Source organism: Pongo abelii, chromosome 19 (assembly GCF_028885655.2).
Source record: "Pongo abelii isolate AG06213 chromosome 19, NHGRI_mPonAbe1-v2.0_pri, whole genome shotgun sequence".
In the NCBI taxonomy this organism is placed as follows: Eukaryota; Metazoa; Chordata; class Mammalia; order Primates; family Hominidae; genus Pongo; species Pongo abelii.
Window position 1 is genome coordinate 76823695 of NC_072004.2, and position 58982 is coordinate 76882676.

At 51.4% G+C, this 58982-nt stretch overlaps 1 protein-coding gene across 1 annotated transcript; it reads left to right on the forward strand.

Moving 5' to 3' along the window:
* The first annotated feature begins 901 nt into the window (after positions 1-901).
* Positions 902-36388, forward strand: WNT9B (Wnt family member 9B). The gene is made up of 5 exons (XM_024235322.3): positions 902-1040; positions 22176-22432; positions 24729-24994; positions 25908-26211; positions 34658-36388. Exons 1-5 carry the CDS (start codon positions 958-960, stop codon positions 34741-34743), a joined length of 996 nt encoding a protein of 331 aa, XP_024091090.2. The 5' UTR covers positions 902-957; the 3' UTR covers positions 34744-36388.
* The last annotated feature ends 22594 nt before the right edge of the window (positions 36389-58982 follow it).

Here is a 58982-nt window from a genome sequence, read left to right on the forward strand (position 1 = left end):
TCTAGACAGGTACCACCCGCTGCTTTGATCTCTGCACCTTCGCAGCAGAAATTGGGGTTAAACTTTAAAAAATAATAAGCAAAACAGAACTTTGGGGCCCAACACTTGAAGTTCTCACCCTATCTACCAGAGATTCTGGCATCTACACACCTTGGAAAGTGGGTCCCTCCTCCCGCAGGGCTCTATCTGCCCCACTGTCCACTCTGGATTTCTGCGCTGGGGAACATCAGCAGCATTTTGTCAAAAGCCCACGGAGGCCCACGCTGCGCGCCTCGCCGGTGACAGTCACTCTCCCGTTTAAAAACAGGGCGCCCTTTCCTCTCTCCCATCTGACCAAGACTCTTTGCCTGGCAACAGGGTCCCCCGAGCCATTGGGCATGCATTTCCCCCGCTTCCAGAGAGCGGTTCTGCGCCAGGACCCGGCCCTGCCCTGAGTCTGGGGGCTGCGGCGAAGAGACCCGCACTTGCCGGGCAGGAGGGCGGACAATGACCCGGGTTTTCCACCGACTCCAGATGCGTCCCTTCTCCTACCCCTCCACCTTTTCTACCTCGGAGAAGCCATTGCGCTTGCCTCCGCCCCACCACGGAGAGGCAGAATCTCCTCCGTCCCCGCCTCGTACCCTCCTCCCCGCCTCTCAGGCCCGGGGGGCTTCATGTTCAGCCACCGCGACCTCGGGCGGGCGCGGCGCCAGGTGAGCGCTCACCTGGGGCCGGAGGGCGGGGCAATGGGGGCGGGCCCTGGGCGGCTGCCCCACCCGCGACGGGGCGGGGCGAGGGCGGCGGGGCCAATGGGGCGGGGGGCTCGCCGCCTGGGGCTGGGGAGCCTCCCAATCTCCTCCTTTCCCAGCGCTGCCTGCCCCGCCCCACCCGGGTTTAAAGTCCCGCGGGCGGGTGGTGGCGGAGCTGCGAGCTTGAGCGGCGCGAGGAGATGCTAGAGGGCGCCGCGCCGCCAGCACCATGCGCCCCCCGCCCGCGCTGGCCCTGGCCGGGCTCTGCCTGCTGGCGCTGCCCGCCGCCGCCGCCGCCGCCTCCTACTTCGGGTCAGTGCCCGCCGCGCCCCCCGCCCGCTCCCCGGCCTGCCTGCCTCTCCCTCCTCCGCTACAGCTGGGCCAATTTTTCCCTCCCGCTGTCCTTGGCCCCGCCGAGGTCTCGAACTCAGACCCTAGCCCGGCGCGACCCAGCCCACTTCGCAGTCGGAGTTCGCGCTCTGAGCTCGGTCTCCGGCTTCCCCGGCTCCGAATCCATCGCCCTGTTCTGTGTCCGAGTCTCTGGTCCCCTCCGCCGCCGCTCTCCTCATCCCGCCGGGTCTCGGACTCTGCGCACGCCTCGGACCCTGGCCCCGTCCGCCCTGGCCCCGCCCGTTCAGGTGTCAGTCCCGCTCTCTGATGCCCCTCTCGGGATCCTCACGCCGGTGCCCCGTCTGCCGCCATCCTGGCCTCCATCGACCCGTCCTTGCCTCGGACTCCTTACCCACCCTCCGCCTTCGCCCTGCGGAGCGGAGACCGAGAGGGCTGGGTGGATGGGTGGGACGGGCTGTTCCCGGTCTCAGGGCAGAGGATCGTGCGCGTCCAGGGAGAATGGGGGAAGCCTCGGACTGTGAGAGCACTAGCTGGAGACGCAGGAAGGAACCGCGCGCTGGGGAAATGCGACCACATCTCAGACCTGGCATGGGGTGATTTCTCAGGAGAACACTGGAAAGAGTGAGAGGGCTCAGTGTGTGTGTGTGTGTGTACATGGTTGGAAAAGGAGAATCACAGTGGGTGGTGACACCTGGGGGGCAGTGGGGTAGGTGACACTGGGGAGACAGCCGGACAGGAACTATGAGGGGAATGTTTGGAGCAAAAGTTATAGGGCAATTTTTTCCAAGTCACTTCTTCTCTGACCCTGAATTGCAGGGATTTGGTGAGGGATGGGGGCGGGTATCATGCGTAAGAAGGCACCTTCCCACCCTCCACCCAAAGCCAACTCCAATATGTACAGCCTGTTACTTTAAGCCTTGCCTCCTTTTAAAATCTTCACCCCAAATCAATAGGAGGCTTACAGTCTGAGTATATACAGCAAAGTCAAGAAAACACCAAGCAAGTGACCTGCTAGAGTCTGCTTTGAAGAAGTAGCCAGGGAGAGGTGTGTAAAGGTCTCAGAAGTTCTGCACAGGTTGGAGTAAGGGCTGTGGGCTAATTTCCAGGTCATGACCCCTGGTGAAAACATGTCTGGGCTGTGGAGGAGGGTATCATCCCAGACCCTAGCTCTGGGCTCAGCTTGCTAATGACATGGGAAGACCACTCAGTCTCTGGGCCTCACTTTCTCCTTTTGTACAAAGAAGGGGCTGAACTTGATATGACTGATCCTTTTGCGATCCACCCCAACAGCAGTGCACAACTTGTTTGTTTCCCGAAGATTTCAGGCTTGAAGGAATGGTTGTTCGCTCGGCAGGCAGGATGTCATCATCACTAGGGCACAGACTCTGGGGTCAGTCTTGCCACTTGCTAGGTGTGCTCTTGGCCAAGTCACTTAACCTCTCTGTCTCTCAGTCTCTCAATCTATAAAATGAAGATTATACTGCCTATTTTATAAGAGGATTGAGCTAGTACATGTAAAGCACTTAGGACAGTGTCTAGCATGCAGTAAGTGCTCAACTAATGCTAGTGACTTTTTTTTTTTTTTAAGACGGAGTCTCCCTCTGTCACTCAGGCTGGAGTGCAGTGATGTGATCTTGGGTCACTGCAACCTCCATCTCCTGGGTTCAAGCGATTCTCCTGCCTCAGCCTCCTGAGTAGCTGGGACTATAGGCGCGTGCCACCATGCCCAGCTAATTTTTGTATTTTTAGTAGAGACAGTGTTTCACCATGTTGGCCATGCTGGTCTCGAACTCCTGACCTCAATCTGCCCAACTCAGCCTCCCAAAGTGCCAGGATTACAGGCATGAGCCACCAGGCCTGGCTAGTTTGTTTTCATTAAGGAAACCAGGTATAGAATCTTGATGTCCTGGCCCTAACAGTTTTCTGAGCTGGAATGGAAAGAGGTGGGACAAATGGTACCTATATCCTCTTATACACTGGCTCATTTCCACAATTCATTTGTTTGCTTGGTTTTTATGGTTGGAGATGGGGCAAGAGTCAGGTGAGATGAGAGGAGAGGGGTTCCAGAAGGATCACCCTAGCTGCTGTATTGGAAGGGAAAGGTGTTCTCAGCAGTACACGGGGTTAGAATTTTGAGGGAACTGAGCATGGAGCAGCCTTGAAAATGACAGGTGAGATGGTCAAATAAGCCTGGGTTAGGGCTGAGAAGGATGAGTATCGGAGCCACCTCTTCCAGGTCAGGAGCCCAGCTGGAAAGAGCTGACAAAAGACAAAGCCACCACCACCCCAATCTGGGGAGCAGGACAGATGCTCAGAGAATCAGCTAAAACTGGGGCCTCGTGATGTTAAGTGTTTGGTCTCAGGGAACAGACAGGATTCAGCCTGAGCTCTCAGTTAAGAAACCCTCTGGTGACTCAGACCAGGTTTCCCAGCTTCCCATCTGCATTCGCTGTCTGGGAGGAATCTGGTATCAGTCATCTACACTGTAGTGGGAAAGTGAGGCAAAGTGCTTCTTCCTCCGCAGTCATTTGCGTTTGATTATAACACGAAGTGCTTTGGCATCCTGATAAGAGAATATGCAAACATCAGGAGGGCAGGTGAGGCCGATTTTCTTGGTCTCTTTGAAATCATAGAATCATAGACTTCAGAGTTGGAAGTGACCCCAGAAGGATCTCTGGTCCAAAACTTACTGCTTCAAGCAGCATGTATTATTATCCCAATTTTTCAGATGAGGTAACCCCCCAACCCCAAACCACATTGAGCCAGCTGTTGGTTCTGCTGCTTTTGAGTGAGTCTAGAGCCTAATTCTGTTAATGGTGATAAAAAAAATAACTAGTATTGCAGTTTACAAATCACTTTTTTTCTTTTTTTGAGATGGAGTCTTGCTGCACCCAGGCTGGGTGCAGTGTCATGATTTCGGCTCACTGCAACCGCCACCTCCTGGGCTCAAGCAATTCTCCTGCCTCAGCCTTCCGAGAGCTAGGATTACTGGTGCCCCCCCACCAAACCCTGCTAATTTTTGTATTTTTAATAGAGATGGGGTTTCACCATGTTGGGCAGGCTGGTCTCGAACTCCTGACCTCAGGTGATCCACTTGCCTGGGCCTCCCAAAGTGCTGGGATTACAGGCATGAGCTACCATGCCCGGCCCAAGTCACTTTCTCATACAGCCGCCTCTCTCATTTGATCCTCAGAGCCGTTCCTCCAGAGCAATGTAGGATGGGTGTAAATAGTTCCCACAAGGAATCTGAAGGTCAGAAATGTTCAGTCAGTCACCCAATGTCACACAGCGAATTGGTGGGGGAGGCTGAATAGAAACCATGTCCTGCTTCCAGTCTGGGCCCTTCAACCTACAGGAACAGCCTCCAGTGCTAAGACAGTATGATTCCCCCAGGGCAGCAGCAGCTGCAGAGAGGCCGCAGAGGGTGAGGGTGGAGGGAGCCTCCCTTCCCTGCTTAATTGACTCTTTTAGACCCTCTTGGCTGTAGTGAGATGGATAAGGCCACACATTCTTTTCTGTCCTCAGTAGTGACACGGGATGCACTGACCCCTGCTAGACTGTCAGTTTGGCTCACAGAACAGCATGATGGCAGTGGGACAGGAGGCGGACCAGAGGTGAGAGGCCAAGCTAGTCCTGGCTCTGGGACACTCTGTGTTGTCCCTGATCAAGTCACTCACTCCAAGGTCAGTAGCACCTGGAGGTGCTAAGGTTCCCTAATGCTAACAGGGCTGGTCCTGGCTCTGGAAGTCTAGGATTGCTGAAGAGTTTTTATTTTGGCTTTGAATGCCTAGGAATTCCACAAATGTTAACCCCTGTGATGTTGTATAAATGAAAATGCACTGCATTATGTGATGAGCTGGGCAGAAGACAGGCCCAGTTACCCAATCCAGTCTATTTATTTATTTATTTATTTAGAGACAGAGTCTCGCTCTGTCACCCAGGCTGGAGTGCAATGGTGCGATCTCGGCTCATTGCAACCTCCATCTCCCAAGTTTAAGAGATTCTATCGCCTCAGCTTCCCCAGTAGCTGAGATTACAGGCATGTGCCACCATGCCTGGCTAATTTTTGTATTTTTAGTAGAGACCACGTTGGTCAGGCTGGTCTGGACCTCCTGACCTCAAATGATCCACCCACCTCAGCCTCCCAAAGTGCTGGGCTTACAGGTGTGAGCCACCTTGCCCGGCCCCCAATCCAGTCTATAAATTATCCCAATGGCTTTGTAACTAGAAACAGTTTCTGTGGATGCAACTTTTTAAATCATAATTAACTTTGGTGGTGCTTCTTCAGTGTGCGACCTCTGCACGGGTTGAGTTTCTTTCCTCTCTAGGGACAGTACAGAGAAGTTTATGAAAGCTCAAGACAGTGAATCCCAGCTTTGCCTGTTGCTAACTGTGTGACTTTAGACAAATGTCTTAACCTTGCTGAGCTTTGGGTTATGAGAATACCCATCTGAGAGGTGAGGGTGAGGCTTAATTGAAACAATGAATGAAAGGGCTGGATAGGGTGTCTGGCACATACGTGCTAAGTGCTCAGTCCAGGCTCACTCTCAGTGGTTGGTGGGGCTCTAAACATCATCCCAGGTGGTGGAAGTGTCATTACTATAATTCCATTGGAGAAACAAAACATAATCTTTATTTTCCCCCCAAATTGTTGTTATATACAATGAAATGCATGCTTTTTCTTTTTCTTTTTCTTTTTTTTTTATTTGAGATGGAGTCTTATGTTGCCCAGGCTGGAATGCAGTGGTGCAATCTCGGCTCACTGCAGCCTCCGCCTCCCAGTTCAAGCGATTCTCCTGCCTCAGCCTCTCAAGTAGATGGGATGACAAGTGTGCGCCACCACGCCCAGCTAATTTTTGTATTTTTAGTGAAGACACAGTTTCACCATGTTGGCCAAGCAGGTCTCAAACTCCTGACCTCAGGTGATTCACCCGCCTCAGCCTCCCAAAGTGCTAGAATTATGGGCGTGCACCACCATGGCCGGCCAATGTATGCATTTTAAATTGCACAGTTTGGGTTTTAACAAATTATACACCTGTGTAACACATTTGTGGTGACTCCAATGACTACATGGAACATTTCCACCATCCTAAAGGATCCCTTGTTCCTCTTTGCAATCAACCCTCTCCCACCAGCCCACAGCTACTCCACTTCTCCGCTTTCAGTCACTATGTGTTAGTTTTGCCTGTTCTGGAAGTTTGTATCATGAAATCATGAGTATATAGCCTCTTATGCTTGGATTATTTTGCTCAGCATAAAGCTTTTGAGATTCATCCATGTCATTGAATATAGCAATAGCGAATTCCTTTTTATGGCTGAGTATTCCTTTGTATAGCTGTACCACAAATTAGTTATCCATTCCCCACTTGATAGATATTTGGGTTATTTTGGCCACACATGGTGGCTCACGCTTGTAATCCCAGCACTTTGGGAGGCCGAGGTGGGCAGATCACTTGAGGTCAGGAGTTCGAGACCAGCCTGGCCAACATGGTGAAAACCTGTCTCTACTAAAAATACAAGAATCAGCTGGGTGTGATGGTGGTGGTGCATGCCTCTAATTCCAGCTACTCAGGAGGCTGAGGCAGGAGCATCACTTGAACCACGAGGCAGAGGTTGCAGTGAGCCAAGATTGTGCCACTGCTCTCCAGCCTGGGCAACAGAGCAAGACTCTGTCTCAAAAAAAAAAAAAAAAAAAAAGATATTTGGGTTATTTGCAGTTTTGGACTATTCCAAATAAAGCTGGTATAAACATCCACATACATCTCTTTTTGTGGGTGCATGTTTTCATTTCTCTTGGATAACTGTCTAGGAGTGGATTGTTGGATCAGATGGTTGATATATGCATAACTTATAGAACTGACATTTTTCAGAGTGATTTTACCATTTTACACTGTAATGTATGAGAGTTCCAGTTGCTCCATATTCTATGGTCAGCTATCGTCAGTTTTAACTTGTGGCTATTTTCGTAAGTATGTAGTAGTATCTCATTGTGGTTTTAATTTGTATTTCCCCATTGATGAATAGTGTGTGGAACATTTTCCCATGTGTATATTGGTCATTTGAATATCATTTCATTGGATTATTTGTCTTCTTATTGAATTGTAAGAGTTCTTTATATATTTTGTTGCTGTTGTCGCTGTTGTTGCTGTCGTTGTTGTTGCTGTTGTTTGAGACGGAGTCTCACTCTGTATCCCAGGCTGGGGTGCAATGGCACGATCTTGGCTAACTGCAACCTCCACCTCCTGGGTTCAAGCAATTCTTGTGGCTCAGCCTCCCAAGTAGCTGGGACTACAGGCATGCGCCACCATGCTTGGCTAATTTTTGTATTTTTAGTAGAGATGAGGTTTCATCATGTTGGCCTGGCTGGTCTTGAACTCCTGACCTCAGGTGATCCACCCGCCTCAGCCTCCCAAAGTGCTGGGATTACAGGCATGAGCCACTTGGCCTAAGAGTTCTATACATATTTTGGATACAAGTCTTTGTCACAAGTACTGGTAATATTTTATTCCTGCCCGTGACTTGCCGTTTCATTTTCTTATTGGTGTCTTGTGAAGAGCAGATGTTTTTAATTTTGATGAAGTCCAGTGTATCAACCTTTTCTTGTATGGTTTGTGCTTTGTTGGTGTCCTACCCAAGAAATCTCTGCCTTCGTAAAAGTTGCAAAGATTTCTTCCTATGTTTTCTCCTTTTTTTTTTTTTTTGGAGAAATGATCTCTTTCGGTCCTCCAGGCTAGAGTTGCTTCTGCTGCTTTTGAGTGAGCCTGGAGCCTAATTCTGTTGATGGTGATAAAAACATAATAACTAGTATTGCAGTTTACAAATCACTTTCTCATACAGCCCCTTCTCTCACCTGATCCTCAGGGCCATTCCTCCAGAGCCATGTAGGATGGGTGTAAATAGTTCTCACAAGGAAACTAAATGTATTACACAATCACAGCTCACTACAGCCTCGACCTTCTGGACTCAAGTGATCCTCCTGCCTCAGCCTCCTAAGTAGCTGGGGCCACAAGTATGCGCCATCATGCCCAGCTAATTTTTTATTTTTTGTAGAGATGGGGTTTTGCTATATTACTCAGGCTGGTCTCAAACTCCTGGGCTCAAGCAATTCTCCTGCCTTGGCCTCTCAAACTGCTGGGATTATTGGCATGAGCCACAGCTAGAAGTTTATAATTTTAGCTTTTTTTTTTTTTTTTTTTTTTGGCAGAATTTCACTCTTGTTCCCCAGGCTGGAGTGCAGTGGCATGATCTCGGCTCACTGTAACCTCCACCTCCCGGGTTCAAGTGATTCTCCTGACTCGACCTCCCGAGTAGCTGGAAGTACAAACACCCGCCACTGTGCCTGGCTAATTTTTATTTTTAGTAGAGATGGGGTTTCACCATGTTGCCCAGGCTGGTCTTGAACTCCTGACCTCAGGTGATCCACCTGCCTTGGCCTCCCAAAGTGCTGGGAATACAGGCGTGAGCCACCGCACCCAGCCAATTTTAGCTTTTACCCTTTAGTCTATGGTTTATTTTGAGTTAACTAGTGTGTACAGCATGGAGTAAGGGGCAAGCTTATTATTTTGCATATGAATGTCCATGTGTTTCAGTGCCATTTGTTGAAATGATGATGTTTTCTCCACTGTCATCTTTGTTGCTCATCAATTGATTCAATATGTGTGGGCCTATTTCTGGACACTCTATTCTGTTTCATTTATCTATATGCCTATCCTTATGCCAATACTATACAGCCTTGATTACTGTAGCTTTAAAAAAATTTTTTCCCCAGTAAGCCTTTTATATTCCTAGATTACTATAGCTTTATGTAAGTCTTGAAACTAAATACTATAAGTTCTCTAACTGTGCACTATTTTTTCGAAATTGCATGGGCTATTCAGGGTCATTGTATTTCGGCATAGATTTTAGTAGTATCTCGTCAATATCCACATGAAAGCCTCCTGGGATTTTGACTGGGATTCCATTGAATCTATACATCAATTCATGGAAGATTGACGTTCCGACAATATTGAGTCTGCTGATTTGCACACAGGCCATATCTTTCTATTTAGAGCTTTTGTAATTTCTCTCAGCAGTGTTTTCTAGTTTTCAGTGTGCAGGCATTGAAAATTTTAAAAAAGAAATTCTTCCAATGTGCTCTGTGTATTTAGATAGCATTGTTTTTATTTTTAATAAAAATAAAAACACATTTTCAGAAATTGAATTGGGGCCTGAGAAAAACATAGTTGGAGGGAAGAAAAGGTAAAAGAAATTTTACTGCTTTGGGGGTGGTGGATTGAAAGCCAAACATCGCTGATAAGAATCATTGTGTTTTGGGAAGGAATTTAGGCCAGCTTGTCCCTGGCTGAGCTGTAACCCCTGAGGAGCTGGGCTCCAGAGTTGGGCTGAGAGTCATTCTAGCCTCTTCAGTGGATGATGGTGGACTTTCTGTGGCTGAGGACAGGAAGGAGGAGAGGAGGGAGGCGGGGCCGGCAGACTCCCGGGCTGGAATCTCCTAAGGAAGAGAGGTCCTGGTGCCTTTGGGATTATGTGCTCAGGTGGAAGTTGGGCTCAGGAGGAGGTGGGCCAGGTGCTGTGAGGGTGACTCCCATCCTGGCATCAGCATGAGCAGGATGGGACATGGCCCAAGGCCCTGTTGTAGTGTAAGGGGCACTGGGCTTGGGGTCACACAGATCAGAGTTCAAATCTCCATCTACCACGTACTGACTGACCCACGGCAAGTCAGATAACCATTCTGACCCCAGTTTTCTCATCTGTAAAATGGGCTAATCTTGATCTCTTAGGCTTGTTGTAACGGTTAAATGAATGTATATATAAGTATTAAAATGCTATCTCTATATAAGGATTCCAGGAAATCTAGTGATCTGCCCCACAGCATCCCAAGTTAAGAAGAGTCTTTGGTGGTGACATCTGTTCCTTCTTCTCTGTGCCTGTATCCCAGCCACTGTACAATTCAGAACAAACCCAGCCTTTTCTGTGCTCAGCACTTTATGTGCATTACTTCACCTCACACTGTGGGAACCCATGAGGTAGGTGCTGATATAATTCTCATTTATTTTAAAATTTCACTTATTTTTTTATTTTTAGAGAGATAGGTTCTTGCTCTGTCACCCAGACCGGAGTGCAATGGCTTGATCATAGCTCATTGCAGCCTTGAACTCCTGACCTCAAGCAGTCCTCCTGCCTCTGCCTTCTGAGTAGCTGGGATTATAGGCACAAGGCATCATACCTGGCCGGTTATCCTCATTTATAGGTGTGCGTGTTGGGGGGAAAGTGTCAGAATCCAAGCCAACCTCTTCATCTCTGCTGTATGCTGGCAGTGGAACCCCAACTGGAGGCCTGCCCCCCTAGGGCAGCTCTGAGCCCCAACCCTGTGGCCCAGGCCCTGCACTTGGCGCATGTCCTGGGTATCTCTTGCCCTGTGTGTCTCAAACTCTTGGCTCATTAGCTAATTTTTCAGGTGCTCAGGTCTTCAATTCACTTGTAGTTTCCTTCAGTAGAGACCTCGGGGCCCTGCTGTTGTCTGAGTCCCACAGTCCCTAGCGTTGCTCCCTGGGCTGCAGTGAATGTCTTGGTGGGCAGCGTCCTCTTCCTTTCACTGGCCCTTCCTTTCCCCTGGAATCTCCCTCTGCCCTGTCCCATTCACTTCTTCATCTTCTGCCTCCATGGGCTCTCTGGGGCACATACTACCTCACCTAGGCCTGGCCAACTGGGAGCCATGGCCTGGCTTCTGTCAGGATAGGAACTGGACACAAAGCAGAGAGCAGAGACTTATCCCCATCAGACTCCAGAAATCAGCCACACCCACCACCTCATGGCATGCTGGTAGCAGCAGACATGAGCTGGGGGGATAGGGTGGCCTCTTCCACACCCAAGCCCCTCATTGGAGAGATGAAGGCTGAAGAGGAGGGTGAAGAGTCTTAGAGCCAGAAAGACTTCAACTACCAAGCTCTGGTCAGTCCTGGAAACTTCCAAGAGGCTGGTTTTAGGGCAAGACCAAAGGGTTTATTTTTCCTGGTGTTACAATCCGTTTGAGGCCAGATGCTGTCAGAATTCAACATTTCTCTTTGAATTTTAGAAAAGTAGGCCGGGTGCGGTGGCTCATGCCTGTAATCCCAGCACTTTGGGAGGCTGAAGCAGGTGGATCACCTGAGGTCAGGAGTTTGAGACCAGCCTGGCCAACATGGTGAAACCCCATCTCTACTAAAAATACAAAAATAGCTGGGCGTGGTGGCAGCCGCTTGTAATCCCAGCTACTTGGGAGGCTGAGGCAAGAGAATCGCTTGAACCTAGGAGGCGGAGTTTGCAGTGAGCCGAGATCACGCCATTGCACCGAAGCCTGGGCAACAAGAGCGAAACTCCATCTAAAAAAAAAAAAGAAAAGAAAAGAAAAGAAAAGAAAAAGAAAAAGAAAAGAGAAAGAAAAGTAATATAGGAGGTAGGGGAGGCAGAAAAAAATAAAATTAAAAAATAAAAATTAAAAAATTAAAAGTATAGAAAGGTAATGTATTGTATATCCTGTGGCTAACAGCGCCTCTAGCAAGATCTAGGGCGCCTGTAATCAGACTCCATTGATTTTGCAGGAAGACATCTACAGTTGGGATAAACAAAGACCATAATATTCTCCCTGGTTCGGGTCAGGGCTTGCTACCATGTGAGTTCACCACAATTGTTAAAAAAAAAAACTTGTAGTTTTCTGAGTTTCCTGGAATTTGGAATTGCGGAGAAAGGTTTGTGAACCTGTGGCAAACTTTGAGCCGAAGTCACCACGAGAGGTTGTGCAAGCTGAGTTTTTTTTTGTTTGTTTTGTTTTGTTTTTTTGAGACGGAGTCTTGCTCTGTCGCCCAGGCTGGAGTGCAGTGGCAGGATCTTGGCTCACTACAACCTCTGCCTCCCAGGTTCAAGCGATTCTCCTGCCTCAGCCTCCTGAGTAGCTAGGACAACAGGTGTCTGCCACCACACCTGGCTACTTTTTTGTATTTTTAGTAGAGATGGGGTTTCACCATGTTGGCTAGGCTGGTCTCAAACTCCTGGTTTCACTATGTTGGCCAGGCTGGTCTCAAACTCCTGACCTCAAGTGATCCGCCTGCCTCCGCCTCCCAAAGTGATGGGATTACAAGCGTGAGCCACTGTGCACCCAGCCTAAGCTGAGTTTTAAACAAAGACTCAGGCCAGTTGCTTGGCTGGTCCTTGCTGGGTGTCACCAGGCTACCCAAGCACAGATCTTCCCCAGGAACTGAGGTTCAGAGGGAACGGGCCTGGCTCTCAGACCCCAAGGTACAGGGCCCCACAGGGGCTGAGGACCAGGGCTGGATGGCTCCGAAATCTGGCACTGGGGAGAGCATACGCCAGCAATCAGTCGCAGGCTAGGGAGGGCGTGGCCACAGGCAGCCTCCTCCAGAGCCACGCCCTCCCAAAGCCCGCCCAGCCCCAGCTTGGGAAGGTTTGGCGGTGGGGCATTAGGTGGTAGCCTCTGCAGCCAAAGAGCAAGACCACAGCGAGGCCAGCAGGGTGGGACTGCAGGGAGGCTGAGGGACAGCCCCGAGCTGCACTCCTTGCATGGGGTTAGACACCTAAGGGGCATAATATGCAGCCAGCAGGTGTCTGTAGAGCATCTGCTTAGGAGAAGCAGGCATCTGGACTGGGAAAGAATGGATCTCAGGGTATGAAAAACCATGGCCTCTGCCAAGGAGCTTACAGGATACAGCTTTGAAGAGGAAGAAAGAAGTGTCAGCCATGCAGAAATGATGGTACTATATACACAAAAGTGGGAGAAGACAAAGAAAGAGGATGGTTAGAGGGGAATGGGGCTGGCAAGTAAGGAGGGCTTCCTGGAGGAGGCAAACAAACATCACAGCATACAAGAGCTGTCTGGGACCTCAGGGTGATCAAGTGTTAAAAAAGGACGTGGCTATAAAAGGTTCCAGGGGATCCATGAGGGCTTTTGGACTGGGAGAAGGTATCCCAAGCAGAGGTTACAGCATGGAGGTCGGACCGAGTTAGACATGCAGAGGACATGGGAGAGACTAGCCTGGCTGAGGGGAGGGTCCCCTTGCTCCAGCCCTGGCTGGCTCTGGGTTTAGGACAGTCCTAGTGGTTCTATTCCCAAGGGAGCCACTCACAACTACATCCATCCCAGGTTCAGGGAAAGGCAAATCATGGCTGAAACCACACTCCTGGTGGCAAGTTCCTACCCAACCAGGGTACTGGGTGACTCTGGCTGGGTGACTCCAGCCAAGTTATTTAACCATGACGCGTTGACCAACTAACTAGCTTGACAGGTTCTTGAATGCACCCTGGGCTCTGATCACCCTCTTCCCATGCACAGGCAGGCTCAGGCTGGGCTTGGGCCCTGGAAGGGCCAGGCCTCTGGGGAATGCCTTGTGCGTGACACCCTCAATGATGAGGACAGTGCCATTGTTTGCACAGGCTCTAGGCAGAGATGTCCCATGCTGCAGATTCCACTTGTTCTCCTGCAGGCCCCACGGGTGTCCTGGACTACTCTGGGGGTGGATCCTTGATCAGGCAGGGAGGTTCCTGCTGTCCCTACAGCTGGGTGGAGGGTGTGGGCCATCCGTGGGGCCTGCAGGAGAACAAGTGGAATCTGCAGCATGGGACATCTCTGCCTAGAGCCTGTGCAAACAATGGCACTGTCCTCATCGAGGGTGTCACACACAAGGCATTCCCCAGAGGCCTGGCCCTTCCAGGGCCCAAGCCCAGCCTGAGCCTGCCTGTGCATGGGAAGAGGGTGATCAGAGCCCAGGGTGCATTCAAGAACCTGTCAAGCTAGTTAGTTGGTCAACGCGTCATGGTTAAATAACTTGGCTGGAGTCACCCAGCCAGAGTCACCCAGTACCCTGGTTGGGTAGGAACTTGCCACCAGGAGTGTGGTTTCAGCCATGATTTGCCTTTCCCTGAACCTCCCACTCACTGCCTCCACATCCCCACACCAAGCTCCCCCAGCTCCTTCTCTTCACATACCAGGCCCTCTCCTTTGATCTTCCCTGTAACTAGCCAAGTATGTTCTCAAGCACTGGTATTGTATCAGACTGTCACACTTTAGTATGAAGAGGTAGGCCATTTCTGTAAGCCCGATTCCTGACTTTTTGCTGAAGAAACTGAGTTTCAGACCAGGGAAAGTAGCCTTTAAACAGAGGGTCTTTCTCTCCCTTCCTGAGGGCCCACCCTTGGGCCACCCAGGGGGTCAGAGGAGTCCTGACCAGGCTTCCTTCCCTCAAAACCTAGCTGTCTTGCGTTTCCACCACCTTAGATGCTTGCTGTGGTGATGACTGATTTTGGCTTCCCTGACGTGCTGGGTCTGCAAGCAGAAACTTCCAGGCTTGGTGGAAGCAATCAAGAGACCTGGGCCACAGACCCAGCCCTGCTACCAAGCCAGTGGGTCGCCTTGGAGGACCAATCTTGCATGAACTTGTGGGCCACCGGAGACCTCCACACTTGGCACGCCCTTGCCCTCCTGCTTCCCCGCACAGCCCCCAGGACACCTTCCAGGAGCCAGCAGAGCAGAATTTCTGGGCTGGGTGACCTTAAAGGGTTTCTCCAGCTCTAACGTATAATGATTTGAATGGTGTACGTTTGGACTCAGCCTAGGAACTGGGGGAGATGTTTATAGTCACAGACTCGTAGAGGTGATGGATCCTTCTTTGCAGGAATGACTTTGGGGACCCTCCGCAGCCACTGTGACACTTGACGCATGCGTGTCAGGGACAAAGGCTTCCTCTCCTTGGCTTCAGCCTGAGCCTGAGTGGAGAGGGAGAGAGACGGGAGGAAGAAGAGAAAGCATTTCCTTCACAGATGTTGAACTAGCCACACTCTAAATGCCAGGGATTGTTGAGATGCAAAGCATGCTCGCCGTGCGAGCTGCTCACTACCCACTTAGCCCCTGAGCACATCTCCCTGATGCCATCCCCTGCAGGCAGCCAGGTCTGTGGCTGTGAGACAGGAAGTGGGGCTGTGCTTGGAGAGACAAAGCCTGCAGCTGGACCCGGCTCTTTCCTCTCTGAGTCAGGGACGGGTGGGGGACAAGGCTGTGGGGTGGGCTCCAGTGCGGAAGTGTGGACAGATTCAGTCCTCAGGGTGGGTTCGTGGGGATGGAGGGTGAGAGCTGGGGAGGGAAGGAAGGCTGGATCCAGGGGTGGGGGTCGGGGAGCCAGACAGGAGGAAAGAGTGGTTTCGAGGTCTGTGGGTAGACCGGGCACAAAGGTGATGCTTAGAAAAGTCCTTTTTGGTGTGTGTGACAGGGTCTCACTCTGTCACCCAGGCTGGAGTGCAGTGGTGTGATCATGGCCCACTGCAGCCTTGACCTCCTGCGCTCAAGCGATCCTCCTCGCCTGTAGCTGGAACCACAGGCACGTGCCACCATGCCCAGCTAATTTTTTAATTTTTTATTTTGTAGAGACAGTGTCTCACTTACATTGCCCAGGCTGGTTTCGAACTCCTAGGCTCAAGTGATTCACCTGGCTTGACTTCCCAAAGTGCTGGTACTACAGGTGCACGTCACCACGCCCGACCAAAAAAATCCTTTATAGTTGTACTTTTGTTTATTGATACTCAGTTAATAGAGGTATAAATGAATGAGCGAGTAAGTGAAAAGAGGGGGTGGAGAGAGTTGGGCGTAAAGGTGGGAAGGTAGGAAACAGTAGCTTCCGAATTTGCCTGCTGCAGGATGCCATGGAGGAGGTGCAAGGTGGCATTGGGTGCTGTAGAAGAGAAAGGCATCTGGAAGGTGGAGGGGAGGGTGTGCTCACAGTAGGGGAAATCTGGGGCCTCCCAGTGTAACAGCAGGAGGGGAGAGAAACCTGGAGTTGGTGTTGAGCAGCCACCCTCAAAGAAGGGCTGCCCAGAGCCATGGTGCCCTCTCTTACTGGACCAGGCACTGGCCGTCACTGAACTCCCCGCTGCTGGGAAGAGGTCAGGAGCGGAGAGCACAGGACGGGCTAGGGGGGTGTGAGAGTGTGTGTGTGAGTGTGTATGTGTGTGAGAATGTGTGTGTGTATGTGTGAGAGTGTGCGTGAGTGTATGTGTGAGTGTAGGTGTGTATGAATGTGGATGTGTGTGTGAGCGAGTGTGAGTGTGAGTGTGTGTGTATTTGTGTGTGTAGGGGGATCAGTGAGGGCCAGGAGAGGTAGACTGAGACGTTTGAGATGAAAGCACAAAGGGCGCACTCACCATGCAAATGGCCCTGCAGCGGAAGCCTGTTATCAGGAGCATCTGATGGGGTTTTTCAGGGTGGAGGACAGCACCCCGGGCAGCACAAGGCTTTCCCAGTTCCCAGGCAGCTGCCTGCAGTTGGCATGGCCCTGGCGTAATGCACCACTCCTGGACCCTCCAGCTAGGAGTCCAGACACACTGGCATTACCTGGTGCCCTAGAAACTACCTGCCTTGTCCTGTGCCACCCACCTACCACATCCTGGGAATAGCCTCTGCTGAAAGCATCAGACCTTCTCAAGCAGAAACTAGGATGGGAGTAGGTGGAAGAACAGGGCCTGGGGTACTCTCAGGTGATGAGAAAAGCTCTCCACCAACCTGGTACTTCCCCAGAGCTTCCTCTTGCTTCCTCCTCACCCCCAGGCCTCCTACAAGCAGGATGGGACTGGTCAGGATCAAGTTCTCACCCGTATGGTACCAGGAGTTCTGATCTGGGTCCCTAAGCAGCTACTGGTGTTTCCTCAAGGAGCCAGGCCAGTGCAAAGCTTTCCCTTCCTTCCCCTTCTTGGGGCCTTGAGAGAGTTTGGAGGACTCCTGAGTCCAACCAACTTCCTTCCAGACTGTGAGCTTCTTGAGGGCAGGACCGTGTCCCAGCACAGTACCTGGCACATGGTAGGTGCTCACTAATGACAAATACTTATCTGGAGCTTACTGTGTGCTCACTGCTCTCAGAGCACAGAGAGGTAAAGCACCTTGCCCAAGGTAGCACAACTAGGAAGAGGTGGAGGTGGGATTTGAACCCAGGCAGTCTGGCTCCAGCCATCCCCTCCCATGAGTTAAGGTGTATTTGTTTGATGGAATGAGCTCAGTTGGTGAGGGAACAACCCTGAGGTCCCCTCTGAGTGAGTCAGACCTGGGACCAGACTACTTAGGCCAGAACAGCCTTGGGGCACGAGATCCTTGGGCTCCACTCTCCAGGGGGTGAGTGATTATTGAAGGGTGAGGTCCCTGGGGTCCTGCTGACGGTGGACAGAGCAGTCTCCTGGGAGGCTTTTGTCAAAACCTGGGAGAGCCATCTTCTGCTTCCTTCAAGGTCACCCCAACTAGGCAGCTTTAGCCACAATTGTGGGTGGGGTGTGTGTTGGAGAGTGTGAAAGGAGGTGGGGCAGGAGGTTCCAGGAGGATCAGAAGAGATCTGAGGGTGAGAGTGTGTGTGAGATGAAGCCCTGAGGGGCACCCTTGACTTCACCCACTCTAGAGAAAGACAGGCTGGTCTGTCAAGTGGTTGGGGGTGCCCTGGGGTCCAAGCCAGAGGTCATCGCATGTGTGGAGGTGAGGGCTCTGGTTTTATGATCAACCTGACCACCAAGGACCATGGGGTGAGGGTGCAGAGAGCAGAAGGGCACAGACTGGGGGCAGCAAGGGGAGGAGGCGGCCGCTGTTCACCTGGGGTCATTGCTTTCTTAATGGGAAAAGAGAGGCTGGAAGTTAGCCTGGGGGAGCCTGAGACAGACAGGAATAGTGGAGGTAGCTGGGCCAGTGCAGGTGCAGCCTGATAGAGTGGTGGCTCCAGGAGGCTCAGGAGCACCTGAGCTAGGCAGTAGCCCCCAGCCCAGAAGAGCAATTAGCAAGTTGGCAAATAACCCTTCCTCTGCCCTTTAGTTCAGAACCCTGGTTACTTGTTTGACTGATCTGATAGCATCCGATTGGCCACAAGGCAGCGTCTTCATGAAGACCCCCATATTTGGCTGGGCGTGGTGGCTCATGCCTGTAATCCCAGCACTTTGGGAGGCCGAGGTGGGCGGATCACATGAGGTCAGGAGTTCGAGACCAGCCGAGCCAACATGGCGAAACCCCATCTCTACTAAAAATACACAAAAAAACTAGCTGGGCATGGTGGCACGTGCCCATAATCCCAGCTACTCGGGAGGCTGAGGCAGGAGAATTGCTTGAACCCGGGAGGCAGAGGTTGCAGTGAGCCGAGATCTCGCCACTGCACTCCAGCCTGGGTGATGGAGTGAGACTCGATAACAAAACAAAACAAAACAAAACACCAAAATAAACACATTTTTCTGGGTTCATAAGACGCAGGAAGCCCACTTGAATTTCTCCAGTTGTCCATCTTACTGCCTTGGCACTCAGCTAACTGTGGGTGATTGAGATTTCACAGACAGACCCAGTGAGTGGTATCTGCAGGGCTGGGATGTCAAACAGTATGACTTCTTCCAGGGGATGACATTGTTCCTGCCGACCTCTGAGCAGGCTGAAGCCTGCCACACTCAGAATTATTCAGGGGTCTAGGAAGATACCTTCCCAGCAGAAGCCATGGGCTGAGCATGTGTAGGATAATTCACTGTTTAGGAAAATAGATAGTCATTTTCTAAATATGGTGTCATGGTACTATTTCTTCAAAGGAAATATGATCCCAAACTGCAACACAGAAAATAAACAGAGGGAAACTGGGTCTTTGAGGCCTCCCAGGCTGTCTTCATGGGCCCTGTGGGGTTCCCAAGGCAGTGCCAGGGAGCCTTCTTTGAGAGCAGCCCTGGGCAGACCAGGGCCCAGTGTGGCCTGAGGCCTCTGTGCGGTTGGCTGCCTTTCCTGGTCATTAATCGCTACTAAGTGTCATTACCACTAATAAAATTAACCGACTTGATACTGGACTCTCTGAGCCATCAATCTCAGGGTCCATTAGATGAAATTTAAAAAACAGATGCCTCTGGGGTGGGGCCTGAGGATTTGCATTCCACAGAGCTCCCAGGCAACGCTGGCCATGCAGAGCTGGGCACCATTTGAGACCCATTGCTCCCTCCAGGGTCTCTTCCCCTGGGCACTGTGGACATTGTGGTTGGGGTGGGGCCGTTCTGGGCACTGCAGGGTGCTGGGCAGCATCCCTGGTCTCCACCCACTCCATGCCAGAAGCACCAAAAACAAAAACGAACAAACCAACAAAAACCAGATGCCTGTTGAATGAATGGAGGGGTTTGCTGGGTCTGGCTCCCAAGTGCAGCCTAGGGAATTCTGGCACTCTTCACATGTCAGAGGTCATAATCAAGGATGATGCATTTAGTTAGACAAACCAACTTTGAGCCTTCGCTCCACACTACAGGGGAGTCCCAGACAACAACGCAGCTTGGGCGGGGTGCAGTGGCTCACGCCTGTAATTCCTGCACTCTGGGAGGCTGAGGCGGGCAGGTCACTTGAAGTCAGGAGTTCGAAACCAGTCTGGCTAACATGGTGAAACCCCGTCTCTACTAAAAATATGAAAATTAGCCAGGCATGGTGGTGCACACCTGTAGTCCCAGCTACTTGGGAGGCTGAGGCAGGAGAATTGCTTGAACCCGGGAAGTGGAGGTTACAGCGAGCTGAGATCACACCACTGCACTCCAGCCTGGACCATACAGCAAGACTGTCTCAAAAAAATATGTTATATATCATGTCATATCGTATGACATATACTGTAGCTATAATGATGTAATAATCATAGCTATCATTCTTAAAACGGCATTTGAGGCAGGTCTTGAAGGATATGCAGCTTCATTGGCCAAAATTTCCATCACTCCCTGCTTGCTCTCCCCTCTGTCAATCAGTTGCTATCAGGGAGATCCAGTTTCTGAAACACAGGAATTGTGTGAGCAGAAGTCGCCGCTCACACCAGCCCTCGGTGTGAGGAGGAGGACATTTGAGGGCAAGGTAGCTGCAGCCCCCAAGCTGCCCTCCACACTGGAAGCCAGTCAAGGCGTGGCCTCCTCAGCTGGAGTTGACATCCAGTTCTGCTCTGGACCTGCCAAGGGTCAAACTCTGAGGATTTCCTGCCAGGCTGCAGGGAGGGGTTTGGCTGTAGACCTGGTGGACTGGAAAATTACCCATTTGCCCCCAGATTAATGATTAACGGGTCCCTGCCCTCACCCTGTCTGGGAGAGGAGCCCAGGGCCAGGCTAGGCCAAGGGGAGCCCGATAGCATCTGTCTCTGCTCGGAGGTTTCGGAGATACGCTCCATGATGGGTTGACTGCACCTGATGGATGTGGAATCTACAGGTGATTTCTGAGGGCACCTGGGGCCTGGCCAGGTCGCATACCCTGTGGTGAGGCTTCCAACTTCTGGGGCATACAGAGAGGGCATGGCTTCCAGCCAGATGTCCTGGCTAAGGCAGGTGGCTCCAAACAGGAGAGCTGTGCCCTTGGCTCAGAGGAACGTGGGCGTCTCTGACCACTCCTGGCTTCACCACAGGACTTACCTTGGCCGGTGGCACATGAGCAACAGTGGCAAGTGCCACATCCAAGCAGGAGCTCTAAGAGCCATTGCCTGCTTCCACCTTTGCTTTTTTTTTTTTTTTTTTTTTTGAGATAGGGTCTTGCTCTGTTGCCCAGGCTGGAGTGCAGTGATGCGATCTCAGCTCACTGCAGCCTCCACCTCCCGGGCTCAAGCTATCCTTCCACCTCAGCCTCCCAAGTAGCTGGGACTACAGGCTTGTGCCACCATGCCCACCTAATTTTTCTATTTTTAGTAGAGACAGGGTTTTGCTGTCACCCAGGCTGCTCTCAAACTCCTGGACTCAAGCGATCCACCTGCTCGGCCTCCCAAAGTGTGGGATTACAGGTGTGAGCCACTGTGCCCAGCCTACCTTTGATCTCTTACCCTGGCTATGAGGCCAGGATGTCCCAGAACGGGGTTACTTCTTTTGGGCCAGGTCCTGGAATGATGTATATTACACCCACACTGGGGGCACCAGGGTATAGGACAGCAAACAGTTTGAACCAGCAGAGCCATCTCACAGAGAGCTTCTGGGAAGAGGGAAGGCGAACTCTAATTCCAATCCCTACCCTGCTGCTGATCTGTTGTATGACCAGGCCAGTCACTGCCTCCTCATAAATCCTTTGTTTCTCATCTGGACAAAGGGGAGACTCTGCTTAGCTGGAGAGTAGAGCATCTTGCAAAATGAGGGAAGTTTGGGAAGCTCCAGCTAGCAGGAAGGTAGGCCTGCATGTCCCAGGCACTGTGATTCGTCCATTTCATATAATCCTCCCACCAACTCTAGGAGGTAGAGAAGATCACTCTTCCCAATTTCCAGAAGGGAAGAAACCAAGGTGTCAAGATTGCATAGCTAGAACATCAGCCTTAGAATTTGGTAGCTTGGCTCCAGAAATGATGAACTTTCAATCTAGGAGAACAAGAAGTCTGGGATTGATGGCCTGATGGGAATTCAGCTCCTTCACCTTCATCTAACCATCCATCAGTCCTTCCTTCCTTCCCTTCTCTTTCCTTCCATCCCCTTCTCTCCCCAGGCATCTATTTGTACCAGGCACCAAGTGGTCAGATGGTTGAAGATCTATCTGGGAATTATGGAAACATGTTAGATTGGTACAGGATTACTTGGGCAGCAGCATAATGTAAGGGAGAGAGGGATGTCAGGGGACCTTGGCTGGGTGTCCGCTCAATGTCCACATCCCCTCTGCCTGCCCCCTCTTAGGAATGTGGCTCTCTTGGCCAGGCAGCCACCAATACTCTGTGCATTATTTCCCAAACTTCCCGGATCACAAAAACTGCCCAGGGACTGCGGTAAATATACAGATTCCCAGGCCCAATTCCAAACCAATAGACCCAGAATTGCCCAGTATGGATCCTGGGAAAGCATATTTTTAATAAGCACCCCAGATGATTTTTCTAACTGGGCCAATAGGGAAATAGGAAAATAGGGTGGATAAGAAGAGCAGAGACCGGAATCTGGAAAACAGGTTTAAGGTCCTGCAGCAACCTTTGTTACATGAACCTTGGTTTCCTAGTCTGTAAAATGGGGACGGGACCTCCAGGGGGTCAGCCTGCCGCCCAGAATTGCAGTATAAATGAAGCCCCTGAGGAGGCCCTTTCCCTTCATTTGCCCCTCACCACCATCCCCAAGGCTCACCCGTCTCCCTCCTCTCGCTCTCTCTAGCCTGACCGGGCGGGAAGTCCTGACGCCCTTCCCAGGATTGGGCACTGCGGCGGCCCCGGCACAGGGCGGGGCCCACCTGAAGCAGTGTGACCTGCTGAAGCTGTCCCGGCGGCAGAAGCAGCTCTGCCGGAGGGAGCCCGGCCTGGCTGAGACCCTGAGGGACGCTGCGCACCTTGGCCTGCTTGAGTGCCAGTTTCAGTTCCGGCATGAGCGCTGGAACTGTAGCCTGGAGGGCAGGACAGGCCTGCTCAAGAGAGGTGGGGAGGAGGGCTAGGGGAGGAGGAGGGCTGGGGGAAGAAGGCTTCAGGGAGGAGGAGGCTGGGAGAGGCTGCCGTTTCCTTTTTCCTGGCTCCCGTGCCCAGGCCACACTGCCCTTCCTGCCCTAGCATGGTCCCAAATGAGAAGAGTCCCAAGAGTTAATGAGGGGCAGTTGAAGGCCAGCTGTGGCCCAGCCTCAGGTTTGGGGGAGCAGAGGAGCAAGGAAGATCCATGAGAGGAGGAGACACAAGCCTATTCCTGGAGGAGCTCACAGATAAGATGGGGGTCCCCCAGTTGTCTCCCTCTGCCTCTTCACACACACACACACACACACACACACACACACACGAAACAAGTCACATGAAGACGTGAGGATGGGCGGCAGCTAGTTCCAGGCCCGATGACATGAGCCAGGCCATGCATTTGTTCACTCCTTTATCTGTCCCTTTGTTTGTCACATCCATTGATCCATCAGTCCCTCCTTCCTTTCCACTCCCATATTCTACCTCCCTCCCCCCTCCACCCACCCACTAAGCATCCATGGAAGCCCATAGTGAGCCAGGCACTGTGCCAGATCCTGGAGGTTCAGAGCTGAACAAGACCCAGCTACCACTGGGAAGCACGCAGTCTGGAAGGGAGAACACAGGTCACCATGTGACTCCCTCGCCAGGGGGAAAGGGCTTTTCACAGGGGAGGATGAGAGAATGTGGCTTGAGGACACAGCTCCGGGTGGGTCTCCCTGTCAATTGCCCCTTAAACTCTGACTCAAGTTGCCATTTAAATGGAACTTCTAGCCTAATCCCAGCAATTTGGGAGGCCGAAGCGGGTGGATCACTTTAGGTCAGGAGTTCAAGACCAGTCTGGCCAATATGATGAAACCCCGTCTCTACTAAAAATACAAAAATTTAAACACTGCAGTTGGCCGGTTGCCGTAGCTCACACCTGTAATCCCAGCTCTTTGGGAGGCCGAGGTCAGGAGTTTGCAACCAGCCTGGTCAAAATGGTGAAACCCCATCTCTACTAAAATTACAAAAATTAGCTGGCATGGTGGCAGGAGCCTGTAATGCCAGCTACTCGGGATGCTGAGGCAGGAGAATTGCTTGAACCTGGGAGGTGGAGGTTGCAGTGAGCCAAGATGGCGCCACTGCACTCCAGCCTGGGAGACAGAACGAGACTCTGTCTCAAAAAAAAAAAAAAAAAAAAGCAGTGATGCTGTACAGGGCAGCCAGGCCCCTCCTAGGCCAGCTACTCTCCACGGTCTGCAGCCAAGCTAATGGCCTCTCTCTGTGTCTCTCTCGGGACGTCACCAGCACCCAGATGCACTGGAGGGCAGGTAGGAAGTAGTGAGCTGGTGGGAGGCCAGGTTTGGGCCACACCCAGCAGAGAGGAGTATCGGTGGTTCCGGAGTGGGTGGGATGGTCAGTCTGGGGCAAGTCAGCCAGGAGACTCAAGGTCACTGTATCATTGGGTCTATTCCACAGTGGGTAGCAGAGAATGACATTTGAGAACCATCATGTGTCATAGGAAGCCCATGGGGCTTATCTCAGGGGCCTCAGAAATGGGCCCATCCAAATGGTCTTACACTGACCTGGAGTCAAAATGGCGGGTTTAGCCCCAGCTGTGCCTACACCAGGTGTCTGAGTAGCTTCTCTTTGCATCTCAGTGTTCTTCTCTGAGAAATGGAGGCCGTAGCCCCTGGCCTGCTGCCCTCTGGGAATCTGGGAACATACTCCATAGTGAATTTGTAAATTCCATTTATTTATTTATTTATAAATTAAAAACAATTTTTTGAGACAGGGTCTCCCTCTGTCACCCAGGCTGGAGTGCAGTGGCGCAATCTCAGCTCACTGCAACCTCCACCTTCCGGGTTCAAGTGATTCTCCTGCCTCAGCCTCCTGAGTAGCTGGGAATACAGGCATGTACCACCATGCCCAGCTAATTTTTGTATTTTTAGTAGAGACGGGGTTTCACCGTATTGGCCAGACTGGTCTTGAACTCCTGACCTCAAATGATCTGCCTGCCTTGGCCTCCTAAAGTGCTGGGATTAGAGGCATGAGCCACTGTGCTCAGCCTGGAAGTTCCATTTAAATGGCAACTTGCAGTCAGAATTTAAGGGGCAGTTGACAGGGAGACCCACCCGGAGCTGTGTCCTCAAGCCACATTCCCTTGTCCTGCCCATCACAGCACTGCCACCACCGCCTCTGGCCCTCAGAGGGCGGCAGGCAACCTCTAAGCTTCCTCCTTTCCTCTCTTCCCCCTTTCCTCCCTCCCTATACCCCTGGGTGCCCAATCCAGGCTTTAAAGAGACAGCTTTCCTGTACGCGGTGTCCTCTGCCGCCCTCACCCACACCCTGGCCCGGGCCTGCAGCGCTGGGCGCATGGAGCGCTGCACCTGTGATGACTCTCTGGGGCTGGAGAGCCGGCAGGCCTGGCAGTGGGGCGTGTGCGGTGACAACCTCAAGTACAGCACCAAGTTTCTGAGCAACTTCCTGGGGTCCAAGAGAGGAAACAAGGACCTGCGGGCACGGGCAGACGCCCACAACACCCACGTGGGCATCAAGGTGAGCATGTCCCTGGCTGTCTGCAGTGCCTTCCCACCAGGGTACAGAGCTGGGGAGCATGGCTTGAAGGAGGCCAGCACCCCACCCCCCCAAAATACATGAAGAGCCGTGAATTTCATAAAGGCCGGATGAACTTCACGTCTTCAACCAACGTTTCCTTGGCATCTACTCTGCGCCATGACTGGGTGCCAGGAACACAGCGGAAGTAGGGAAGGGTCATGAGTGTCATCGGTGGGAGCAGTGGTCAGCAGTGGGAGCCAGGCTTAGGACTAGGTCTTGGTGAAACAGGGACATGTTTGGAGAGGGGTCTCCATTCCAAGGACCGGGCCTTCCTGGAGGTCCTAGAAGCCTACATTGTTTGAAAACCTCCATCTAGAGCAACCCACTTCTCCATTTTATGGGTGGGAAGATGGAAGTGGCCCAGAAAAGGGAAGGGGCTGAGGTTACACTGTAGTGGGAGGTCTGGAGGGTGAAAAGTATCTTGGTCTATTGAGGGGAGGAGGCTGGGAGACGCCAGTGCTCTAGCTATTTATGAGATTAAGTTCTGAGTTGTCATCACTGCATTGTGAACCGGGGCTGCTGTGTTCAATCACTGAGTTGGTGTGAACCAGGGCTGCTGTGTTCAATCACTGAGTTGGTGTGAACCGGGGCTGCTGTGTTCAGTCACTGAGTTGGTGTGAACCAGGGCTGCTGTGTTCAGTCACTGAGTTGGTGTGAACTGGGACTGCTGTGTTCAGTCGCGTAAGCTGTCTATTCCACAAGAACTCCAGGCCAAGGGGAGGAGCTGGAGCTGAGACCCTGGGTCTCTTTCCCATTCTCCTGCCTCTGCCCTGTTGGGGTTGGTGCTCTGGGGGCAGGCTCTGGCTGCTGGGCCCAGGCCTCTGACCACGCCTCTGTTCTGCCTCCCCCACAGGCTGTGAAGAGTGGCCTCAGGACCACGTGTAAGTGCCATGGCGTATCAGGCTCCTGTGCCGTGCGCACCTGCTGGAAGCAGCTCTCCCCGTTCCGTGAGACAGGCCAGGTGCTGAAACTGCGCTATGACTCGGCTGTCAAGGTGTCCAGCGCCACCAATGAGGCCTTGGGCCGCCTAGAGCTGTGGGCCCCTGCCAGGCAGGGCAGCCTCACCAAAGGCCTGGCCCCGAGGTCTGGGGACCTGGTCTACATGGAGGACTCACCCAGCTTCTGCCGGCCCAGCAAGTACTCGCCTGGCACGGCAGGTAGGGTGTGCTCCCGGGAGGCCAGCTGCAGCAGCCTGTGCTGCGGGCGGGGCTATGACACCCAGAGCCGCCTGGTGGCCTTCTCCTGCCACTGCCAGGTGCAGTGGTGCTGCTACGTGGAGTGCCAGCAATGTGTGCAGGAGGAGCTTGTGTACACCTGCAAGCACTAGGCCTACTGCCCAGCAAGCCAGTCTGGCACTGCCAGGACCTCCTGTGGCACCCTTCGAGCTGCCCAGCCGGCCCTCTGGGCAGGCAGTCATCACGTGCATGCATAAACCGGCATGTGTGCCACTCACCACCATTCCTTGGCCAGCCTTTTGCCTCCCTCGATACTCAACAAAGAGAAGCAAAGCCTCCTCCCTTAACCCAAGCATCCCCAACCTTGTTGAGGACTTGGAGAGGAGGGCAGAGTGAGAAAGATGTGGAGGGAAATAAGGGAGACCAAGAGCACAGCAGGACTGAAGTTTTGGAGGGGAGAGAGGGGCTATTCCATCTTGCTTCCCAGGATGAATGGCTCGGAGCCAGCGTGTTCTTGGGAGGTGAACTGCTGGGCTAGGAATTCCAAGGCAGTCAGTGCCAGCTGGAAGTGAAGGCGGGAGCCTGGCTGGGATGGGCCAGTCGGGTCCTGTGGCCCTGCTCAGGTGCAGTGGGCTCCAGGTGTCACACACCTCCACCACTCCCCTGGTTTTGCTGTGCCGGAGATGGGGAGAAAGCCGAGGTGGTGGAAGCCATCTGTTCAGAGAAAGGAGAGCTTTCTGCGCTTGAGTGGACCCGTGAGATCTGTGCCCTGGAGCCCTGTGTCCTTGATTCAGCTTTTCAAATATGCCTCCCCTGAGGCCTCATTCTTGTCTTGAGAGCTGGGTTATGCACACTCACCCAGCCATGCTCAAAACCACCACCAGTGCAGGTAAGACAGGTTGGAGAACTGGCCACCAAGGCGGGACTCAGTGCACCTGAGGTTGAACAGGGAGACAGTGGCCCCTCCCTGTGTTCCCTGCTGGCCAAAGGAATCTTCACTCCCAGCCCAGAGGAGGAGGGCGACAGCTTCCTGGTGCCTGACAGTGACGTGGCGAGCTCAGTGTCTCAGCTGGCTCTTGAGTGAGCTTTGGTAACTTCCTGTGGCTGGGGCCTGCCTGGTCGGTGACACCCCCACACCAGCTGAGTTCACAATACTGAAGACCAGCTGGCTCATGAGCTATGACTTGAAGTTACATTTCTATTCTTGTGGCTGCTCATCTAATTAAGGCTTTTGCCCTGGCTGGGGTTATAGGTGCTTGAGTCCTTGCTAAGCCTGGCTCCCGGGTAGCCTCCTTCAGTTCCTAATGGCCTCTCACTTGGCCCTCACTTTGCCTCTTACTTGAGGAGGAGCCGTGACTTGGATAATTTCCTCAGATCCTGTGGATATTTTCAGCGGCACCTGCCAAGGCCCTCTGTGAAAGGAGGAGAGACTGGTACCTCCGCACAGGCACACATGGATGCACAGCCCCTGGACCGGGCTGGGGGTTCCTGTTGCACACGCCTGTCTTGTTCAGGATGAAAACCTTGCAGGAGTCCCCTTGCTGGAGGCATTGTACTTCCCCAGAGTGGGGCCCGATGCCACCCAGGAGGAAGTGACTTCTTTCGGGAAGCCCTGGGCCACTTTGCTGGCCCTGCCACGCCCATCTGTCAGCTTCCTTTCTCCCTAAACCTAGAGTTGCTGACCCTTCACCAACACAGGAAATTTCAGAATCAGCTGAATGCTCAGAAACCTCGCCTGTGCCAGCTCCAGGACAAAGGCCCGCTGACTGTACCCTGGCCAACTCCCTGAGACCTCCAAGGGTGAGGAGGAGCTGCCCAGTCTCCAGTGGATCAGGGCAGTCTGCTGGATGCTGGAAGGATTTTTGACTGCAGAGGCTCGGCTGAGAAGCCAAACTGACCTGAGCCCCTCTCGTTAAAATGACATTGCTGACCCAAGCACCTGGCCCACACCTTGGCAGCAGGAGAAAAATGGGGAGACAGCTGGTTTTTTCCTTTCTTCCACTTCCCCACAGCATGGAGACTTTCTCTGCCTTCCCAATCCATCTTGCTCCTCCAAGACCCCAACTCTGCCTGCACCCGGGCTCAGTGCTGGGCGTAAGGCAGCAGGGACCTCACTAGCAGAGCAGGGGGCCTGGGAGCAACTTGGGGACCAGAGCACCCTGATCCACCAACACACCACCTGCATCCTGACTTCATGGCTGGCAGTGCCAGGGTCGCGGGAGGGCAAAGGGCAGGCTCTAAGTCATCTAGGCAGGGGCTGGCCGCGAACATGGACACCCCAAGTCAATGGCACAGTGCAGGTTCTGAGGGCTCCTTGGCTTGTGGGGTCTTCTCTGTCTGTCTCTCTCCCTCTCTTCTCCTTCCTTACTCTCATCCCTTTCTTTTCCAGTTACCTCTAAAGACCCACCTCGGCCCTCTTGGGGCCCCTGGGGACTAGAGTGACCACTGACCCCTCATTCTACAGCTTTAAGGGAAATGCTCACAGGGTATTTTTGTCTACCTCAAATATATAGCTTTTAGAGCAAAGGAGAATAATTTATATAGCTAAGATATATGAGAAAGTATTTATATTATTTATATAGTTGCTATATTTCATGGACAGCACAGGTGGGGTTTGTGTGGTTTCCCGGAAACCCTCTGTCTGGGGAGATATAGCCTGACTTGAGCGGGTCCCCCACTGAGCAGGAGGCCAGGTCACCGGGAAGGAGGACAAACCTGTATCCCACAACTGGGTCTGTCTTGGAGCTGGTGAGCACATGTCCCCTCTGTGATGAGCCCTGGTGGGCTCCATTCAGACTCTCCTTGTGACGTTTTTGTAGATTTTCTGCTCTTTTGGGTCCAGGCCCCCTTCTTCTGCTCTGGCAAAAGTGTCTTGCTCATAATAATAATGACAACGAGAATTCCCACACCTGGCATTTGTAAAGCACTTTGCTATTTAGAAACAAAAACTTTTACCCCTTTCATCTCACTTGATTTCTCCGTTATCTCTGTGAGGTAGGTGGGGCCACATTACTATGGCCATTTTATAGATGAGGCCCAGAGATGGAGAGCTGTGCTCAAAGTCACACCGAAGAGACTTGTTCAATGAATATTTACTGAACATCTCCATAGACCAGGCACTACGGGCTGACCTGCTCTGAGCCCAGGAGCCCCAAAGCCTGGATACCACTGTGAGCCCAAGAACTCAGGGAAGCAGTTCCTTCCCGGGCTGTGATCCCGGCCTTTTGGATCTGGATGGCATGTTAGCACTTTCCCCAAGTGGAGTCCCATGTCTCAGGGGCTGAGGCTGCCTGAGAAGGCTGGAGAGACCAGGACCCCACGGAGGCCACTCCAAGGGGTCCTTCTGCTCACATCGCCCAAGAAGGTTGGGCTACACCACCGGGCCCCTCCCAACCTACAGATGAATTTTGTTTGCTCTCATTTGTGTTTTGCTTGTAAAAATGAATTGTTTTCCACTGGATTTCTGGCTGCTTTTGCAAAAGTCAGCTGCACTGGCAGACTGGGCCTGCATGTCCTCCTGCAGGCAGCTGGAACGAGGGAGTCTAATGGACAGGATGCCCCAGTGCCCCCCTTGCTCATGGATGCTCCTGCCTGCCTCTCATGAGCACATAGTCCTGTTCCCTGGTCTAGATAAGCCCAGCTTTCCTGGTACCCTTCATCACCTGGCAGACAGACAGCCCCGTGCCAACCCTGGACATTACTTGCTTTTGAACCTTTCCTTTCTCAACAACCATGAACTTCAAATGCTTTTTGTCTCAGGACACTTTAGAATAACAATGGAAGCCATCACTTATTGAGCGCCCCTTATGTCCATTTATTCAACCAATGATTATTTAGGGATCTCTTATTGAGCGCCAGGCAGCATCCTGGGTGCTTGGTACAGCAAGGAACAGGACCAAGTCTCTGCCTCATGGGGCTGACATCCTAGTGGGTGAGAAAGACAATAAACCAATAAATGACATGCCAGTTATTTGCATTTACTTTGTCTCAATTTATTGCAATAACTTTGCACACTGGACATGGTCCCTGTAATGGATAAGGAAATGAAGGTTGTGAGATGAGAAGCCTTCTCATTGCAACAGGCAGGCAGCGGAGCCAGGATTGGACACAGATCTCCTGGCCTCCAAAGTATGGGATATTTTCCTCTGTACACTGGTATAGGTCGGGCAGGGATGGATCGCCCCATTTTATGGATTCTGGGTAAACTAAGGCCTAGAGGAAGGAAGTAACCCATCCTGGATTACACACCAACTCAGACAGACCACAGCCTGCATCCTTCCTGGAGATGATAAGCATTTCTGGAGCCCTCATGCTATGGCAAGCAGCATGGATCAGGGTGGGGCGGGATGAAGCCAACCAGGGGCCTTCAGGGACCTACAGTCTAATAGGAGAAATGAGAAGCACAGCCATGCAGTGGTTTGGGTCATTTACACATGAACCCTGTGTCCCTTTTCTGGCCACAGTTCCTTCCCAACATGCTTTGGGAGGCCTCGCTCACCAGGATCCTCCTGGGGGTCTGATGGGAGAGGAGGCCTCTTTCTGAGCCAAGCACAGCAGAGAGTGCCTGTCTCCTGGCTCAAGCCTGCCCTGCCCCAGTTTTTCAGCCCTGCTGGCGTCCACATTGCCTTAACTGGGCTCCCCAGGGCGGGAGGCAGAGGTGGGCCTACAGTCCAGCCCTGCAGGGGCCTACATTTCCACCAGCATCCCTGTCCTAACATGCTCCTTCTACCCAGTGTTCCTGGGCCCGGAGACCAGCTGGCTCTGAGTAATGACAGACACGTCCACATGCAGCAGCAGGCTCCAGTTTATCAAGGGATTTCTCATCTATTTCCTCTCTTGAACCTCACAAGGTGGACACCCTTCTTCTTTTTTTACAGATAGGGGAATTGAGACAGAAAATGGTTAAGTGACTTACCAAAGGCTATATCGCTAGCAAGCGGATCCAGGCCTTTTGCCTCCAAACCCCATATTCTTTCTACCATACACCATCCTCACCTCCTCCTGCCCTCATCTGAGCCTTACCTTGTTCCTGCTCATAAACTGGTTCCCAAACAGGCCCGCAGACCCCTCCACCTCCAGCTGCTCAGTGCCACCATCTTCCAGGAGGACCGGGGCTTGTTGAGACAATCACTAGGTGGGTACCCTACCCACAATATCCCCCCTCCTTTAAAAACAGCCACATGTGCTATCTCTCTTTGCATATGCAATATCTATCTTGTTGAATCATTTGTGAGACCTTTGCAGACACCAAGACACTTACATACTTTATCGTGTATCTCCTAAGGACAAGAACATTCTCCAACAAAACCACAAGGCCATCACCACAACTAAGAGATGTAACATTGACAAAAATTATCTACTACATAGTCCATATTCAGACTTCCCCAATTGTCCCTCAAAATGTCTTTTATAACATTATTTTCTGGCCAGGCGCAGGTTCACACCCATAATCCCAGCGATTGGAGAGGCCGAGGCAGGAAGATCGCTTGAGCCCAGGAGTTTGAGGCTATAGTGAGCTGTGATTGCACCACTGCCTTCCAGCCTGAGCGACAGAGTGAGACCCTGTCTCTAAAAAATTAAAATTAAAAAATTTTTAAAACATGTTTTCCTGGCCCAGGATCCACTCAAGAATTAGGCATTGCACGTTGTTTTCATGTCTCTCCAGCTCCCTGTAATCTAGAATAGTCCCCCTCTTTCTTTGCTTTCATAACAGTGATAGTTTGAAGAGTTTAGGCTGCATGTCTTGTAGAACACCTCTCAACTGAGATTTGCCTGATCGTTTCCTTGTACTTGGATTCAGGTTAAACATTTTGGCAATAACTTGCTTGGGTGATGTGTATCCTATTCTGTGCATGCTGTAAGGAGCCACAGGATGTTTCGCTCTTGTTGCCCGGGCTGGAGTGAGGTGGTGCGATCTCGGCTCACTGCAACCTCCACCTCCTAGGTTCAAGCGATTCTCCTGCCTCAGCCTCTAGAGTAGCTGGGATTACAGGCTTACCCATGATGGGAATGGGGACATTCTGGAGGGAGAGGCACTGGGGGGAAGCATCCTATGCCTGCCCCCACCGTTTCCATTTCTTTCCCATTCTTGACTTCGCCCCATCTCTCACCTGGAGTTCCTTCTTGCAACCGATCAGGCAGCAAACACCGATTGGTGGCCTACGGTGTACGAGGCACGTGACAGGGTCCTAGACGCCATGGTAATGAGACTAGGTCCGGCCTTCAGGGAGGTCCCAGACAAGGGGAGAGATAAGCAAAGAGATGGCTGGCATGCACGGTGTCCAGCACTCCAATAGGTGGCTCTGTGCAGGCTCCACTCCACACAGGCACTCCTGTGCAGGCCATTTCCTCATATTCCCCTCTGGGCAACCCCAGGGGTCCATACAACCATGATCCCCATTTTTTTTTTTAAGACAGAGTCTCCCTCTGTCTCCCAGGCTGGAGTGCAGTGGCGTGATCTCTGCTCACTGCAAGCTCTGCCTCCCAGGTTCACGCCATTCTCCTGCCTCAGCTTCCTGAGTAGCTGGGACTGCAGGTGCCCGCCACCACGCCCGGCTAATTTTGTTTTTGTATTTTTAGTAGAGACGGGGTTTCACCGTGTTAGCCAGGATGGTCTTGATCTCCTGACTTCGTGATCCACCCACCTCGGCCTCCCAAAGTGCTGGGATTACAGGCGTGAGCCACCGCGCCCAGCCTTTTTTTTTTCTTTGTGAGATGGAATCTCGCTTTTGTCTCCCAGGCTGGAGTGCAATGGCGCGATCTTGGCTCACTACAACCTCCGCCTCCCGGGTTCAAGTGATTCTCCTGCCTCAGCCTATAGAGTAGCTGGGATTACAGGTGCCTGCCACCAGGCCCGGCCTTATTTTTGTATTTTTAGTGGAGACAGGGTTTCACCATGTTGGCCAGGCTGATCTTGAACTCCTGACCTTAGGTGATCCACCCATCTTGGCCTTCCAAAGTGCTGGGATTACAGGCGTGAGCCACTGCGCCTGGCCTATGATCCCCATTTTATAGATGAGGAAACTAAAGCTCAGAGAGGTTCCCTTGCCGCACAGTAAGTAGCAGGGCTGGAACTGAAACAGCTTCTTCACTGCCTCTTCCCGGGGAGTGCAGGGCACGGCCTGGGGACAGAGAGAAGGGGTATGAAGGAGTTGCAAGGATTCAGGGTGACTGGTGGCATCTTCCAATCCTGCCACTTGGTCCTCCTTGTCTTCTCCTCTCTCTCTTTTTCCCCACCCTGAATACCTGCAGAGAGGAGGCTGATGCCTCTTGCGCATCTTATCCCCCCACTCCCATCCCTCCTCAAGTCCCCAGGGGCTGTGGGGCCCACATTCCTCTCTTGGGCCCATTAGTGTGTTTACGCTGGAGCCGTCTCAGGGGAGCCGAGCCCCTACCCCTGCCCCACCGTCCTCCCGCCATGGAGAGTGGGCAGTGGAGTGGTGGAGGCCGGGCAGAGGCACGGGAGAACCTGACCCAGCGTCCGAATTCCTGCCCCCACGTCTCAACAAGTCCAGGGTGGCCAGAAGCCTGGGGAGCAACGATAGGCCCCCCACCTCTTCCCACACAGCCCCACCAGAGCCTGACAGGCTCTAATCTCAGCTGTCTTCATGCAGCCAGCCCTCCGAGCCCAGGGTCACCTGACGCCGACACATTTTAATTCAGAAGCTGATTTCTGCTTGTTGGCAACATGTCATTTCTGAAATTGCTTTCTCTGCCCAGAGGCGGGAGATGTCAGAGCTGCGCAGGTGTTGCAGTGGTGCCGCCCCCGCCCCACACCCAGCCCCCTCCCCAAGTTCAGGAAGGATTAAGGGGCGTGAGGGGGCACACAGGAGATCCTCAAGCTCTGCTTCTCATGTTTCCCCAAGGGCTGGGGGCCAGGGATGGGGGACGCCTGGAATGGCCTCTGCTTTCCTTTCCAGCCTGATGACAGAGGACCAGGGTTTGGAAAATGAAGTTGCTGCTCTGCCAGTGCTGGCAACAGCCACAGTAGTTGTTTTGCGCGGGCTTCATACAGGTACCAAGTGCTCTGCAGAGTGCCTCTCACGTGCATTGTTGTATTTGAATCTTATGACAACCCTCCAAGTTGGTGTCATCCCTTCTTTGCAGCTGAGAAAACTGGGGCTCAGAGAGGTTAGACCACTTGCCTGAGGTCACACAGCAAGTATGTGGCAGGGCCAGCTTTCAGACCCAGTAAGGGCGACAGCTGGACTGGGATTGGGAGGTCTGGGAAGGGAGAGGCTGTGGAGCTGGGAGGACTATGGCCTGGCTTCTCCTATATTTGCTTCCTGACGTGGTTCAAATATCTCCAGTGAAATTTGTGAACTCCCCCAACTTCCCCACTCCTGCAACCCATCAAATAGTTATTTGCTCCCTCTTTTATATTTCCTTAGCTTTTTTTTTTAGACGAAGTCTTGTTCTTGTTGCGCAGGCTGGAGTGCAGTGGCAAGATTTTGGCTTGTCGCAACCTCCACCTCCCGGACTCAAGCGATTCTCCTGTCTCAGCCGCCTGAGTAACTGGGATTACAGGCATGCACCACCATGCCTGGCTAATTTTGTATTTTTGGCTGATTTTGTATTTTTAGTAGAGATGGGGTTTCTCCATGTTGGTCAGGCTGGTCTCGAACTCCCGACCTCAGGTGATTTGCCCGCCTCGGCCTCCCAAAGTGCTGGGATTACCGGTGTGAGCCACTGCGCCTGGCCAGCTTTTCTTTTTTCTTTCTTTTTTTTTTTTTTTTTTTTGAGATAGAGTCTCGCTCTGTCACCCAGGCTGGAGTGCACTGACGTGATCTCTGTTCACTGCAACCTCCACGTCCCAGGTTCAAGTGACTCTCTTGGCTCAGCCTCCCAAGTAACTGGGACTACAGGCGTGTACCACCACACCCAGCTAATTTTTGTATTTTCAGTAGAGATGGGCTTTCACCATGTTGGCCAGGCTGGTCTCGAACTCCTGGTCTCAAGTGATCTGCCGGCCTCAGCCTCCCAGGGTGCTGGGATTACAGGTGTGAGCCACCGTGCCCGGCCGCCTTAGCATTTTGTGTATGTTTTGAGTAACAGCCATCTGTCAATATTGGCATCCTTTGTTTTATTGGATGAATGAATGAACAAATGAATTTATAAATCTTGTTCTCCATACTGTTTACCCATCCTCATTTCCCTCACTGGGAGTGTCCTGCCATAGCAGGCTTCCTGGTGTAGCTGGCACCACATCCCTCCCTGACACACAGGCTCCTTATTGCCCATGCTACTTGCCTTTTTCTCTCCCTTTCCTTCCGTTCATTCCCCCTGGCTTCCCCTTCCCAACACTCAGAATCCCTGGCTGCCTCAACCACAAGAACAAAGCTGTTCAGAAGGCTGAACCCGGAGCTTCTGCAAGATGAGGTGGGGAATGAGCTAACCCAGCTGGAAAGCAGCCTGCTGGTCCCTGGGAGAGACGGCTCTTGGGCCAACCCACCCTCCCCAAGGTGGTCCCCCCGCCTCAGCTCCACCCACTTCCCCAGATGAACTTCTTTCTCTCCCTCCAGCGCTTCAGAGGATGCACAGCTGTGTGTACTTGACCCTGGGCCTGGGCTAGTGCTGGGGACATAGCCAGTCTGGCTGATATGGAGCCCAGTACAGAAAGCTGTTCTCACCCACTTCATGCACTAGTTGCATTGGTATCAAGCATTAGTTTTATAACTATCCCATTTACTGCAGGCACAAACCTATATCAATTGGTGGGGGTGGAGGTTAAACTAGAGAAGACATCAAAGATGCATAGAACTATTAGGCCCCTTCCAATTATTAAATAAAATTTGTAGGAGGCCATTAGTTTGTACTGTGCTCCTGTAATGGACCCAACAGACCAAATAAATATGAAGTCACTCATGCTAAATGCAATTAACTTAGGAGTATACTCCTAAGTTGCAAAAAGTGGTAACAAATAGCTGAGTTTTGGGGCAGTTACAGCAGCTGAGCATCTGTCAATGTAGGTGGCCAGGTGATTCAATTAAGGATGCCGAGCTATAACCAACTAAGCTGTATCTACATCTCACTTCTGTTTTCTATCCACAAATACTGCATGATCATGTTGCTGGTTGGAGTTCTTTGAATATGCTGTGGTTCGGAGGGATGCCCAATTCTAGAATCATGAATAAAAGCCAATTAAGATCTTTAAACAAAATTTGTTCTCATTTTGTCTTGACATTTTACAGACGGGCAAAGTGAGGCCAGGTGAGCAACAGCATCTGTTTTTTGAGACTGAGTCTCACTCTGTCGCACGGGTGATACCAGCTCACTGCAGACTCCACCTCCAGGTTCAAGCAATTCTCCTGCCTCAGCCTCCCGAGTAGCTGGGATTACAGGCGCGCACCACTATACCTGGCTAATTTTTGTGTTTTCAGTAGAGACGGGGTTTCACCATGTTGCCCAAGCTGGTCTCGAACTCCTGGGCTCAAGCGATCCACCTGCCTTGGCCTCCTAAAGTGCTGGGATTACAGGCATGAGCCACTGTGCCCGGCCAGCAAGAACATCCTTAACACAAAGTTGGAGTTGTGGTAAAATGAGGTCCGGATTGGGCAGGCACCAACAGGACTTTGGAAGTATAGCATTGCTCTATTTCCTGACAATTAATGAGGGATACTGTTTATGTTCCCATTTAAAAATTAAGCCTAAAAAATTGAAATTGGGATCCATTTCACAGATGGTCAAATGTCCAAGAAGAAGGGACAGGTGGTCATTAAAATTCAGATAAACAGAGCTCCCAGTGAGCACTGTCTTGGGAGTAGAACTAAGCAGGTAAAGTCACCTTTCTTCTCTGAGCCTCATTCATTAAAAAAAAAAAATCTCTCTATATATATCTTTCTATAGAAATCTCTCAGAGAAGGCCAGGCGTGGTGGCTCAAGCCTGTTATCCCAGGATCTTGGAAGGCTGAGGCGGGTGGATCATCTGAGGTCAGGAGTTCGAGACCAGCTTGGCCAACATGGTGAAACCCCATCTCTACTAAATACAAGAAATTAGCCGGGTGTGGTAGCATACGCCTGTAACACCAGACACTTGGGAGGCTGAGGCAGGAGAATCGCTTGAATCCAGGAGGTGAAGGTTTCAGTGAGCCAAGATCTCCCACTGCACTCCAGCCTGGGCGACAGAGCAAGACTCCCTCTCCAAAAAAAAAAAAAAAAAAAAAAAAAAAAAAGAAGAAAGAAAGAAATATCTCTCAGAGAGATAGATAACACATGTAGCACTCCTACTATGTGCCAGCCACTGTCCACTGTGCTGGGCCCCAGGGATGAAGCAATTAGCAAGACAGGCGGAGTCCCTGCTCTTAAAACACAGAAGACAGATAAACAAGTCATCACTATTCAATGTGTTGAAACTGACAACCCTACTCACCCTGGGCAGTCAAACTCAGTGGCTGGGAGCTAGAGATAGGGAGAACAGGGAGACTTTTTACTCCATTTCTTGTTGCTTTTGAATTCTGAACCATGTGAATGTATTCCTGATCCAAAACAAATAAAAATAAAATGTGATGAGTTGTCACAAGCGGGATGTAGAGTGTGCTTATGGGAACATCAGCAGGGAGAAGGGATACCAACCTGGCCTAGGGGATGTCAGAGAAAGCTTCCCAGAGAAGGGAGAGCCCAGCTACAGCCTGAAGCTTAGGGAGGTGTGGGTCAGGTGGGGAGTTGGAGGGAGAGGGATGCAGGTGTCAATGGAAGTTTATGGTGCTGGATGATAAACACCAACCTTGCAGGGTCACTGGGAGGATTAAAGGTGTCCCCAGAAACTGCCTGGCACACAGGATGTGCTTACTGTATGGTAGCTATTATTATTCCTCAATTATGGTTGCTGTCATTGGCAGAGGCTAGGGAGAGGGGACCCTAAGGCTGCCATGGACTCTACTGATATATTCCTGGGCCTCTGAAAGGCCCTTGGTGACAGGAACTCCTAACACTGCTGTGGCATTTTAAAGTTTACACGAATCCAATCTTGGGTACAGGAGGGCAGAAAGAAGTTTGAAGCTCAGGGTGGCCCACTAAGGGGGGTTCTTGGGCTCTTCTAGAATCAGCTCCCTGTCAAGCACAGGACAAAAACAACCCCACACTGTCTGGTTGCTCATCTTATGTCACAGATCAAGAAATTTCCCCATGCTAGGAAGGGACAGAACTCTCTGTCTGCCCCAGACCCAAGGCAGCAGCATACCGTTCATAGCAATGAAAACCAGTGTTTCTGAGCACCACCAATGCACCTGCTGCTGTGCAAAATGCTTTACCTGGATTTGATTAAATCCTTGACCTCACAACCACCCTACCAGGAGCAAGCTACTGTAATCACTACCCCCACTTTACAGATGAAGAAACTGAGGCATGCAGAGGTTAAGCAACCTGCATGAGTTCACATCGTCAAGCTTTGACTCCAGGTGCCTCTTAGCCCCTTCCTGACCCTAAAGCAGAGCTCTCATGTCTAAAATTTCCTCTGCTTGCCTGCTCAGCTCTTCCCTGCAGCAGGAAGAGAACCGTTTCTTCTGACTCTGCAGAGCCTACTAAGTACAACTCAACCTTTATTCATGTCCTAGACTTAGAACCCATGGTGGCATCAATAAGATTTTGAAAATCTGATTTCCAGAGGGGCCAGATGGTCAGGAGTTGACTATATCTAGATGCAGGATGGGGAGGCAATGAACCAGTCGCTCAGAGATGTCCCCTTCAGAATCAGGACCTCTGAGTATGACTGCCTTAGCCAGGCAGGAAGTGCTTCCCTGGGCGTGGCGGGGGTGGCTCAGCACGTCTGACCCCCGGAGAGCTGTGGGGCCAGCTAGCCACAGGGAAGCAGAGCTGGAGACCATGTCCCCTCTGTCCTTTCTTGGAAGGACCTGGAATTCATGTCTTAACCCATAGCTTCATCATGGCCATGATGGGTCATGGCCATCAGCCCCCAGTTGGCTAAATGGACCTCTGAGTCCTAAAAGTCTAATTAAGACCTCTGACTTCTGTATTCTTGGTCTCCTGTCGTCCATACCTGTGCTGTGATTATTAGAGCATGCCTTTTCTTCCCTCCCAACCCTGGATGGAGGGGGTCCACATAGCCCTCCCTCACCCTCCTTGCCGCAGACACAAGCCCTTGTTTATTCTGAAAGTGTCAGTTGCATTTCATGGACTCCTAAGAGGGACCTTGGACTTCTGACTCCTAGAAAAGAGAAGGCAGCTTCTACCAGCAACCAGGCCCCAGCCTTGCACGCAGGGCTGACATTCTTTATCGATGGACCTCTCCGTGACTTTATTTCTACATCATCTGTAAAATGAGGATCGAGATACTAACACACCTATATCGCAAGGATCACGTTCGTTAAAACAAGTGCTTAGAGTAATGCCTGGCACATTGTCAGCTCTAAACAAGCATTCTCTGCGATTACTATTATTACCGTAAGTATTATCCTCAGCAACCCCTCCCATGCCACCATTTCAGCCCGGCCTGCATCTCCACCCCTGAGGCCCTGCCTCATTCTTGGGTCTGCTCTATGTCTTTTTGTCCCTCGTCCCTCCTCCTCCTCACTCCTCTTCCCTCCCTGCCAGTCCCCCGCTGCTCCTGCAGCCTTGTGCCGACTAATCATGCTGCTGTCAGTTCAGATTAGAGCCCATTACGTTCCTTCATCTCAGCTTAAAATTTTTGTGGTTTCCCAACTCTGCCTAAAATGCTCCACGAGGGACAAGGGCCGTCCAGCTGCAGGGTGCTTCAGGAGGAAGAATTCGGGTCTGTGAGTCCCCTGGTGGGCTTTCCTCCTTTCTGCCAATTCGATAAGAGGCTGGATGGTGGGGAGTGGGCAAAGGGGAGCAGTCCCTCCTGGACTGCCATCAGGAGCTCAGGCCCTGAGACCAGGGAGTGGGAGGTCTTGGCATCCCGGCATCACTGCCTCAGGGTAGACTCATACTGGTGTCGTGTGACAGCACTGCTCTGGGACCACATTTTGGTCACTCCATTTGAGAATTCCCAGGGCTGTGAAATTTTGCAACTGAGAGACTCCTGGCAAAACCACTGTGCTCAGCCCTTGAACTGGGGTCTATCTCCTTCAGCCACAGGCATGGCCTCTCTTTGGGATGGCGTTGTCCATAGTAACCCTTGGACCTTGTCACAAGCCTGCCTTCCATCGGCCCAAGCTCCAAGGATCTCATCGGCCATGGGGTCCCTCAGGAGCCCTGGGCAAAGCTCTCAGGAAGAGACAAAAGCAGGAGCAAGAGGCGCGGGCGGGGGTTGGATGCGAGGAAGGAAGGAAGCCAAGAACCACCCGTTTTAATGCTCATGTTCAGTGGGCCTGGCACTGAGCCAGGACTTTGCCCGCCTCATCCTATTTAATTTCCATTAACAGCCCCTGAGGTAGGTGCACCTATCACCACTTGACAGTTGAGGAAACTGAGGCACAGAGAAATGAAAGGCCCTTTCCCTAGGCTGGAAATGGGAAGAGCAGGATTTTGAATTTAGGTTGCAAAGCACCTGATGGGGAGAGACAGGAGGGGGACCCCTGGCAGCCTCAGGGCTGTCTGGCTAGTCTCAGCCTCTAGAAAATTTGGGTCTGGACCCTGACATTCTGTGTCTGGGTCTTCCTTGTCCTGTGACTTGGGTATTACATGTTAATAATCATATTTAACCTTTGTGTAGCGCATTCCTGTTTACAAAGTGTCTTCTGTGGCCTTTCCTTTTGAGCCTCGCCATAGCCCACAGGGCAGGCAGGGGTGCCTTATCGTCCCCTTTTGCAGATAAGGAAACTGAGGCTCAGAGAGATGAAGCCTCTTGCCAAGGTCACAGATAGAAGATGACCCAACCAGAACCCAAAGCAAGGTCGCCAGGGCCCAGCTGTGCAGTGAGGACACCGCACTCTGACCTCTTTGATGGATGGTCGTCATTCACCCCACCATCTGCAACGTCCTCAGTTGGGCCAAGAGCTGAGAGGCTTCCAAAGGGTACCCAGCCAGGGGCTCTCATCTGGGCCCCTCAAACCTTCTCCCTCCCAAGGCTATCAGTTCAGTTGGGAGGATGTCAGTTTGTCTGTACAGAACACCAGGAAGAAAATTATCACCGCCATGAAATGCTTCCCGTTCCACACGACCTGACAGCCTTCCAGCCAGAAATGTCCTTGCATGTGGCCCAGTTTCATCCTCCCACTAGGTCTGGTCCTTCTTTATCCCCCGACCAGAGGACTCCCCTCTGCAGGGGCTTCAGGAACCCCAGAGCTTTCTTGGCTCCAAACTAAATTGTCTCTGTTTCTAGTGAAGGTTAATGGCAGTCCCTAGAGTTTCCAAGTTCCTCCCTTTACTCTTTTTGTTCTTTTCTTTTTTCTTTTTCTTTTTCTTTTTTTTTTTTTTGAGATGGAGTCTTGCTCTGTCACCTAGCCTGGAGTGCAGTGGTGTGATCTCAGCTCAGTGCAACCTCCACCTCATGGGTTCAAGTGATTCTCCTGCCTCAGCTCTGGAGTAGCTGGGATTACAGGTGTCCGCCACCACGTCCAGCTAATTTTTGTATTTTTAGTAGAGATGGGGTTTCACCACGTTGGCCAGACTGGTCTCGAACTCCTGACCTCAAGTGATCCACCTGCCTCGGCCTCCCAAAGTGCTGGGATTACAGGTGTGAGCCACTGCACAGGCCTCCTCCCTTTATGTTTGGTGGCTGGAAATGTCACACCCCTGCCTAAAAACCCCAGGTAAGTCCCTCAGCTCTTCCCCACCATCCAGCCCACCTTCCCAGACCCACACCTCCAATGCCCCTCAAGGTACACCACAGCCCCATCCCCTGAGCCAAATCACCTGTCTCTGAATGCTGACCACGTTCCCAGTTCTGTGCCTTTGTATGTGCCAGTCCTACTGACAATGACTTTCCTGCCTTCGTCCATCCAATTCACTCCTGCTCAGCCTTAAAGACTCAGCCGTAGAAAGCACTTCCTCTTCTGAACTTCCCCCATCAGACTGTTTTTCCCTTTATGCCTGCGCTAGCATTGTAGGTGTCTGTCCATCTGTCCATCTCTCTCTCTCCCCACACTGGACTGTGAGCTTTCTATGAGCAAGAACTGGCTCTCAGCCACCTCGATTCCTGAAAAAATTCTTCCCCTTCTTTCTTTCCTCCCTCCTCTCCTCTCTCCTTCAATAAATATTTAAACAGTCCTGCAATGTGCCAGGCCAGGTACTGGGGGCTCAGGGATGGACAAAAAAGACATGGTCCTAATTTTCACGGATGTTCAATCTAGTGACTGATGTAGATCATCAAATATACATACAATTGATCAAAAGATTCATCACCACAGTGTAAGTGTCTGTTGAAGAACTGCAGAGTACTGGCTTATGCAGTCCAGGACTACCTGGCCTTTCTTTTTCTTTTCTTTCTTCTTTTTTTTTGAGATGGAGTCTCGCTCTGTTGCCCAGGCTGGAGTGCAGTGGCGCGATCTTGGCACACTGCAACCTCTGCCTCCCGGTTCAAGAATTCTCATGGCTCAGCCTCCTGGGTAGCTGGGATTACAGAAGCATACCACCATGCCTGGCTAATTTTTGTATTGTTAGTAGAGTTGGGTTTTCACCATGTTGGCCAGACTGGTCTCAAACTTCTGACATCAAGTGATCCACCTGCCTCGGCCTCCCAAAGTGCTAGGATTACAGGCATGAGCCACCGCGCTCGGCTACCTGAACTTTCTTAAGAAGTACCTGGTTCTGAGGAGTAGGTTTCTGTATTCAAATCTTTCATAGCAATCCAGCATCATGTTGACTGCCCTCTTGGACAGTGGCCACTGTAGCTTCAGCTTGGGGTCCTTTATGAACTTCTGATCCTTTTTATCTATCTTTGCTCAAACTCGGACCTCAGACCCTTTTTATCTGTCTTTGCCCAGACTCTTTCATTCTCCCCACCAGGCATTTATGGGTCTCTCCTAGGGCAGTCTAACCCAGATCATCTTGGGTGGAGGGTGTCTGCCTGTGGGACAGTGTATATGAGCAGAGTAGGGGAGGCCAAGACCCCCTTGACTTGGGTATCTACATGTCACCTGTAGAATCTCCTCACCATGGGGAGATGTAAGAACAGCCATCGAGTTCCAAGCTGAGGTTGGAATCCTGAAGAAAACAAACTGGAAGGCCCTGGCTTCTAGAGGTGTCTAGAAAGATTGCTGTAACTGTCGGCAAAATAAAGAAGCAAAGAGCCCAATTCATTCTCCTGAGCTAGGGCAGAGCCTGGAAAAAGCCAAGGTGGCCAGGGGCTGAGGGTCCCTGGTGGGGCCAGAGAGTGGATGTCATGCTTCAAGTGGGCGTGGAGGTGTCTTGGTGGACATCTTCATCAAGACACAAACAATGATGCTGAGCACGGGTGGGGTTAGCACAGCTGGCTCACCCATGACTTGGTTTGTAACTCCAGACCAGGATACTCATCCTCTATTTACAGCCAGTGAATTCGCCCCCAAGATTTGGAGAATGCCTGCTGTGACCACGTAGGTGCCGCCCCTGATCGCAGCCAACAAACACCCGTGAAACACCTCAAACATACAAAACACTGTTGGGTTGCGATGGTATAACAAATTCACCCTGGCTTTGTTCTGAGCTAGTCGCCCTGTTCCTTTAATCTCAATACCTTAGGTATAAAGTGCTGAAGATGGAGCCACGCCCTCAATGGACTTGCAACCTCATGGGACTAACTTCACAGCGGGCAATGTGATTGACTGAGTCCCTTTCCTTCTCTGGGCCTTGGGCTCTTGCTCTGTAATAACAAGGGCGGTCAGCCTACCCGACCTTGGGTTTTGCCAGGCCTCATAAGATTCCAATGTAGGTTTACACAGAAGGTCACTGGCTGATGTGCAGGGGTCATTAAGTCCCCCTAAGACAGGTGCCAGGAAACCTACCAATTGGATAATTAGGCTTGCCGCGACCCTACAGCCCTTGAGGGATCAGACGTGGACTTCAGCTGCCCTCCCCATGGGGCGGAAGTGCCGGCACTGCGGGGGTCCCCTGGTGGAATGTGGCTGTGGTGGGTGCTGGGACAGAGGGCTTGGCTGACAGATCTAAGGCTGCCGCCTGCCACCAGGTCTCCGTGGGGCTGCCTGCCGGCCCCCCTCCTGTGGAATGACGAGCTCACTCCCCCCACCTGGCGTTTAATCTTTAATGCAGTCCCAGCTGCCCTCGGGCAGGACCCATCAACCCACCCGCTCTGATAAAAGCGATAATTAGCTCTTTTTCAACTTTTCACTTCTCCCCCCTCCACTCTGATGTGTGAGCATTGGGAGGATTCCAGCTAATGGGCCTGCCCACAGCCAATTCCCGGGCCATGCAGGCCGGAATGCACGGGGTCATTAGCGGGGCCTCCCGGGCAGGGGCCTGTGCTCGGGACGGGACGTGCTCGCCTGCCCGCTCTGGGGCATCCCAGCCACTGGAGAGCCGGCCGGGTCTCGGCAGAGCAGACCTGCCCAGACAGGCCGGATCCCACCTTCCTTGGTGGTGGCCCCTGCCCGCGCCACAGGAAGGTGGCCTTAGGCCCTCCCAGCGCCCGGCTGAGAGGACACAGGGCCATCAGTCCCCAGGCATCGCCCTGCTCCCAGGGCAGACAGCCCAGCCTGGGTTCAGCCACCGGTCAGTGCAGAGGCTGCTGGCTGGGATCCCCCACGCTAGCCGCACAAGTGACTTATAATAACTAACTTGTACATGGAGCCTTACGAAGTGCTTCCAGTTCTGAGGTAGCCACAGCCCAAGGCTTAACCACGCAGGCTCAGGAGCTTGGCTGTACGAGTCAAATCCTAACTTCCCCATTTGTGTTACGAGGATGGAACCTCTCTGTGCCGCAGCTGTCACCCGTGAGGTGGGGTCAGTGGCCGTGGTGCCTACCATGGAGGCTGATGTGAAGATTGAGATGATGCAGTGAAGTACTTGACACGGTGCCTGGCCTGTCTGAGCATTCTGTCCCCGCCATTGTCACTATTTGGTTCTCTCAATAGGCCTCTAGATAATTGCTGTTACCCTGCCATGCAGAGGTTCAGAAAGGTTGTGCCTGGGAATTTCCCAAGTTTTATTTTCTTAATGATAATTGATTTAACCAGTCCTCACAGCAACGTTGCATGGCAGGTCCTGTTACTCCCATTTTGCAGAGAAGCAGCTTCCCCACGGCTCCGTGCTGGTACATGGTGGGTGCAGAAATATTTTCTGCTACTCCAGGAATCTTGCCTTGTTTGGAACCATCTGCTGCTGGGCAAGCCCCTGGTCCTACTGCAGGTGTCTGAGGATCCAGGAGATGAGTGGAGGCAGGGCCTGATCTGAGCTTGAGGGGTGGGAGCCTGGTGCTGGGCAGGGTCTTGAAAGGGAAGCTGGTGGGGGCAGAGGGGGTTCCATCTGGGGATTAAGAAAGACCAAGGCCAGGCCGGGCGCGGTGGCTCATGCCTGTAATCCCAGCACTTTGGGAGGCCAAGGCGGTCAGATCACGAGGTCAGGAGATCGAGACCATCCTGGCTAACATGGTGAAACCCCGTCTCTACTAAAAAAACCAAAAACAGAAAACAAAAAAATTAGCTGGGCCTGGTGGCAGATGCCTGTAATCCCAGCTACTTGGGAGGCTGAGGCAGCAGAATTGCTTGAACCCGGGAGACGGAGGTTGCGGTGAGCCAAGATGACGTCATTGCACTCCAGCCTGGGTGACAGAGTGAGACTCTCTCTCAAAAAAAGAAAAAGAAAGAAAGAGAGAAAGAGAGGAAGGAAGGAAGGAAGGAAGGAAGGAAGGAAGGAAGGAAGGAAGGAAGGAAGAAAGGAAGAAAGAAAGAAAGAAAGAAAGAAAGAAAGAAAGAAAGAAAGAAAGAAAGAAAGAAAGAAAGAAGGAAAGAAAGAAAGGGAAAGAAAGAAAGAGAAAGAAAGAAAGAAAGAAAGAAAGAAAGAAAGAAAGAAAGAAAGAAAAAAAAAAAGAAAGAAAGAAAAAAGAAAGAAAGACCAAGGCCAGGTACTGTGTCAGCTCATGCGTGTAATCCCAGAACTTTGGGAGGCTGAGACGGGATGATTGCTTGAGCCCGGGAGTTTGAGATCAGCCTAGGTGACAGAGTGAGACCCTGTTTCAAACAAACACATTAAAAAAAGACCAAGGTTAGTGCACAGGTCATGAACTGGTCAAGCTCCGTCATGGTCACTCTCAAGGCAAAGCGACAGCTTGGCCCTGCCTATTTCCCTCCATCTGCAGACTATGTGCTGCTTTCTAATGATGTCCTTCCCACCACAAGGCCGTCCTTGCCACTCACTGTCCCCTATTCCTCCTGGATTCCAGTGCTCAAGCAGGAGGGGAGTGTGTGGGGAGAAAGTCACACAACATGGGCCTGGGCCCCTGAGGGCATCTAGGGCTGGACATCCCCCACCAGAGTCCAGGCCAAAAGAAGTCCCCAAATCAACACTATTGGGTCTTACTAGGGCTTTCCAGCTTCAAGTCAAATGCTACAGACCGTGACTCTCCCACAGGTTCCTGAGGGGACTACAGAAGACCCACAAGCTAGTGGGTGTGCCCCTGGAGGAGGTCGCTAGATAAACAGAAAGAGAAGAACTTCAGAAGAGAAAGAATCTGCTGTGACTGCTCGAGTACCAGGAACGCTTGCGCGGCAGCTCAGCAGCACCAGGCAGACTCTGGCTTGGCTCCTCTTCCTTTATTTCTGACCAGCTGCGGCCAACGCCTACGGGCTTGAGACCTAGTTCCAGAAGGCGGCCAGCACCTGGAACTGTGGAGCCTCCATCAGTAATGCCCAGGATCACCAGCACCCAGATTTCCCAGGGCTACCAAAGTCTAGGACCACTGTCTCCAATAGTCATTAGCAGGACCATCGATGCCTAGAATCCGAGGCTACCATTAGCCAAGGTCACCTTCCCCTGGGGTTGTTGACATCTGGAACCACTTGGATCACAGGACATAGGACCTAGAACCCTGGAGGAGCCCACCCAGAGCTGCCATAAACTAGAACTCTAGGTCACCATGAGCCAGTATTGGAGCCATAGAGTCACTGATGTGAAGTCCATCCTTGGACTCACAGTGGATTGAGAAACTTCCTGGGGTGATGGTGCTTGGTGAATGGCTTTTTTTGTGCAGGCTCTGGGTGTACCTTTTTTATTTTATTTTTTGTTTTTTATTTTTTATTTTTGTAGAGATGGGGTCTCACCATCATGTTGCCTAGGCTGGTCTGGAATTCCTGAGCTCAAGCAATCCTCCTACCCCAGCTTCCCCAAGTGCTGGGATTGCAGGTGTGAGCCACCACGCTGGCTACCTTTCTTTATTGACTCTGCTCCATAGCAAAATATCATGGAGACTCCTGAACCCCTTGCTTCTCACCTACCTGGGTCCTGGGTTCTGGCTGTGAACTCTCCAAAGAGGAAACAAGAGGTGTCATGTGGGTGGGTCCTGCACACCCAGGACCAAGGTGAGGACTGCTCAGGGAGGAAGGGGGTACATGGCCTCTAAGGTGGTCTCCTCTTTTTCCAGAAAATACACTGGGAAGTAGGCCAAAGGGTGTCCTGGAGGAGGCTGTGTGAATGTTCCGGAGACAGAGCAGAGCATTACTGGGGATGGATCACGGGGCCTGGGCCATCCTAATTGCATCCCCTCCATCCCACTCACCCAAGGGCCAACCTTTCTCCACATTTTTCAGCGTTGGGCACTACCGTGACCTTGCTGAGATATCCCAAGGAAAATGTGGCAAAGAACTTTTCTCTTTCCACCTCCCACCCTCCCCCAGCCAACAAATAGACGGCCTCAGAGCCTCAAAAACATGCACAGAAAAAGTTCCCAACTGTTAACAACTGAAATCTTAGTAGTATCAACAAATAAATGTTGTACATTTAAAATAATTCCCATGGGATGCCTTGGCCTGCTACCCCAAGGGTTTCCATTGCCAAGTTCAAGGTTGCCCCAGGAAGGGGGCTGCTCAGCTGTTCTCTGCCCGCCCTGGCCATGGCGTCTTCTTATGAGACCTGGCCTCATCTCTGGTCTGATATTATATGTGAGGAGGGCACAGGTAAGACCTGGAGAAGGAAACTCAACTTGGGAATGGAGGAGAGTTAGAGACTAGGGCCAGGAGGAAAGATAGGAAGCAGAGGACGAGGAACGACAGCTGAACAAAAAATGGTGATTCTTGCCTTGGGAATCCTCGAGTTTCAGGTGGAATCCTTGCCTAATGGAGCCAGATTCAACAGAAAGTCAGACAATTGCATATTTCAACAGTAATAATAACCAGTCATAATAACAGCACCTAGCCTCCCTCATACATTGAAACATTCGTCCATTGCTGGTGGGAATGTAAATTGGTGTAACTTCTTTGGAAAACAGGCTGGCAGTTTCTCAAAATGTTAAACATAGAGTTACCATATGACCCAGCAATTGCATTCCTAGGTATTCACCCAAGGGAATTGAAACAAACGTCCATGCAAGAAATTCCATGTGAATGTTCATAGCGGCATTATTCATAATAAGGAAAAGGTGGAAACAACCCAAGTGTCCATCCACTGGTGAATGGATAAACAAATTGTGGTATATTCATACAATGGAATATTATTTGACCATAGAAAGGAATGAAGTACTGACACACGGTTGGGTGCAGTGGCTCACACTCATAATCGCAGCACTGTGGGAGGCTGAGGCAGGCGGGTCACTTGAGCTTAGGAGTTGGAGACCAGCCTGGCCAGTGTGGCAAAAACCCTGCCTCTACTAAAAATACAAAAATAATAATAATAATAATAGCCAGGTATGGTGTCATGTGCCTGTGGTCCCAGATACTTAGGAGGCTGAAGTGGGAGGATGGCTTGAGCCCGGGAGGCAGAGGTTGCAGTGAGCCAATATCATGCCACTGCACTCCAGCCTGGGTGACAGAGCGAGACCCTGCCTCAAAAAAAAAAAAAAAAAAGCAACAAAGAAAAACAAAGTACTGACATTGACACACAGACAACATAAATGAGCCTCGAGAACATAATGCTAAGTGAAAGAAGCCAGACACAAAACACTGCATATTGTATGATTCCATTTATATGAAACGTCCACAATAGAAAAATCCATAGACACAGAAAACAGATTAGTGGTTGCCTAGGACTAAGGGGAGGAGGAAATGGGAGTGATTGCTAGTAGGTATGGGTTTTGGGAGGAGGTAATGAAAAATGCTCTGGAATTAGTGGTGATGGTTGCACAACTCTGTGAATATACACTGAGTACATACAACCCATTGAATTGTATATTTTAATAGGGTGAACTTTATGTAAATTGTATCCCCATAGAACTGTTATTTAGAATATGCTAGGAAATTGTGTTAGGCAGGTTGATTGCTATTGCATTTCATTCTTACAATGACCCCACATGGAATTAAGGAGATATATAGTGGGGGTAGTTAAGGGCACAGACTATTCAGTCAAACTATAGGGGTACAACCTCAGTTCATTCCCCTCTAGTTCAGGGACCTTGGACAAGTCACTCAACCTCCATGAGTCTCAGAGTCCTCATCTGTAGAATGGGCACAAGGATCTGTATCTTATCCACATAGCACAGAGCCTGGGGTACAGGGAGTGCACAGGCATCGGTACTGTTAGATGTAGTAGGAATTCAATAGTAGTACAATTTCACCACCTCCTCCCATCCTTTTATATATATATATATCTTTTATATATATATAAAAGATATATATATATATATTTTTTTTGAGATAGAGTCTCACTCTGTCACCCAGGCTAGAGTGCAGTCACGTGATCTTGGCTCACTGCAGCCTCTGCCTTCCGGGTTCAAGAGATTCTCCTGTCTCAGCCTCCCTAGTAGCTGGGACTAGAGACGTGTATCACCACACCCAGCTAATTTTGTATTTTTAGTAGAGATGAGGTTTCACCGTGTTGGCCAGGCTGGTTTCCAACTCCTGACCTCAAGTGATCCACCTGCCTTGGCCTTCCAAAGTGCTGGGATTGCAGGCATGAGCCACAGTGCCTGGCCCTTTTCTATTTCTTGAGCCCCCTGGAAGCATAATCACCCTTAAAGGATGAGGATGGTGAAGAGTTTGGAGAAGGAGCAGCATTTAGGAAAGAGTCTATACCCGCTTCTCGCATTCAACTCACTCCACTGTGTTCAGCAGTACAGTACAAGGTAGGGTGGGGAGACTATAATAGTAGCTAATCTTTATTAGGCAGTTTGGCAGCAGATGTATGTGTTTTTTTTTTTCTTTCCATGTCATCCCAGAAAGGTGGTTTAGCCTGGAGATACCATTAACTTATTCATTACTGAACACCACCTACGAGCCAAGCTCTGTGCTCTGGGCCCTAAAACAAAGTGGGGATCAAGACAGCCAGGGTCTGGTGCTCAGAGGCCTACATTCGAGTGGGGAGGGGAGGTAGATAAGAAATAAATAAATGAAAAACAATATATTTCCCAACCAGCTGTAATGCAATGGAAATTAATCAAATAAAGGGGGAAGGACTGCCATATATAGACATTAAAGGAAGATTTATCTGAAAAACTGGTTTCTGAGCTAAGATAGGAGGAAGATGTTTGAGGTAGAGGGAACTGAAGTGAAAGTAAGCCCAGCACATTTATTTATTTATTTATTTTTATTTTATTATTATTATTTTTTTAGATGGAGTCTCACTCTGTCACCCAGGCTGAAGTGCAGTGGCGCGATCTCAGCTCACTGCAACCTCTGCCTCCTGGGTTCAAGTGATTCTCCTGTCTCAGCCTCCCAAGCAGCTGAGATTACAGACTTGCACTACCATGCCTGGCCAATTTTTCTATTTTTAATAGAGACGGTGTTTCACCATGTTGGCCAGGCCAGTCTTTAACTCCTGACCTCAGGTGATCTGCCTGCCTCAGCCTCCCAAAGTGCTGGGATTACAGGCGTGAGCCACCGTGCCCAGCCCAGCACATTTAAAGAACAGCAAGAGAGCCAATGCAGCTGGAGCTGGGGCAACCAGGGAGAGTGACACAAGCTAAGACCCATGAGGAAGCCAGGGCCCTGTTACATAGAGCGAGCAGGTCTGCGTGAGGGACTTGATTTTTGTATTCAGTATAGTATGTGGCATAGGAAAGTTCTCCAGCCTTCTAATGGGAAAGAAGCTGAAGAGAACATCAGAATCCCAAGCAATAGGTCTAGTCTGATGTCTCTTCATGCTTAAGGCAATTGAGTCACTTGCAACAAATCCTTTGGTTTCCCCCACAATGTCAGCTGCCTTGTACCGTCTCTGGGCTAAATGGAGCAAGATTTTTTTTTTTTTTGAGACGGAGTCTCACTCTGTTGCCCAGGCTGGAGTGCAATGGCTCAATCTCGGCTCACTGCAACCTCCACCTCCCAGGTTTCAGTGATTCTCCCTGCCTCAGCCTACTGAGTAGCTGGGATTACAGGCACCCGCAACTATGCCCAGCTAATTTTTGTATTTTTAGTAAAGACAGGGTTTTGCCATGTTGGCCAGGCTGGTCTTAAACTCCAGACCTCAGGTGATCCACCCACCTCAGCCTCCCAAAGTGCTGGGATTACAGGTATGAGCCATGGCACCGGGCCGCAAGATCTTTACCACTGGGATTCCTTCTGGTAGTTGGTGTTGACCCAATGAGGTGAGCAGCCTCCTTCCCTCCCTGGATGCTGCCCTCCTGAAGCATCTTCCTTCTGGGAAGTCCGGGTGGTGCACATGAGTTTAGGTGTTCTTTTTCCTGTGCTTTAGATCAAGCCCAGTCTTCAGCTGTAAATTGATTGTGAAGAAATGGAGGCTCACAGATGCCTACTTGTGCTAACCTTGTCAGAAATAGATGGGGAATGTCTGTGATGCGGAGGGTGCAATGTGCTGAAACTTACTTTCCCCATAAGATGAGATATTCAAAGTAATTCAGTTGAAATCTTGATAAGGGAATAGTGTGTGTGTGTGTGTGTGTGTGTGTGTGTGTGTGTGAGATAGAGACAGAGAGAGAGAAAATGCCATGGCAGGAAGTTTTCACTTGGCCAAGTTTTAACAACAAACAAGGAGCAGTTTGTGGCCAAGCAGTCAGTCCAGGGGGAAAAACAAAAAGGCAGAGTGGGGGCTTGGGTGGGACTTTGCTGAGAAAGCCAGGAATGAGTTTATCATGCTGCTTCTGGGGTGAGGAAGAAACACAAAACATTTAGATCTTTCACCTGGTTGCCCACAGATACCGTGAGTAGCCAACCCAATGGTCAGTTTCCCCTTCTTCCTGATAGAGAGAGCCCTGGTTTTGATCAGATACCCATTCTCCCTTGGGGAAGGGATCGCCATCTCCAGCTAAGGGGCAAATCATGACTCACCTAAGCCAGGTGTGGTTATTCCTTTTTCCTTTTCAGAGACTAATTTGCACATAGATGCAGTGCTAGCCAATGACAGTTGAAGGGAAGTTCTGCCTGGGACTGTAGAAAGGTCTCCTTTCTCAAAAAAGGATTCAAGAAGGGGCCAGGCATGGTGGCTCATGCCTGTAATCCCAGCACTTTGGGAGGCCAAGGCAGGCAGATCACTTGAGGCCAGGAGTTCAAGACCAGCCTGGCCACCATGGTGAAACCCTGTTTCTACTAAAAATACAAAATTATCCAGGTATGGTGGTGCATGCCTGTAATCCCAGCTACTTGGGAGGCTAAGGCAGGGGAATCGCTTGAACCCAGGAGGTGGAGGTTGCAGTGAGCCAAGATTGAACCATTGCACTCCAGCCTGGGCAACAAGAGTGAGACTCTGTCTCAAAAAAAAAAAAAAAAATGCAAGAAGAAACTGTTCCTCTTATACTTCAGTTATTACAGGAATGGTCTGCAGTCCCCAGATGTGTGGTAGCCCCTTGGCACCATGAGCTGAACTGGCAGGCATTTGGAGGGTGGGTCAAGCAGAAAAACAGAAAAAATCTGAATTCTCAGTGATGCCTTTGGGCCCCTGAATTGACCAATCCAGAGGTTCCCTACCTCTGGCCTTCTTATGTGAAATAAATTTTCCTTCTTATTTCAGGTAGGGCTTCCAGGTACTTGTATCCTGATTGATGCTGTCACTCTCACTGGAAAACAATTGGAAGGTAAGAACCATGGCTTCCACCTCTCTGGATTCCAGTACCCTACACCAAATCTGGCTTATTATGGGTGCTCAACAGGTGGGTGGATGTATGGGTGGGTGGCTTAATGGATGTATGGGTGGCTTGGGGGGTAGATGGATGGATGAATGGGTGGGTGAGTGGATGGATGGGTGGGGTGGTTGGATGGGTGGGTGGATGGATGGATGGGTGGGGTGGATAGATGGGTGGGTGGGTAGATGTGTGGATGATGGATAGGTGGGTGGATGTAGGGATGAGTGGGTGGGTAGATGGATGAATGAGTGGCTGTATGAATGTATGAATGGGTGGTTGGGTAGATAGGTGGGTAGATGGATGAAAGGGTTGGGTGTGTGTGTGGGTGGATGGTGGCTGGCTGGCTAGGTGGATGAGTGGCCGGATAAATGTATGGGCGGGTGGATGGGGATTAGATAGATGAGTTAGTGGATGGATGTGTGAGTGACTGGGTAGATGAATGTATGGGTGGCTAGATGGCTGGATGGATGGCTGGGTAGGTGGATGTGTAGGGTGGCTGGGTGGCTGGGCAGATGAATTAGTGGGTAGATGGGTGAATGGGTGGCTGGCTAACTGGATGTATGGGTGGGTGGGAAGGTGGGTAGATGGATGTATGGGTGACTGGATGGGTAGATGGGTGAATGGGTGGCTGGCTAACTGGATGTATGGGTGGGTGGGAAGGTGGGTAGATGGATGTATGGGTGACTGGATGGGTAGGTGGGTGGATGGATGGGTGGATGAATGGGTGGGTGGGTAAATGAGTGGGTGGATGGATGGGTAGATGGGTGGATGGATGGGGTGGATGGGTGGATGGATGTGGTTGGTGAATGGGTGTGTGGCTGACTGGCTGGCTGGATAAATGGATGGATGGGTGGGTGGGTGCGTGGGTGGCTGGGTGGCTGGCTGACTGAATGGATGGATGGATGGATGGATGGATGGATGGATGGATGGATGGGTGGATGGGTGGCTGGATGGATGATGGATAGATTGATGGATGGATGGATGGATGGATGGATGGATGGATTAATGGGTAGCTGGCTGGCTGGCTGGATGATGGATAGATGGGTGGATGGATGGATGGATGGGTGGACGGATGGATGGATGGATGGATGGATGGATGGATGGATGGATGGATTAATGGGTAGCTGGCTGGCTGGTTGGATGGATAGGTGGGTGGGAAGATGTGCACGTGAGTGGGTGGGTAGATGGATGAATGAATGTGTGGATGGAGCTCACCATCTCTCATGGCAACCTTATCCCAGCATCTGCTCTTCTAGTTCTCATTGTATTCTCAATTCAGGTTAGAGTGGACTGAAGAGGCATAAAGTTTCAAACTCAGGAGACTTGCATGAAGCCTTCACACGAACACAGGCCTGTTCTCTACCTGGAGATGACAGGAAACTTTCCCAACAAAGACCTCAGAAACAGTGTCCTTGCCTGGGGTTTCCTGCAGAACTCTGCTTCTCCCTTGAAGATGGGGCATTCCCATCTCTTTGGGGCCCCTCCCGGGTCTCCACCCCCCAACACACAAAGCAGGAGTTGTCCACCCCCACTGTAAAGAAACCAGCTGTGGGATCTTTGAGCAGGTCTCCACTTGCTCCAAAGCCTCAGTTTCTACATTGGATAAAGGGGAATGGCAGTGACCCTAGAGAAAAGACCTTCTTTTTTTTTTGAGATGGAGTTTCACTCTGTTGCCCAGGCTGGAGTGCAATGGCTCCATCTCGGCTCACTGCAACCTCCGCCTCCCGGGTTCAAGCGATTCTCCCTGCCTCAGCCTCTCAAGTACCTGGGATTAAAGGTGCCCACCACCACACCTGGGTAATTTTTTATTTTTTAAAGTAGAGACAGGGTTTCATCATGTTGGCCAGGCTGGTCTCGAACTCCTGATCTCAGGTAATCCACCTGCCTCGGCCTCCCAGAGTGCTGGGATTACAGACGTGACCCACCGTACCCAGCTGAGATGACCTTCTTAGATAGCCTGTGTCACAGAATTTATAGTTCCCTTTAAAGATGATGCTTGGAATAACCCACTTCCAGCAAGAGTGGACAGCAGAAAGAAGACTTCGTTTCATCCTTCAGCTGAGTCTTAAGTTGTTCCCTTTTGTACATGTCACACATGAAGAAGAGAGCAAGCCCTGGTGCAGGATGGCACCTGTGGCTATGAAAGAGAAGAAAATCTATGGCCCTACTAGGGATTGACCCATGACCTTGACCTTTTGGGCAATGAGCACCGACAGCTAAGCCATCATCCCCAACAGTCCAGTGTGCATCAGATGGTATGGATGTGCAGCCTGGAATAGCCCCCTGGAAGACAAACAGCAAAGTCATTAATCAGTTGCTTTACCCCTGTACTCTGTGTGTGTGTGTGTGTGTGTGTGCGCGTGTGTGTGTTGGGGGATGGGGTAAACGTATTGTGTGCCTGTGAGTATGTGCCCAGCCCTGCAGACCAGGGTCCTCAAAGGGACCTGCCCCAGTGTGAAGGAAAGACCCCGCCCAGCAATGACGGAGTGGCCAGGACATCTTTCCACAGCATCTGGGAGGAACGGGCAGGGCCGGATATGGGCTGCCGACCTTCTCCCTTCCTCCTGAAGAGGAAGCTCCTCCTGCGCCACCTTTGTGCTGACCGCTGGGTGGTTACGAATGTGTTCCCTGCCTGTCGTTCTCTTCCTGAGCAGTGAGGGGCAGCTCACTCAGCCCAGCCCAGCCCCCACTCCCGAGATCCAGCCCATGAAGGAGCTCTGTGTCCTGGCTTCTGACCAGGCTGATGGGTGGGGTGGGAGGCTGAGTCAAGGCCTTCACCCAGCCTCTTCTGGAGCATGGCTCCCTCACCTCTCCCATAAAAAATAGACATAAGGTCGGAAAGGACTTCCCTGAACTAACAGGACAGGGCCTGCAAAAGGCCTGAACCCTGGCCAGCAGACAGGTGATGAGCATGTCTACGCCAGGAAGGTGGGGAATAAATTTTATTTTAAAAATTAAATTAAATTTATTTAAGAGACATGATCTTGCTCTATCACCCAGGCTGGACTGCAGTGGTGAGGTCATAGCTCACTGCAGCCTTCAACACCTGGAGTCAAGCCATCATCCTCATGCCTCAGCCTCCCGAGTAGCTGAGACTACAGGTGCATGACACCATGCCCGGCTAATTTAATTTTATTTAATATAACACTCCAATACCATGTATCATGTGCCCTTTATAATTATGAACTGATATTATATAAGCCTCATAACAACCCTATGAGAAAGGTGCTCTGATTATGCCCACTTCATATAGGAAGAGGCTGAGGCACAGAGAGGTTAAGCAACTTACCCAAGATCACCCATCTAGTAAGCAGCAGAGCCCAGATCTGAATTCAGGCTGCAGAGTTGAGGCTTTTACCTAATATGCAATGCCACCTCCCAGAGGCACAAAAATAAAAGCATTGCTTGAACACCATATGTGTGCCAGGCACTGTCACAGGTTCCTACCTGGAGCTCACTCACCAGGTACTCTCAAATACATGATTTCATTTAGTTGTCACAAAAAACTCATAAGGAAACTGAAGGTTAGAGTAGTATAAAGTTGTAAAGAGTAAGTTGTATAAAGATGCACAGCCAGTCACTGGCCCAACCCAGGTCTCTCTAATAGCAAGACAAGATGGCTTTTCACTCCTCCGGGAGTACGTATCCTAGAAGCAGTTGCCAATAAAGGGAATAGGGGCTTAGATCATTCAAGTAGCCTGCCGAGGTCAACAGACAGCAGAGGGCTGAGCCAGGATTCAAACACAGGCCTTTCTGATGCCTCTGTGAGCCACTGCCGAGGCTTGGGGCTCTTCCGGGCCCAGCTGTTCCCAGGACTGCAATTCCCCAGGTGGGGCTTCCCTTAGAGGAAGAAGAAGTGGAAGTGTCATGCTCTGGACCCACCTGGTAAAGAGAGGTTGACCGTGGTAGTGAGTACTCGGGGCACCTGGGGCCAGCTGACCCTTGTGGTTCAGGCACAGGTGTTGGGCTCAGTGGGAAGGTCTGCTGGTCCTCTGCTCTTATCTGAGCAGCCCCTCTTTCTCTCCAGCCCCAGCTCTTGGCATAAACAAGACTTTGGAAACCCTCAGTGCAATTTAGCTCCCTTAACTTTTTTTTTTTTTTTTTAAAGAGCTCACACCTGTAGCTCCAGCAGATTGGGAGGCTGAGGTGGGAGGATCGGTTGAACTCAGGAGTTCAATACCAGCCTGGGCAACATAGTGAAACCTCCATCTCTACAAAAAAAAAAAAACAAAAAACAAAAAACAAAAAAACCCAAAATTAGGTAGGCATGATGGTGCGTGCCTGTGGTCCCAGCTACTCGGGGGGGTGAGGCAGAAGGATCGTTTGAGCCCAGGAGTTTGAGGTTGCAGTGAGCCATGATCGTGACACTGTACTCCAGCTTGGGAGACAGAGTGAGACCCTGTCTTAAAAAAAAAAAAAAAAAAAAGTGTGTGCGTTATTTTCTGAAAAACAGGAGCAGACAAAAAGGCCCCATCAATTTCTATTTTGCCCTGGGCCCCTTAACCACAACTCCATTTGGGAATGGCGGGTAGAGGAGTTCAGTCTCGGCACCGTGGGAGAGCAGGCTGGGGGGGCAGCTCAGCCTGGGTTACCGACCCCCTAATCCCCCAACAGTGGAATGTGCTTGATTCCAGGAGGCTAAGGTTTGGAGGGTGGGTGAGCTGCAGAGGCTGCTATGGCCCTGCTGTTTGACGCTTCGTGATAGATGAGCCCCCAGTCCTCCTGTGTCTGTGTCCCCCCTCCTCCCCCACCGCCCCCCTCACTCTGTGAGGTCTGGCTTGTGCAAGGAAGCCTGTCAGTGTCAGGACACGTTGGCCCCATGGCCTGCAGCGGGAAGGGGGCCTCTGAGGGATGCCTGCTGTCTGGCCCTCTCCTCAAGAGGGCTCCTCTCACCCTATGCCTCAGGGTCCTGGGTGCTTCCCTTTCAAAGCTGCTAAATGATCGCCATTAATGCAGCTTGTCTCCTGGAGGCGCTGAAATAGGGTAAGGGAGGAAGGGCCCCTGACTGCCTGGCCTCCGAGAACCTGCATCAGTCTGGCTTATTTGAGGCTGGGTGTGGGAGAGAGAAGGGCACAGGCTAGCTTGGTGGATGTTGAGTGGGGATTTTGCCCAAGGGGGTGGGAGCCATTACGACCACCCTGGGGACTGCTGTGAGTTCAGCTGTGGACTTCTGCAGAGATGTGGCCGCCGTCTGGCTGCCAATGAAAGAACCATATTGAAGCCTGCCATGCTAGGAACAGAGGAAGACAGGTCACATCCCCAGGGTCAGCACCTGCACCTTCCGGAGAGTCAGTGCCTCCCAGGGGCCTCTGGGCCTCACTCTGGCCCTAACCTGAAAGTACCATTCACCTCCAACAGAAAGCTCACCTGGACTGCCCTCATACCCCACTCTGAGATCCACTCTTTTGATCTGAGGGACCTCAGATGAGCCCAAATGGAGGAGATATTCAGTCTGGAAAACTGGGGACCCACTTTGTACATCAGCATGTGGAGGCCTTGGGCTGTCAGGCTGGGAGAGGTGGGTCTGGTGGAAGAAGTACCATCCAAGGCAGCTAGCTCTGCCTTCCAGGAGCCTGCAGTCTCATCAGAGGCCAAAGGTTACAATCCAGACCAGCCCTGAGCCATAGAAATGTAGCATGAGTCTCACTCTGTCACCCAGGCTGGAATGCAGTGGCACAAACATGGCTCACTGCGGCCTCCAACTCCCGGGCTCCCAAGTAACTGGGACCACAGGGATGCACCA

Coding starts and splice junctions, on each gene's coding strand:
- WNT9B (XM_024235322.3), top strand. CDS start 958: ATGCGCCCCCCGCCCGCGCTGGCCCTGGCCGGGCTCTGCCTGCTGGCG. Junction 1,041..22,175: donor GCCGCCGCCTCCTACTTCGG/GTCAGTGCCCGC, acceptor CGCTCTCTCTAG/CCTGACCGGGCGGGAAGTCC. Junction 24,995..25,907: donor ACACCCACGTGGGCATCAAG/GTGAGCATGTCC, acceptor CCTCCCCCACAG/GCTGTGAAGAGTGGCCTCAG.